Source organism: Felis catus, chromosome F1 (assembly GCF_018350175.1).
Source record: "Felis catus isolate Fca126 chromosome F1, F.catus_Fca126_mat1.0, whole genome shotgun sequence".
In the NCBI taxonomy this organism is placed as follows: Eukaryota; Metazoa; Chordata; class Mammalia; order Carnivora; family Felidae; genus Felis; species Felis catus.
This window is the reverse complement of record NC_058384.1, coordinates 68,343,462-68,405,199: the sequence shown is the minus strand read 5'-3', so window position 1 is coordinate 68,405,199 and position 61,738 is coordinate 68,343,462. Positions and strand designations below refer to the sequence as shown.

The 61,738-nt window shown below is 59.2% G+C and overlaps 3 protein-coding genes and 1 long non-coding RNA gene across 7 annotated transcripts in view; 2 read left to right on the top strand and 2 right to left on the bottom strand.

Annotated features, from left to right (window-relative positions):
- The window catches only part of UBE2Q1 (ubiquitin conjugating enzyme E2 Q1), an 8,613-nt gene extending 5,939 nt beyond the window's left edge, over positions 1-2,674 (bottom strand). Inside the window, exons 1-2 of the mRNA XM_023247296.2 lie at positions 2,231-2,674; positions 23-127 (exon numbers count right to left, since the gene is read on the bottom strand). Of these exons, the coding sequence (XP_023103064.1) occupies positions 23-127; positions 2,231-2,557 (432 nt within the window). The 5' untranslated portion in view covers positions 2,558-2,674. The remainder of the gene's footprint in view (positions 1-22; positions 128-2,230) is intronic.
- A 6,729-nt stretch (positions 2,675-9,403) lies between these two features.
- Positions 9,404-20,615, top strand: CHRNB2 (cholinergic receptor nicotinic beta 2 subunit). Its single transcript, XM_023247557.2, has 6 exons — positions 9,404-10,437; positions 11,625-11,770; positions 11,953-11,997; positions 12,432-12,541; positions 13,314-14,193; positions 17,240-20,615. The coding sequence occupies exons 1-6, from the start codon at positions 10,374-10,376 to the stop codon at positions 17,408-17,410; spliced, it is 1,416 nt and encodes a 471-aa protein (XP_023103325.1). The 5' UTR covers positions 9,404-10,373; the 3' UTR covers positions 17,411-20,615.
- Positions 20,616-21,930: 1,315 nt separating this feature from the next.
- On the bottom strand, positions 21,931-61,491 carry ADAR (adenosine deaminase RNA specific). 4 transcript variants are annotated; one of them, XM_023247944.2, is made up of 15 exons: positions 61,390-61,491; positions 39,764-41,193; positions 38,078-38,261; positions 37,301-37,449; positions 36,656-36,800; positions 36,372-36,562; positions 28,102-28,327; positions 27,763-27,934; positions 27,529-27,622; positions 27,324-27,446; positions 26,902-27,035; positions 25,299-25,481; positions 24,898-25,010; positions 24,472-24,599; positions 21,931-24,335 (listed from the first exon to the last, which is right to left on the bottom strand). In XM_023247944.2, exons 2-15 carry the CDS (start codon positions 40,477-40,479, stop codon positions 24,098-24,100), a joined length of 2,796 nt encoding a protein of 931 aa, XP_023103712.1. In that variant the 5' UTR covers positions 40,480-41,193; positions 61,390-61,491; the 3' UTR covers positions 21,931-24,097. The 4 variants fall into 4 exon arrangements, with proteins under 4 accessions (XP_023103712.1, XP_023103708.2, XP_023103710.2 ...); XM_023247940.2 differs by lacking the exon at positions 61,390-61,491 and adding an exon at positions 45,444-45,631; XM_023247942.2 differs by lacking the exon at positions 61,390-61,491 and adding an exon at positions 45,444-45,630 and having other exon boundaries at positions 28,180-28,327.
- LOC111558398 lies at positions 44,932-47,497 on the top strand. Its single transcript, XR_002739275.2, has 2 exons — positions 44,932-45,525; positions 45,745-47,497. It is a non-coding gene; the product is annotated as an uncharacterized LOC111558398 (long non-coding RNA).
- Positions 61,492-61,738: the final 247 nt, after the last annotated feature.

Sequence of the window (61,738 nt, the reverse complement as noted above, 5' to 3'; positions counted from 1 at the left end):
GCCCGGCAGCCTGGCCCCTCACCAGAGTATTCCCTTTCTTTATGTCCACCAGCCTCTCCAAGACAGCGGCCAAGTTTGGGTCATCGGACTCCACTGACCAGATGGGGGGCACAGCAGGGTAGGACTCCTGAGGGAAAAGAGCAGAGAGAGTGGTCAGCACGGGCAGCCCTGGGAAGAGCAGACCCTGCCTGCCTCCCGTCCCCCAAGATTTCTGGTCCCTCTGCTCCTCCGCCCCCAACAAAAGCCCAGCTCAGCAGGTCGGCATCCCACCAGCTCCCCGACAAATCCCAGAGCAGGGCAAGTCCCCGAGAGAACCCTTTCCAAACAGCCTGAACACCCTTTCTCTTCTCAGGAGCGAGCCAGGGAAGCGCCGCCGCGCCACCGGCGGGGAGGGAGGCTTCCCACGCACGGCGCTGCGGGCGGCCTGTCCCACACCCGGCACTGAGCCCTCCAGCCCTCCGCTCCTCGAGTTCCACGGTGATTTCAGGAAGGGACCCCTTGTCACAATCACGCCGACGTGAAAACAACGAAGGCTGCCGGTCACTTTCGGTTCGGCTGGAGAAGGAAAGCCACGCGCTAGGCTGAGTCTCCAGAACCCAACAGTGGAAGGAGGGCAGGAAGACGCCTCCGACCCGGTCACTCCCCACAGAACCGCTGACGGGCCAGCTCCCCCGTCTCTCCCTCGAGCAGGCGCGGGCTGCAGGGCCCCACGAGGCAGGCTGGGGGGAGGAAGCCCACGCTGCTGACATTCCCAGGCTTCCTGAGACCAGGCACCAAGTGCACCCTGACCAGACTCCCCCCCTCTGCCCAAAACTGGGGGCATAGTTCTCGCCAAGTCTCCTTTACGGGGGCCACAAGGAACTGGACCGAGAGCCTCGCAGCCTAGCTTCCTTCTGGGGACAAAGACGGTGCAGGCACTCTGCAACTACATGGGCAGCTAGAAGAGAGGGGGGCATTCCTGCCTTTCGGGAACAGAATCAACTCAGGGGGGTCCCCCCACCCGCTTCTGCTGGGGTCTTAGCTCTGTCACAGCGCTAATCCTCAAACGCTGGAGGGAAGCAATCATGAAAGGTACTCAAGTCTTCACCTGACTCAACCACACCCAGTTCTCCAATCTCAACTTTTTAGTAGGAAAAAGGTGGGGAAAAAAACCAGGAAAAAATGGGACACATGTGCTTTGGGGGAGCACCGTCCAGCCCAGGCTGAGGCTCACCGCACCTTGACCTGGTTCAATGGAGGAAAAGGGATAGGAAACCAGGCCCCCAAGCCCCACCCGATTCACAGGTCAGTGTTTCCCCTGACTACTCCCTCCAGGGTGCAGACAGCCTGCTGGGTAAAGTGCTGGCCCCCCTGCTGCCTAACTACTGTCCCAGCAGGTAAGTGCCAGGCCATGCAGCACTGAGCACTCCCAGTCCTCAGTCGCTGCCCCCCTTCAGGGGAGGTCTGAGGACACATGGGGCAGGAGGCCTGCAGGATGTCTCCTGGCTTAGCCTCGCGTGCGATGGTGTTCACTGGGCACAGAAGGGACTGTAGCTGCTCAGGATCAAGGGCGCCGTCCTCAATCATCACCATCGTTGCTGGGAAAGACACCCACCCATGGCAAGGGGAGATTTCCGAGGGAACAGGAGAGAGGAGGTCTGCTACCAGCTGGGGCAAAAGGAGGAGAGTTCGAGGTTACGCCAGAATAAAAGGGAGACCAAAACAGAGAAGAGTCCGTGACCTGCGAACTGCTCCTTCGTAAAAATTCAGGGAGCAAAGGGGGGCTTCGGGAGAGGTGCCTGGGCAGCGATCCCACAGGTGGCAACGTCCTAAGTCAAAGGCACTGCCGACAAGGAGGTATCACGGAAACGTGGAGTTCCAGGCCAGGTGGGTCCCCGCGGCTGAGCTCAGGGCACAGGCCTGGAACCCAAAAGTGACAGCAGGGGAAGGAAGGGGCCTCCGCAGGTACCCAGGTAAGGCCGCGCGGGGCCAAATCACGGCCCACGGGATGTGGGCCGGTGGAAAGGGCCAGTCGAGGCGCCATATGTCGGGGTGCGCGGCGGACGCCGGGTGCACAACCTCCAGCGGCGGCGGCGAGTGTGACCCGCTCGGAGCAGGCGCCGGGCCCCGACGAGGGGTGGGGGGGAGAACTCGGCCTGCCCGGTCCTCGGAGAGCAAAGAGCCGTGCGGTGTGGGGCGATCCCGGGTGCCTGACAGGGGGCCGCGCAGGGGCGCGCGGAGGGGTCCTCACCGTGATGTTGCAGTGGATGCGGACGGGATCCCCGGGCACCGACCCCCGCGGGGGCAGATGCGGTCCGGGCGCGGCCCCCGCCCCGGCCCCTCCGGCCCCGGCCAGCAGGAACTCGCAGCTCAGCTCGTCCAGGCAGGCGCTGGCAATGCGGAAGCGCTCGTGGCCGCGGTGGAAGATGGACTCGAGCAGCTTCAGCTCCCGCCTCAGGCAGGGCCCCGGCCCCGGGCCCCCCCCCGGGCCGCCCCCGGCCCCCGGCGCCGCCCCCTGGCCCCCCAGCTGCTGCCCCGGCCCCGGCTGCTGCTGCCCCTGCGGCTGCGGCTGCTGCATCCTCCGCTCCGCTCCGCTCCGGGGCCGGCGGGCCGGGAGCCTCCGGCCTCCGCTCGGGCTCCGCCGCCGCCGCCGCCGCCGCCGCCGCCGCCGCGGTCCGCACTTCCTGATCCCCCCTTCGCCAAGATGGCGCCGCCGCCGCCTCCGGGACGGGGCCCCCCCGCTCGCCGGCCCCCAGCCGCCGGAAGCCGCGCGCCCCTCCCCCTCCGCTCCGGCGGCCCGCCCCTCACGTGACCGCGCGACGCCGGCCTCCCTCACGTGACCTCTCTCGCACGCCCGGCCCCCCCCCCCCCCCCCCCCCCGTGCTCGCCTGCTGCCCTGCACACGTGACCCGGGGCTTTGGGCCCGGCTCCGTCGGCGCCTCCGCGCGCGCTGACGCTCGCCGTGCGCGCCCCCGTGCGTCGGCCCGGCCGGCGCTCCCCTGTCACGTGCCCCGGCGCCGCGTGCTTCCCAGGGGGCCCCTCGCGCGGGATTCGCTTCCTGTCCGGGTCCCTGAGCCGCGGCGGCGCGGGGAGAGAGTGAGGGGCTCGCGCCTCCGCGCCCCTGGGGGCTCACGGCGAATGCGGCGGCTCCCGGGGCTTGCAGGCTCGTGCCCGCCCCGCCACCAGCTGGTCGTGTGACCTTGGGTTCGCCACCGCCCCTGTGAGCCTCAGTTTCCTCGTCCGTGCGGTGACCCCGGGCGGGGCAGTGCGTACAGGGCCTGCGCCAAAGGACGGAGGGAGACACCGTGCGGTGCTTGGCCCCTTAAGGCCGCGCGGCCGGTACCTCACCCTTCGCCTCGTGAGTCCCCGCGGGCGGAGACGAGGCTGCGGGGCTGCGTGGGCTTCCCTCGCGGGCCGGGCACCGGGCAGCGCCGGTGTGGCCCGCGGGCCTGAGGCCGGCCGACCACGGCCCTTGGCCCAGCCGTGGTGGGCGCCGCCTGCCGCGGTGGCCCTGGCCCTCGCTAGGTGGCACTGTCGCCGAGGATCAAGCAGCGCGGGGGCGGGGTGGTGGCCCGGGCTGGCTTCCGCCGAGGGCCAACCCCGCGCCTGGGCCCCTGGCCACCTTCCTCCTCCCCTCCCCCGGACTAGAAAGAGAGTCCTTGGGAGCGGGCTGTGCGCCCCGGTGCCAGGTGCTGGGCGCCTCGTTTCCCGAATCTGTGGCGGTTGACTCTGGGTGTTTAACGGTGATCGAGACGAGTTCTGCCCTTCCTGGGGCCGGTGACTTCCTTTGGGGAGCCTGAAGGGTTAGCTGCACGTTCCCTTTTTGTCTGTGTGTTCAAGCTGGTAGCATAAAAGGCTGGGGTAAGAACTCCCACTTCCTGAGGGTGTCTTGGAGGTATTTCTAGTACCCCCAGCAGCTTTGCGAGTGGGGGAGAGGCGTGGCTGCCCGAGGACACACAGTAAGCAGAGTGCTTGGCCTGTCCCACTCTGCCTTTCTCTGATGCCTTCTCAGGAGATTGTCACACCACTTGACTCCCATCCTTCCCCCAAAATACCCACAGATGCGGCCATTTGGAAAATCCTGAGTTCCATATTTCACTTTCATTAAAAAAAAACCTTTAAAACTGTTTATTCTGACAGCAGGGGAGGGGCAAAGACGGAGAGAGAGAGAATCCCAAGCGGGCTCCGTGCCGTCAGCGCTGGACGCAGGGCTCGATCTCGTGAACTTGAGGTCATGACCCGGGCTGAGATCAAGAGCCAGAAGCTTAACCGGCGGAGCCACCCAGGTGCCCCTTGAGTTCCGTATTTTTGAAAGGGTTTTAATTAGAAGGAAATAAGATGACAAGACAGTCTCACAGTGTTGCCCAGACTCCAGTGAGGGAATAAGAGTCGCGGTCAATGAGGGGAGGGAGGTCTGTGTGTTCTGTCTCTAGTACTCTGCTCCTCATCTCTGCTCTCGCTGGGGGCGCCCTCGGGGAGAAGTCCTGTCCGGTGTGCTGACGTGGGGAGGGCCCGGGCATTAAGGAATGGAAGGAAGTGATGGCTACATTGATTTAGTGAACGTTTGGGTGCTGGGGAAACAGGAGTGAATAAAAGGAAACGCCTTGCTCTCGAGCCTGCTTTCTGTTGGAGGAAACAGATAGGTCAAGGTGGAATCTGAAGCTAGCCGACTCACTAGATCGAGAGAGGATTGATAAATATTTACCGGGCACCCACGATGTGTGAGGCACCGGGATGCAGCATTGAATGGGACAGACCCAGCCCTCACCTTTTCCGTGCATTCAGCCCGGTGGGAGGTCTGACACTTCCATGAATGTTACACAGCCAGTCGTGAAATTGCAGTTCTGGTAAGTGCCTCAAAGAACAAGCCTGGAGAGGTGCATCTCTGACAAGTGGCGCACTCGATTCTGAAGGATGGGTAGGATTGTGTAAGGGAGGAGAGGACTGGGCACTGGCCCAGGCAGGAGGGGTGGCCTGTGCAAAGGTTTTGAGGTAGGTCTGTGGCAGGTTGGAGGAGGGGAAGGAAGGCTTTGTCCAGAGCGATACAAGGCAGGCACGGACAATTCTTGGCACATATTGACAACCACGTTTAGGAACTTGGGCTTTAATTTAAGATCAGGAAGGACCTTAACCAGGCAAGTCCGTTAGCCTCTCTGCTCCGGCTTCTGTTCCTGTAGCACGGAGATCGGAGGTGGTGACGGCCCCTCATGACGCTGTCGGGAGACCTAGTGACCTGACGTGTGAGAAGTGCTTAGGAAGGCGCCCGTGGTAAAGAACTTCTAAGGTTTTTGAGGAGTGAAGGATCAACGTACCTTGAGTCTAGTGGGAGGAGAGAGGGTAGGAAACGAGGCCAGGGTCAGAAGCAGGGACTGCATCGTGGAGGCCACCGGAAGTGCACGGGTTTTACTCGGCGCAGCGGGAAACCGTGGAAGACCGTAAGCTAGGAGGGGCACGATCTGACTTAAAATGTTAAAATTTTGATCTCTCTGGCTGCTCTTTGAAAAACGAATACATTGTAGAGACTTTTGTTTTTCCTCCAAAAGGGCTCGTGTTATCAGCGTGAGCAGACGCACCTGTTTGGTGCAGAACCCACGGCTTCTGCTTTGAGCCCCAGAAGCATAGCATTCGGTCACAGACTCGACAAATGTGTCTGCCAGGAACTGTAGGGGCACCGGGGGGTGCAGAGAGTCCTGGCACCGAGGGAGGCCCCTTCCATGGCGGCCGTCACGCGTTTGACGATTTTGGGCATGTCTCGCTCCGCCCTGAGGAACGCGAGGTATCGGGCAAACCGGAGGCAGATGCAGCAGCTGATGCAGTGTGATGAACACAGTGGTAGGGTTCAAGAAGGGTAAGGGCCTTGAAGGGTGACATTAGTCAGGATCAACTCCCAAGAAGGAGTGTGGAGGGCAAGTCCCTTAGGGGGAATAGGAGACATTCAGAAAGAACTGGGTCCCGAACTGGAAGGAGGTCGAGGAGAAAGGCAAGGGAGAAGAGGGGAGAGGACGAGGAGGGGGTGTAGGCAACTCTAGAGGTGTTGGCCATTGGAGCTTTGGCCTGGGGCCCCAGGGCAACCCTGAGAGTCTCAAGCCTACTGGAGGCCAGTTTACCATATATAATTAATCGGCAAACTTAAAAATTTTTGATCCAGCAATGTGACTTGGGAATTGTTAAAGAAATGTGCAAAAATTTACCTGCAATGGAATATGTGCAGCTGTTAAAAACAGTTGCCACAAGGTATTTGAGAAAGAGTAAACGAAAAAGGAAGGGGACAAGTCTAGATTTACAGTGTGTTCCTTTTTAAAAAAGTGCAAGTAACGTATGTGATTTACTTATGACCCCAACAGACGTGCCTATTTTTGTGCAGCAAAAACGTGAACAGGAATGCTCATGCCTGCATTTTTTTTTAGTTTATTTGGAGAGTGAGCACGAGTGGGGGAGGGGCAGAGAGAGAGAATCCCAAGCAGGCTGCTCTCTGTCAGCACAGAGCCGATGCGGGGCTCGAACCCACGAACCACAAGATCATGACCTGAGCCAGAATCAAGCATCCGATGCTTCACCGACTGAGCCATCCACGCGGAGCCACCCACCCCAGTGCCGGGCTGATCTCTAATAATACAAAACTGGAAACAACCTGAATTCCGTGACAGTGGAATGACTACGTGGTGGCGTAGTCACACGGTGGAGCACAGGGCAGCAACGGGGCCGAAGGAGTGACAACTGCGTTCACAGCATCTGGGATTCTCACAGAAACCAAAAAAACGCACAAAAGATTACGATTCCATTTACGTAAAGTTTGGTAGGCAAAGTCAACGTGTGCTATTAGAAGTCAAAATAGGGGTTACTTCTCTTTCATTTGTTTGAATTGTGGAAAAACACCTGTAACCTAGAATTTACTGTTCTAGCCGTTTTGCCGTGTGCGTTCCAGCAGCATTCAGTACATTCATGGTGTTGTGTGCCCATGATCTCTGTCGAGTTCTAGAACTTCGACAGTCACTCCCCACTCTCCTCCCCCCACGATGTGACTTGTGGAGATCCTGGAGGGAGTAATGACTGGCAGGGGACATAATGGGGGGCTTCTGGATATTGGTAATGTTCTTTTGTTTTACCTGGGTGAGATCGTATGGGTGTGTTTGTGTTGCGAAAATGTAACTGTATACTTATAATTTATATATATTTTGTATCTAATATCTAAATACATATAAATTTAGAGATCTATAATATCCGTACAGATATCTATTGTATAGATATGTACATATTTGTATAGATATTCTATACTATATACATTTAACATACAGATATATTAGATATTTATATGTAAAGTGATAACGATTATTTTTCTAGGAGGTAGGATTATGAATCTCTATTGTACTGTTTTGCTAATTTGTGTTTTCCAGTTGGTCTTCATGAATATGTATAACTGTGGTAATAGTTTTTAAATTAATAGTTTTTAAATTTAAAATATCCTAAATAAAGGAAAATGACATCCGTTGTAGTGCCTCCTAAGAGAAAAGCCTTCCTTACCCTCAGAGGCAGTGGGAGTGTCTCACCAGAGCCTTGCCTGGTCTGTTTTGCCTCCGGCATGTCTGCCCATCGCCCTGCGTGGCTTTCTGGACCTGTCCTCTCTCCCTGAATGCCTGGCTCTCTGGTGGACGCGGAAGGAGTGTGCGAGGGAGACACGAGGGGGAGGGCGCTCTGGCTCTCCTCGGCCACTGGGTGCTTGTGCTCAGGACTCCCTGCCGAGCTGGAAGTACTGCTCCTGTCGGATGTGCACTAGCACCGGAGTGACGCGGAGAAGAGTAACACAGCCCTGGGCAGGGATGGCGCACGAGGCTGTGAAGCAGTCCGTCTCTTACTTAGAAAATAAAAATGCAGGGCGCCTGGGTGGTTCAGTCGGTTGCGTGTCTGCCTCTCGATTTCGGCTCAGATCGTGATCCCAGGGTGGTGGGGTCAAGCCCTGTGTTGGGCTCTGCGCTGATGGCACGGAACCTGCTAGGGATTCTCCGTGCCTCTCCCTCGGCCCTGGTCACTCACTCGTGCGCCCTCTGTCTCTCAAAAACAAAACAGAAACTTGAAGCAAAAGCTGAGGAATCTGAAGAGACGACAGAGGCCAAGGTGAGCAGGCTGCCTGGACTGGTCCAAAAGCGCCAGGGAGCAACCGAGGGCTTCGAGCAAGCAGAGACCCGCCAGTCTGTCACCACAGAGACAGGCAGCCGCTCCAGAGAGTGATGTTCATAAGCGAAGACTCACGGCCTTCCCCAGCCACCTCGTGTCCACCAACAGAGACGTGGCAAGTACTGAGGACGTCTGCACGTACGGCTCCCTGTCCCTCCTGCTGAGGTCTTTGAAGAGCCTTTAGGCGACCTGGCTTACTGGCTTTCTCCTCTTCCAGTGCTGGGTTTTATCTCCACTTCCTGCAGGTGTTCGGACACCGTTACCTTCCTGCTCTGTGCCTCCAGAACACCGTGTCCCTGCCCCTGCTGGAGCGGCCACCACACTGGACCTCCTTCATAGCTGGGTCTCAAGACGCACACAACCCTTGAAAAACAGTAGACACCCAGCAAATGTTGATCTAAATTGTTGAAGGTGGGTCTTTTTCTGACCTTTGACCCTTTCGCCAAAAGGAGTGACTGCACACGTTTCTTTTCCTTAAGGCTTTTATTCTCCACTCTTTCCTTCTAAGATTTTTTAATTCTTAGTAGATCATTACATGTTTATGTCTGCATGTGTCCACTCCCACGTGCATCAGAGGGCCTGTGGCCACCCACTCTTTTTCTGGTACTTGTCTTATTTTTGCTCCTCAGTATCAGGACCGAGGATGTGTCAAATAAGTTGCTTTTAGCTGAACTTTCACTTTTTTCAAAAAAAGATTTTTTTTAATGTTTATTTTTGAGAGAGTGCACGCCTGAGCAGGGGAAGGGCAGAGAGAGGGAGACACAGAATCTGACGCAGGCTCCAGGCTGTCGGCACAGAGCCCGATGTAGGGCTCGAACTCACGAGCTGTGACATCATGACCTGAGCTGGAGTCGGACGCTTAACCTACTGAGCCACCCAGGCGCCCCTTAGCTGAACTTTTAAAAAGGGATTTCCCCTACACACTGGAAGGTGTTGGTCCTGCACTAGCCCTTTTCCTATTTGTCAAGCCCTCATGAGAAGCGGGGCGCTGTGCTGGTTCGTGATTCAGCAGTGGAGACCGCCACTGCCTTAGACGGATTCGTTCATTGGATGGACATCCTCTGCAAACATAGAGCAGGGCGCTGGGCTTAGTCCTCGGTCAAATACTCCTTCCTTGAGGAACTGACATTTCTGTCAAGTGTTCAAATAAACAGAAGGTGGTTGATAAAAGGGCCAAGGGAACTCCCTGTTTAAAAGGCCCTGAAGTGTGAAGGATGGGGTGGGGGTGGGGTGGAGAATGTTCACGATCTTCAAGAGCGCACCTGTAGTTGGAGTGGGGGGCTGCATATAGTGGGCTGGATGAGGCTGAAGAGGGAGGCAGAGACGGAGTAAGACAGAGCCTGCGTGTGTGGTAAGGCTGCTTTAGTCAGGAAAGTTTTAGTCGTAAGTGACAAAAATCCACCTAAGGAAAAAGGGAAGCCTTTATTGGCTCGGAAACTAAATGTTCCGGGCTCTTCCTATCAAAGATGTCACTGAGTTGTGAACCCTCTCTGTCTCAAGGTTGTTCTCCTCCGGCTGGCCTGTGTGATGTGGTCCTCGGATCCCCTTTGTGACACAGAGGCCGAAGACTGGACTGGAGGGGAATGGGCAGGGCTAACTGATAAGGGCCGCTCTTGAAAGTTGCCTTCTCTTCGGGCCAGGTCTAGGCGTCCCCACCTGAGGCCCCCTGGGGGAGGGCAGGAGGTTGGCCTCTGAGGGAGCTTATGGAGGCGGAGAACGGGACAGGTGTGTGTGTGGGGGGGGGGGGTCTGTTTCCACACTCGCTTTGTTAAAACGGCAAGCCCAGAGTCCCCTGTCTCTTAGAGGACCTGAAATGCCTTTGCTCGGCGGCATCCTCGTCCTTCCAGAGAGGCAGGACCGTTTGGATTGGTGAGAGCGAACAAGGAGGGCGGCAACGCCAAGAGCTCCTCCCGAATCCCGCCCCCTCGTTCCGGCGCTGGGTGCCCGGGTGCTGAGCGGCTCCAGAGCTGCTGGGGGCAGAGGGCCGCCCGCTTCCGCCCCGCGCACACGCGGCCTGGGCAGAAGCACGTCCCACCTGGGGACCCCCTTTCTTTCTGGGCTCCGGCGCTTCCGCCTCCGGGGCGGAGACTCCTCCCCTCTCCGTCCCAGTCGCCTTCCCGGGGAGAGCGGCCCGAACAGCCTCCGCCCGCCGGCCCCCTCCCGCAGCCCGGCCGCCCCGGCCCGCGCGGCTTCAGCACCGCGGACAGCGCCCCGCCCGCGGCATGGCCCTGCGCTCCGGCCCCGCCGCGCTGCTGCTCGGCTGCGGCCTCCTCGGGCTGCGCGCAGGTGAGGACCGCCCCGGGCTCCCGGGTGGGAGGGGGACCCCCAGAGCTGGGGGCGTCCACGAGGGGGGGGGGGGCGCCTGGGGGACTGAACGGGAGGAGGATGTCCCCAAAGGAGTAAGCGATGCAAGGAAGCGAAAGAGACGCGGGCCACGGTGGTGGGGAGGGCGTGGGCCCAGAGAGGAAGGAGGGAGGGGGTCTCCCCGCGATTTCTGGGGTGTCAGGAGGGCACACGCTGCCGTTGAGGTGCCACCTGACTTCTCGTGAAACGTTTTCACAAGTACTCTAGCTGGATCGGCACCCTCCCTTAGCTCTCCAGTGTTTCCTGTACCCCACGTCGGGCTCCTGAGTCTGGCCACTCCGCAGGGGCAAGGCAGGAAGGGGCGAGAAGTGACTTCTCAACTCTCTTGTGGGGTTGGACAGAAGACTTGGGAGGGAAGTCGCTGGGCCAGGCTGAGGGCTAGGAAGGAGCTCGAGGGGGTGGGGCACATGGGTGCAGAGTTGTAAGAGAGTATGTGGAGGGGCAGGAGGGGCAGGTGTGAAGGGGTTACACAACTGTTTTCCACACCTGCATGCCATGGGAGGTGGGCTCCCGTGCGTGTGGAATTTGGGACTGAACACATGGTCCGACTTCCAGCACAGGCAGCCCAGCCCAGCTATCCTCTCCAACCCAGCAGTGCCTTTGAAGGTGGGGGTGGGGTGGGGCCACAGCCCAAGTCACACGGGGAGGCACATAATGTTACTTGTACACACAGATGGGCACTGACTGAGGAGAAAGGTCGTGTGGTGTGATATAAATAGCCGTTCCCTTTCATCACCATCCCAAACTCTCCTCGAACTGCAGGGATCTTTCAGGAGAAGCTATGAAAACATGAAATCTCCAGTCTTTTGAGACCACTGTCTTGAGACCTTGCAGGAAGAGTAGGTCTCCACAATCCTTGCGGAATGGGTTCCTAGTCTGGAGACATCTGTGTGGGGCTCCCTGGTCTCCCTGGTCAGTGATCCCAGAGAACGGCTTCGCCATGAGGGGCCCCCACGGGCTGACCTAGGCATTTTGCTGTATCCTTAGGGATGGAGCAGCGGGACGCTGCTGTTTCAGCCTGGCTGGCCCACTTGGCTAGGGAGAGCGGGATGCTGGGTGGGCCCCCCTTGCCCACTTCCTTCCTTCGTGCCCCCCACTCCCCTGCCCAGGCGTCTGGGGTACTGACACGGAGGAGCGGCTAGTGGAGCACCTCCTAGATCCTTCCCGGTACAACAAGCTCATTCGCCCAGCCACCAATGGCTCTGAGCTGGTGACCGTTCAGCTCATGGTGTCGCTGGCCCAGCTCATTAGTGTGGTGAGTACGGGTCCCAAACTCTCCGCCCAGCCACTGAAATCTGAAGAGCCAAGATTGTGCTCATGTTCGTGTTTATTCCTCCGGAGCTCCCAAGGCTTGGGGAGGTACGGGAAGGACGTGGGTGCTTGCAGTGAGCCCGCCTGCTGGGGGGCCTTCTCAGCAGCTACTTCTCTTCTCTGCAGCATGAGCGGGAACAGATCATGACCACCAATGTCTGGCTGACCCAGGTTAGTGCTCTTCCTGCCCGGCCCGCATCCCCGGTCTCCTCTTTCCTCCTACCCGCTCCCCCCTCCCTTTTTTTGTATGTGCTTTTTCCTCTTTTAATCTCCTCAAGAAAGGCGGAACGGTATAGACTTTGGATTCCTAAATAACTGATCGGAATCTTGGTTCTTCCACTCACCAGCTCTGTGACTTTGAACATGTTAAGATCTGCGAGATCCATTTCATTTGTAAAATGTAGATTCTAATATCTTGGCTTAGATGTGCAAATTAAATGAGGACTTATTTTATGAGCCACATTGGCTGGGCAGAGGAGTCACTGTCAGGAGGGAGTGGCTTTTAAAAGCCTCCTCAAGCCAGATGCCCCATCCTCCCAGTCTCTGTCCTTGACCTTGAGCCCCACCAAGGTCAAGGCTGGCAATGCTCTCTCCCCCTTTCCCAGGAATGGGAAGATTATCGCCTCACCTGGAAGCCTGAGGAGTTCGACAACATGAAGAAGGTTCGGCTCCCTTCCAAGCACATCTGGCTGCCGGATGTGGTCCTATACAACAAGTAGGTGGCCTGGGAGCAACGGGAAGGCGGGTGGAGATGACCAGAGTGCTCTGGGAGGGAAGGGGTCTTGGGGAAACTACATCAGCTCATGCTGGGAAGAGAGGGGACCTCTCACTGGCACAGACACAGTCACTACGCAAACAGGCCCAGACCACGGCGGGGTGGTGTGAAGTACCCCGACGACCCCGAGGTGATTTGGGCCGTGGCCAGTCCCCTCCCAGCCAAATAGGAGCCCCTGGCGTTTGGAGCCGCAGCGGGATACGAACAAGGGCTGGCAGCTGCAGCGCCTTCGCTGATCCCGGAATACGCTTCCCTGGAGCACCGTTCAGGATCAAAGAGCCTGGCGGTCCCAGTTTCTCCCCGGGTTCTGTCCCCTTTCCTGCGACAACCCCGCTGACCTTCAAGGTCCCACATCACTAGCGGGTCCATGCCCCGCTCTCACCTGCCTCTGTCCCCCTCATTGCTTGGGGCTCCTTACTCTCCACCCTCGTGTGGAGCACCCGGTTCGCGCGATGCGCGGTAAGTAGCAGACAGCCCCCCCCATCCACCCGCTTCTGCCTCTGAAAGGCCTCACAGGCCTCCCGACCACCAACTCACCCATTCCCCTTCTTGCTCGCTCCCTGCCGCACCTCTGTACGCTCCTGGCCCCTCCTGGCCCGTTACCCTCACACCTGCGTTGCCCACCCCGAGTCTCCCTCGCACTCCGCGCTGGGCTGACGGGTAGGGTGCGGGCACGCTGGAGCCGGGGCTCACTGTGCGCGTCCTCTGGCAGCGCCGACGGCATGTACGAGGTGTCCTTCTATTCCAACGCCGTGGTCTCCTACGACGGCAGCATCTTCTGGCTGCCGCCCGCCATCTACAAGAGCGCCTGCAAGATCGAGGTGAAGCACTTCCCCTTCGACCAGCAGAACTGCACCATGAAGTTCCGCTCGTGGACCTACGACCGCACGGAGATCGACTTGGTGCTCAAGAGTGACGTGGCCAGCCTGGACGACTTCACGCCCAGTGGCGAGTGGGACATCGTGGCGCTGCCGGGCCGGCGCAACGAGAACCCGGACGACTCCACGTACGTGGACATCACGTACGACTTCATCATCCGGCGCAAGCCCCTCTTCTACACCATCAACCTCATCATCCCCTGCGTGCTCATCACCTCGCTGGCCATCCTCGTCTTCTACCTGCCGTCCGACTGCGGCGAGAAGATGACGCTGTGCATCTCCGTGCTGCTGGCGCTCACCGTCTTCCTGCTGCTCATCTCCAAGATCGTGCCGCCCACCTCGCTGGACGTGCCGCTGGTGGGCAAGTACCTCATGTTCACCATGGTGCTGGTCACCTTCTCCATCGTCACCAGCGTGTGCGTGCTCAACGTGCACCACCGCTCGCCCACCACGCACACCATGGCGCCCTGGGTCAAGGTCGTGTTCCTGGAGAAGCTGCCCGCGCTGCTCTTCATGCAGCAGCCGCGCCACCGCTGCGCCCGCCAGCGCCTGCGCCTGCGGCGGCGCCAGCGCGAGCGCGAGGCGGGCGCCCTCCTCTTCCGAGAAGCCCCCGGGGAGCCGGCGGGCCCGGCGCAGGGCTGCGGGCTCCGCGCGGCGGTGGACGGCGTGCGCTTCATCGCGGACCACGTGCGCAGCGAGGACGACGACCAGAGCGTGAGTGGCGCCGCCGCGCGAGGCTGCCGGGAGTGCGGGGGGCGTGGCCTTCTCCGTGGGCTTCCGGGAGGCGGTGCCGAGGCTGCCGGGAGTGCGGGGGGCGTGGCCTTCTCCGTGGGCTTCCGGGGAGGCGGACCGGGCCGGGGTGGGGGTGGGGGTGGGGGGCGCGCACGACCCGGGACGCGTCGGGGGCCTTTACGGCTTGGCGGCCGGCCGGTGGCCTCCGCTCGCCCCCCAAGCCCCAGTTGGTGATGTGACCATCGTAGCTCTGGGCACAAAGGGCACGAGTCGCCCGTGCGCCCCACGGCGCGGGGGGTGTGGGGGCGCGGCAGAACTGAGGACGGCCGGGGCGGGGGTGGGGGGAAGGGAGAAGAGGTTCCGCGGGAGGACAGTCCCAAGTCCCGGACCCCTATGTGCGCCTTTGGGCCCCGGCGGGGGGGGGGGCCGGACCCGGAGAAATCGTTTTGGAGGAGGGGCCGGTGGAGGCGAGGGCTTCCCGGATCACCCTGCGCTTTGCGCACACCCGGCTCTTTGCTCCGTGAGCCGCGAGACCGCGCAGGGGGAGAGTTCTGCGGGCGCCTTCCCCCCGCCCGCTTTGGGCGGTCAGGCTTCCGGTACCGGGCCGCGTCCAGGCTGTGGCTCCGCAGTGGTTGCCATGGTGACGGGCCAGGTTTCCGCCGGGATGCAGCCGTTCCGGGTTGGGGGGGGGGTGAAGAGGGGCGCCTCCAGCACTACCGTGAGGGGCTGGGCCGGGGCGGGGGGGTGGTGCAGCTTCAGAGCCTGGCGTTTCTGTGCCCTGTTCTGGGAGCCGGGGCTTGGCCAGGGAGCGGGGTACGTTCCTGATGGGCGCAGGGAGGGCCCGAGGACCTGCGGCGGGAGCCTCAGCTGCCGAGGCCACGTGGGAGATGCAGGCGGGGTGTGCGGGGCGCAGCCACCCGTCCCCCCGCCCTTGCCGCAGTCCGTTCTGTGCCGCGCGCGCACTGCGCTGGGTGCCCGGGCGCAGTGGCCTACTTGGACGCCTCAGACTCTCCTCGTCCAAGCCCCAGTGCTCCGTCTACACCGGACCTCCAGCCTTCCCACCTTTTAGTAAATGGCATCCCGTCCACCCGGTGGTTCAGACCAGAAACTGCAGTGCTCCTCGACCCCTCTCTTTCTCTCTTAAACCTCCCGCCCCTCCCCCCCCCCCCCTCCCCCCTGCATCCAAACCGGCACACGTCCTGTCCCGTGAGCACAGACTCCAAAATCCTTCTCGGTGTCTGTACTCTATTGCCCTGGCTGGAGGCCTGGCCCAGGGCAGGGTCTCCTAGGTGTCTCCCTAAGTCAGCTGCTCCATCCAGATACACAATATCTCCTTATGTGGTACCTTGTCTTCCTGGCTCGGGTCCTTGGGTCATCTGGCTGACTAGCCTAAGCAAGCCAAGCTCTGTGCTACCTCAGGACCTTTGCACACCTCTCTCCGCCTGGAATGCCCTTTCTTTTTACTGGGACGTCTGTAGCTCATGCTGCTTTTGCTCTCAGGGTCGTGAATCCAAGCTCCAGGTTGGGTGTGGAGCCTACTTAATAAGAAAGGCTTTTAAAAAGTCTATTACTATTATTAATCTTTGTTCTCCTGTTTGAGAGTAAGTTGCAGACACTGTGACCCTTTATCCCAAGTACTTCAGGGTGTCTGTCCTGAGACCAGGGATACCGTCTCGCACAACCAGGTTCAGTGATCAAATTCAGGAAATTTAGAATTAATATATTATCTTAATCTGATATGAAGCCCATGTTAAAATTTTCCCAATTTTCTCAGGAATGGTCTCTGTAGCACTTTCCCGCCCCAGGCCAGGAGCTCAAGTTGCATTTCGTTGTCCTGTTTCTTTTTCTTCGATCTGCAGCAGTTTCTCGGCTTTGTTTTTCATGGCATCAACATTTGGGAGGATACGGGCGGAAGGTCCCGGCTTGGGTTTGTCTGATTGTTTCTTTCTTCACTGCGTTCCTGCCCCAGCCATGTCCTTCCCGCTTGTCACGTGACCTTAAATGTCATTTCCTCAAAGAGGCCGTCCCAGATCACACCTGAGCTTGTGTGTCTGTCCTTTGTTTCCCATGAGGGCCGGCCGGTGCGTGGCCACCCCATCCCGCCTGTCTGCTCCCTCAGCCACAGCCTGTGTTTGTCTCGCTCTCAGTCATACCCCAGGGCTTGGTGCCAGGTGCACAGTAGGCACAGGTGTGACAGGTGAGCCAGTGCTCAAGCTGCCTCCTTCCCAGGCCCCCCGGGGGAGCGGGTGCAAAGGCCCCGACTCAGACCGGGTGGAGCGGCTCTGAGGGGAGCCCGGCCCTTCATGCAGGCCCCGTGGCAGCGGTCGGACCCAGGGGTTATTCTCTTTCTGACCGATTTGGTCCCAGCTGGGGACCAGTCCTCACCCTCGGGCCCGCGTGCCGGAGGTGGTGCTGCGGGATGGGGCTCCCCCGGTGGCCGCGAAGAGCGAGGCCCGCAGAGGCCGCATTCGCTGGCACTCTGTTGCAGACGCTGGGGTCACACGACGGAACAGATAGGGTCCTTGCGGTTTAGGACCTCCCCGCTGGCTGGGGTGGGGGTGGGGGCAGACATGCAAATCCAAGTGGGGACACAGTGCAGGAAAAATACCGTGGAGGAGATGTGCACACGGTGTCCAGGGGGACGGTGTTCACTCTGAGCAGGAGTCACAGGGAAGAGCACTTCGTACGAGAGGCAACATCCGATTTGGGCTTTAAAGGATGTGTAGGAGTTCGCCAGGCAGAGAAGGGAAGACCAGGATTCTAGACAGAAAGGAGGCTCGAGGCACAGAGCCTCGAGAGCACGACTTGGGCTTTGGTGAGCGTGGCTTGCGAGGCGGCGGGCGACGGTGCCCTCGGGATGTCACTGGCACCCTCGGGAGCGTGGACGGGCCTCTAGAGGCTTCTGAGCAGGGCAGCTTTGGAAAAGTCAGTCTGGGGTCATGGAGAGGGAGAGGGGTGTGCGTGCGTGTAGTGACACCTGCTTCTACCTGTTCCCTCTCGCCCCGCGGCCCCCTGCCCCTCCGTCCAGGTGAGCGAGGACTGGAAGTACGTCGCCATGGTGATCGACCGTCTCTTCCTGTGGATCTTTGTCTTCGTCTGTGTTTCCGGCACCATCGGCATGTTCCTGCAGCCTCTCTTCCAGAACTTCTCCGCTGCCGCCTTCCTGCACGCGGACCGCTCGGCGCCCAGTTCCAAGTGAGGCCCTCCCCGGCCTGCGCTCCTTCGGGCTCCTTCACCCGTGCCCTCTGTTGCCAGTAGTTGGGGCGGAGGTGGGACAAGTGAGCTGGGGGCGGGGAGGGGGGGGAGGCTGCCGCGGATCCATTCTTTCCCGCCCCCCCGGGCCCCTCCCCAGCACCTGTGGCGGCACACGGCGGCCGGCCTGTCCCCTGGCACCGGCCAGGCAGGCTGGTGGGGCACGAAGGCTGACGAGGGAGAATGGGGATGTGGGCCTTCCACGCCGAGGGAGGAGTGGCAGGGGAGGGGCCGACTCGGGGCAGGGTGGCAGGGTGGGGCCGACTCCGGCCGACCTGATGGAGGTGATGGAGGGCCACCCGGCCTTTCGGGCGCAGGGAGGGAGGGGCCGGGGGCGGGCCTGAGTGTGGCCCGATGGGTGGACAGCGCCTGGGCTGGGGCGTCTGCCCGGGGGCCTCACCTGTCGCTGTGGTCGGATTCCTGGGGGGGGGGCCTCCAGCCCAGCCCCACAGCCCTCCGCTCCTAAGGGGCCCCGGAGCCCCAGCTCCCTCTGCACCCCTTCCTTACTCAGGCCAGGGTGTGGGGGGCAAGGCTGGGTATCGGGGGAGCCTTTGAGTTCTGAGGGTGCGCAGCGCGAGCTCGCCAGCTGCTTCTGGCCCCCTGAACTGACCGGGCGTTTGGAGTCAGGAAACCAAAGCTGTCGGCTTTAAGCTGACCCAGCCTCTGTGCCCTCCGCAGAGGGCGCCGGGCAGGAAGCGGTGGCGCCGCCCCAGCCCTCCCCCGCCGGCCAGACCGGAGCTGGGGTGAGACGCGCCGCGTTGCCGCCTCCGGCTCCTCACGGGGCACGGTCTTTGCCTCTGTCCCTGGGCCCCCGGAGGCCGTGTCCGCTCCCTGCTCCCAGCGACCAGCGGGGGACCCCCTGGCCTCTCAGCCCAGTTAGCAGGCCTCCGATGGGCCTCCTGCCCCCATCCCTGCCACGTGAGTGGCTCTGATTTGCGGTCCCAGCCCGTCCTCGGTGCCACAGAGGGGTCAGTCCACCCGGCGTAGCCAAAGGGCCGGCCGGCACGCCGTGCTGTCCTCCGCAGCCCAGCCGGCCTCCCGCTTCGGCAGGCACGGCAGAGGCGGGGGCAGTGCCAACGGGTGGGGGCCCACACGGCACAGGCCACGGGGCCAGACGGGCTCGGTGTGGATTCTAGTCCCGGCCCACCACCTGCTCGCTCAGCCACGGGAACAAGTCTGTTCGCCCTGCTGGGCCTCAGAGCTCTCATCTCCACCATGGGGGCGGGACTGCCTCTTGGGGGGGGCCGGAGGAGGAGGGGAGGGTCTCCAAGAAGCTCAGTCCGTCCCTGGCACCAAGCAGAGGCTTCACGCACGTGCGGTCGGGGGGCAGGCAGAGCCGGGGCGCTGGGCTCACCTGACTGTCCCGAAAGCCTCCCTCGCAGACTCTCCCTTACCCCGTGTCTCTTCCTTGAGCAAAGCGAGTCCCCTGCAGCAGGGCGGGATCTGGGGAGCTGGGGACTGGAGAACATTCCGGGGCACGCTCGGTGGGTCTGACGGCCGTGCCTCTCTCCGGAGTGCTTTCCGCAAAGCGTCGTCCTGTTCCTGGGCTGTGCTCCGGCCCCGACCCTGGCCTCCCTCCCGGGTCAGCTCCTCCCAACACGGGTGCGAGCTCGTAGCCCCTGGGCCGATCTAGGCTTGTCCTGGCCCCGGATGTCCGGCCGGTAGTTGGGCCAGGTGTGCCTCGGCATGCGTCCGCGCCTGCCAGAATGGGCTCATCTCTCCTGGGGGGGGTGTCTCGGCCCCGTGCCCCCCCCCCCCCCCCCCCAGTTCTAGAGCAGCAAGTTGAAACTTGCTTGCATTATGCCTGGACCCACGGCAAACTCAGAGTCCTGGGAAAGTCCAGGAACCAGAACACCAACTGGAAAGAACCCTCCCCCTGGAGGGTGGGGTGCCCGCCGGAGGCCTTCCCTCCTGGCTCTCCCGGCCCCTCGTCAAGGCCTGGGCCACGCGGAGGGCCCTGTCAGCTGCCGCTGCGCCTGGCCTTGCGTTGCTTCCCGCGAGTGGCTGTTGTCCAAGTAAGTGACCAGAAACGCTAGAGGGGTCAGAGTTGGCAGCTTGCCCAGCGTTTCGTGGGCGTCTGACACACGAAGAAACCAAGGCCTGGAGACCGAAAGCGCTTTGCCGTGACCTTGCTCGTTCTCGTCTGTAAAACAGGGAGGGCAGAGGTGGTTGAGGGCCGGAGCGCGGAAAGACAGACGGCTGCGTACGACGGGGTCACCGGGCTGGGCCCTTGGGGCGGTGCCATTTTCCCCAGGTCTGGGCGCCGCCCTTCGGGGCCCCTGCCGCTGGGGGGAGGGGAGGGCAGCAGGGTTTGAGCCCTCGGGTGCTGGGAACTGGGGACAGGCACAGCCCCTCCTCTTCCCTTGTGCCGTCAGGGGCGGGGCCCCGGGGCCGTCTCTGGAGAACCAGGCGCCCAGTCCCGGATCGGAAGAGGGCGGTGCCGAAGCTGGACCGAAGCCCGAGCCAGATGGGCTTGGGAGGGGCGCCGAGGCAGTGACTGGCCCGTCTCTCCCGGGGACGGCGGGGCCACAGGCCGTGCGCCAACCACGCTGTCCGACTCTGCTTTTGACGGCCGGCGCCGCGGCAGGAGGCGAGCAGTCTATCGGCGGCCGCCTGACGGGCCTTCTCTGCGGACGAGGGCTGTGCAGGGAGGGCAGAGGCAGGATCTGGGGGCTCGACTCCTGCCTCCTCCAGCCCCAGGCCCTTGTTCCTGGACGGCCTGCAGGCAGGGGGCTCCCGCCGACACAGAAGCCGCCTCAGAGAGGCGGAGGGACGGTGGGGGGCGGCTAGGGGAAGGCTAGGGCCTCGGTGAACCCAGTCCCTGGCCGGAGCGGACTCCGGCTCTCAGCCGGCTGCTCCCCCGTGTGTGGGCTGCCGTCACCTGCCCGTCACCTGCCCGGGCCGGAGCGTGAAGCGGCACCTTCGGTGTGTGGCCCAGCGGCCCGGCCGGCTATCACGCAGCTCCTAAGGGACTGTAGGTCTAGGTGTGGCTACGACTCCTGCCCGCCCACCCACCCCCCCTGCGCCCCCTGCCCCCGCACTGGCCTTGGTCTCCCTCGTCTGTGCTCATGGAGTATTTGCACCAGTCCTAGCCAACTCCGGGCCAGACGCGCTAGAAACTTCACATTCTCGTAAAGAAAGAGGTTTCCAAAGCTGTCTTGTCTGTCTCGTATTTGGGGGCTGGGGTTGGCAAATTCAGGGACCCGGGACCTGCTGGAGAAACGACTCGTGAGGCATGACAGATGGTTCGAGACTGGAGAGCAGCCGTAACTCCAGTACTGCTCTGTGCCCTACACGGACACCCATTGGATGGAAAGGAAGCGGCCAAGCGGCTGGGCCCCGAGTCACAGAGCCCAGAACTAGCCCCTGGGCGGGGGGGAGGGAGCTCTGGGGGGAGGGCCCCTTTCAAAGAAGGGGCCGGAGGCAGGCTGGCCGGGTCTCACAGGTCTCCTCACAGCTGCGGCCTGCGTGAGCCCCCTTTGCCGTGGGCCCAACCCAGAAGTGGCGTTAAACTGCGGGCCTCCCGCACCTGAAACGGGCCGAGGACGCCCGTGGGTCCCCGTGGGCGGCCCTGCTTCCCAGCCCACTTGGAGTGGGGGGTGGGGGCCATGTCGTTCCCTCTGCACACGTGCCCGGCACCTGCACTAGGTGTGAAGGACACCCTGCCCTCCGCGTGGGACCAGGAGCCGCCTGACGGGCTCCTGGTCGGTTCCGGGTGGGGCAGATGTTCCCCTTCGAGGTCTTTGGAAACCCGTCCAGCTGACTCAGCTCGGGGTCTCACGGACCACGAGTGACAGCCATGCAGAACTGTGGTCCCTAATGTGCTCCTGGACACGTCACTGGCCCTCCCGGCCTCAACTGTCCCATCTGCATAGTGGACGGGGAAGGAGGCTTGGCTGGGACTCCGCCTCCCCATCAGGCACTTGGGCCGGATCTGGTAGAGACCGTGGACTAAATTACCACGTGGACAGGGGTGAGTCCTCTTGGAAACTCAAGTGGAAGGAACAGTCCGGTGCCTCCCACACGTAAAGCAGGGGAAGCCACGGCGGGTCTCCTGGAACTTTGCTCCAAAGTATGCGCTTCCTTGCGGGCCCTGGGGACCAGGCCGAGCAGCAGCTGGGGGTGGGTACCCTGTGGGGCAGGGCGGTCATCTCCACGGGTGTCCCTGCTCTGGGGCGGGGGGCATCCCGTCCGTTGGTGGGCTCGTGAGGAAGGGCGTGTGGGGGCGGGCCCCAGCCCCGAACCCCAGGACCACAGCTCCGTCTGTCCCCAGTCCCCCCGCCCCCAAGACCACAGGCCCCTCTGTCCCAGTCCCTCCCCCTCTCCCCCCACCAGGACCACAGCTCCGTCTGTCCCCAGTCGCCCCACCCCCAAGACCACAGCCCCTCTGTCCCCAGTCCCTCCCCAGGACCACAGCTCCTTCCGTCCCCAGGTCCCCCCACCAGGAAGCCACGGCCGCACGCTTTCTAACAATTCAGTCTCCTTTTTTATTTCTGAGGAATGTATAACGTGAGTCACTGTTACCGAGGGACACATAAGAGCAGAACCGCAGCCACGGCCACACCAAGCCTGAGCTTGGGCTCTTCCCACCCAGCGCCTGGGGTCACACCAGGACCCAAACCCACAGAGCCTCTCCACGTGAGTACAGGAAATAGCTTCAGCGGTGACACGTTTCACAAGCGATAACCGGAGGGGGCACGACAGCCATGGTCCGGACGAACCAACTACAAAGATCATTTAAAAAAAAAGGAAGAGGGCGTCCTGGTTACTAAAAACAAACACCGGACAAGAAAGTAGAGCAGGGCAGGAGGGAGCTCTGCCCCGTCCAGCCCTGCGGGGGCGGGCGGGGGTGCAGGGGCGCGGTGGAGGGGGGCGGGCACGTCCCCGCACAGCAGCATCTCCGGCAGAAACCTCTTCCTACAGCAGAAACCGAAGGCGACAAGTTTGCGACGGCTCCTCTGACCTCGGGGCGCGGGGCTGGGGTTCTGAGGGCCGCGTGCTGCCAGTTAGAGAGGAGGCAGCCGGGTCCGAGCTGGGGTCCTAACACCCAAGGTGGAGCGGGGCCCGCAGGTTCCGAGGCGCCTCCGCCTGGGGACGGGCACCGGTTCCCTGCCGGTTCCTCGGGACGCTTGGCTGTTCCACAAACACATCTTCAGTATGCTTTAAAAACTTGGGTTTTTTTTTTATTTTGGTCAGTTTTTGGTCAAAAGCACAGAGGAAACAGCCACAAGAACAGAAGTGTGAAGGGGGCGTATCTACCGCTGAAGAGGTGGGGGCAGACGGGGCCGCCTCGGCAGTAGTGTGGGGGTGCGGGGGGCGGGGGACAGGCTCCTCGGGGCGCTGGCGTGGAGCATTCTCGGACACACACGGCCACCACCCGGAGGCGGGCTCGGGTCTGGAGGGGCAGGGCCCGGGCACAGGTCTGGAGCGCGTCCGGCTGACTCGGGCCCAGAGCTGCACTCTGGGGAGACGGAAGGCTAGGACCACGGGAGTCAACGCTGGCTGGAGGTGCGGACGGGGTCCCGCCTCACGGGGCTTTAGGACGAGCTGCTGTTTCATCTACAACTGCTGTCGAGTGTCAGCCTCTAAAGGTTCCCTGACGGGCAAGGAGACCTCAGGGCTGTGACCGGCCCTCCTGAAGCTACCTCGCAGACAAAAGCACTTGGATAAATGGAAAATTAAGTCTGACTTAAATCTGTGCAATTACAGGTTATCTGTAGCAGTTAAGAATCAACATTTATGACATTTTTAAAAACTCTTAATTTACCCACGACTTCGTCAAGTTTCACTGGCGTCACGGTCACGAGAAACACGCGGGCGGTACAGTGATCTGACCCAACGCGACATTGTGCCCTTGTTCTAAGTCCTGATTATCTGAGCGGGGAGGACCTGTTTCGGAGGACTTCTCCCACCAGTGGGTTGGGGTCTGTGGCCCTGCTGTCCCCTGCTGGCAGGACAAATCCCTAGGAATGCTTCAGGAGGACAGCTGCGGCCTGGCGGTTTGGCGAGGCGGGTCTGTGCCCCCTGGGTGGTCGGCGTCGCCCCACAGGGCCCTCTGCTATCGCCGGGGGACCCCCCAGGCTGCGCCAGCCCTCCCGGCCGCCCCGCCCCCTGTGCCGGCTAAAGTGCAAGGCCCGAAGGTCGCTGACCCCACGGCCCCGGGACTGACGGACTCCTAGATGTCTCGCCCGCTTAAGTTTGCCTCTCACCCTCTGGGAGGAAAAGGAGAAACTCCGTGATCAGAAGGAGGGGATCGCAAAAGGGCCGCGGGGAGCCGGCGGGGAGGGGGTGGGAGGGGCGGACAGAGTCCGCCGCTGAAGCCCCCAGCCCTGCCAGGACTCAGAGCTGACGGGGCCCCGGCCAAGATGGCGAGAGGTCGATGGCAAACACAGGGAGGGGCAGCGGGAGCCAAGTGGGGCTGGGCGGGTCGTGGGCGAGGACCCTCGTGCTTGCGTGGCGGGAAGAGAAGGCGCGCCTCCCCCCGCCCCCGCAGGCAGGGCAGGGGTGGGCACCCCCCCAGAGGCCGGGCACGCAGGAACCCAGTTCCCGGTGTCCCCAGCATGCCCCCACCCCCACCCCCACCCCCACCGGACAGCACAGCCCGCCTCGCGCCCACCCTGCGGCGCCCGGCCCGCTACACGGGGCAGAGGTAAAAGTTCTTCTCCTCCTGGGGCTTGCTGACCCAGTTCCCGTAACCCATGTCCCTCAGACCCTTCTTGAAGTAGTTCTTGGCCACCTCATAGTCGCGGGCCGCCTTCTTGGCCTCCCCGTAGGAGAGTCTGAGCAGGTCCCTGCGGTACCGGAAGGAGCACAGCTTCTTAAACAGGAGGAAAATGTTCTTTTTGGAGACCCGGGACAGCTCGTTGCGCGGCCTGGAGGAACAAGAGAGCTCAGCACCGCCCGGGGACAGAGAGGGAGGGGAGCCCGGCGGGGGAGGTACAGGGGGCAGCCGCTAAGCAGCCGCTAAGCTCTGGGGAACGCAGACGGGGCGGCCCCGCGGCTCCTCACCCGTCCACGGTGCCTCTGGTCCCATCCAGGATCTCCAGGTCGTAGCCGTCAGCCAGGCACCAGTTGACGCTGGTCTCCTTCGTCTTCCCGGATTGCCTCTTGGAGTCGTACACGCTGACGCGGCCAACCTGGGATAGATCCCGGGAGCGACGGGAAAGATGGAGACTTCCAGGAGAAGGTCCTGTGGCAGGGACTGGGGACTCCCAAGACACGGTGGGGGGGGGGGGGGGCTCGGGATCCCTCCCCGTATCTAGGGTGCCCTGCTCGACTCAAACGGGCTGCAGACAAAAGCAAGCCCTCAGCATCCAAGGGGACAGAGGGACTAGCCCCCGGGACATCCCCTGCCCACAGCGGACACAGGGGTGCCACGGGCAGGCTCACGTGGACGGGAGAAAACATCAAGGGGAAGTGGATGGGGCCACACACCTTGGGGTGGTTGACGATAAAGGGGGGCCGCAGTCCGTCCTCGAAGGCACTCCCGTCCCTGGTCACACGGCAGCAGATGGCCCGAGTCAGATGCCCTTGGCTGAACAGGTAACCTGGGTGCAAAGAGGAAACCATGCCCGTCTGTGCAGGGAGCGTGCAGAAGGTCCCGGTGGGGCCGTGAGGACAGAGGTGGCGCCCCACCCCCGCAGGCGCTTCGGGCTCCGGGCGACGCTGCGGCCGGAGCCTGCTTTCGGTGAGCCACTGCGAGACCCGCCCGGTGAGCGCCTGCGCTGAGCCCGCCCCGCCCCCGCCCCCGCAGCCGGGTGGCCACCGGACACGGCACGGCGCAGATGCCGCGTCAGCACCCAGCCACGATGCGTGCGGCCCGACGGGACCCTTACCCAGGGTGACAGACTTGAGGTACACAGGCTGCAGGAAGTGCGTCAGCAGCGCCCCCTGCAGGCCCAGCACGTTCCAGCGCAGGATCTTGTCACTGCAGGACATGGTTCGGAGCCGCTCCCCCAGCCGAATGCCGTCCCACGTAGGCACGATGTCACTGGATTCCACTGGGATGGTGCCTTCCCCTGTGGGGGGGGCTTGGGTCAGAGCCCCGGGGGCCCTGGGCCAGGCCACTCCTGCCGTGGGGCTTCTACGCCTCACGCTTGGGCCAAGGCACTGGTGGGCTCATTCTGGCCGCGCCAACACCGTGCTCGGTGCTGGGAACAATGGCGAGCGAACCCAGGAGACCTCTGTGCCCCTGGAACGTGTGCGCGGGTGAGGGGGCAGGAGGGGGCAGACAGACGGCAGCGGGTGAGGGGCAGAAGGGGACAGACGGACAGCGAGCGAGCAAATGCTCCATACACACAAACTCTGAACGGCGACAGGGCTCGGAGGCTGGGAGGGTGGCGCGGCCGCCCGGGACGGACTTGCAGGCAAAGCAAGAGACGTGGAGAAGCCACGGCTGAACAGCGGTTTCGGACACAGAGAACAGCACAAGCAAAGGCCCTGAGGCAGCAAGAGGTTTGGTCGTCCAGGTTGCCGACGAAGAGCCAGTGGGCCCGAGCCCTCGGCGGGTGCGCAGGTTTGGCTTTTATGTGCGGTGCACTGGGAAGCCGCCACGGGGCGCTGCTGCTGTGTTTACACCCAACGTGGGGCTCGAACTCGTGACCCCGAGATTATGAGTCACGTGCTCTTCCGACTGAGTCTGCCAGGCGCCACTCGCTTTCGTTGTAACAGCTTTGCTGAGATAGAACTCACCCACGTAAAGCACACGGTTCTGTGGTTTTTACTGCGTTCGCAGAGGCGTGCGACCCTCACCCCAGTCAGAACTTTCACGGCCCTCGGGAGAAACCCGGCGGGCCGGCCCCTCCCACCCCAGGCCCCAGGCGACGCTGGTCCACCCTCTGTCTCCAGAGTCGCCCCCTTTGTACTCCAGACGCGTCGTATAAACGGAGCCACGGGGCATGTGACCTTTCCACTTCGCGTGTCCTCAGGGTCCAGCAAGGTGCCAGCACCGCCCCCTTTCGCGGCACCACGTGGACAGAGCCACTTTATTCACCAGCGGGCAGACCCTGGGGCGGCTCCCACCTTCTGGGGACACAGCCAGGGGCCAGCTGCTGGGTCCCGGGTTCCGGGCAGGGAGGTGACCCGGCCCGAGGGCGTGGGGGCAGCCGTGAGGGGACAGCCCAGGGCGCATGCGTTTCCCGTCCCTCCTGTTTTCCCCGCCCTTCCCGTGGCGGCAAGATCACCTCCCGGGAACCTGTGTTTCTGGCCAGGCTGTCCCCTGAGCTCCAGGTGGGCCCTCGGGCTCCCACATGACCCCCAGACTCAGAGTGGAGCCCCGCCCCCCCTGCGGTCCACGCCTGTCCCCGGGCCCCCCGCCCGGCAAAGCAGCCCTCGAGCTCTGGCAACAGACGCCGAGAGCGTGGCAGCCGTGCCTTGTCCCGGCGGTGGGCCCGGGCTCGGCAGTCTTCCTGTCCCCACAGGGGGCCAGGTGCCACTCACCGTTCTCCACCTTGGTGCGCAGCTTGCCCTGTTTGGGGTTCTCGAAGACGGGGTAGTGGCGGGACTCGGTGCTCTCCACGGCACGGTCGCTGCAGGACTTGTCAAAGAGGGCGCCGTCCCCACACGGGGCCGTGCTGCGGGGAGGGGGCGACCGTCAGGGCCTGTGCTGTGGCCCCGTCCAGAGCCCAGGGGCTCGGGAAGCGCGGGACGTGGAGGCGGCGAGGGGCTTCCCCTGCAGCCCCCGGGGGGGGGGGGGGGGCGGCGGGCGGCCGGGCACGTGGGCCACACTGCGTCCACACGCCCCCAAGCGCAGGCCTCGCCTCCGGGCCAGGACGCCCCCGGGAACCGACCGTGGAGCCTAGCGGGGCTTTGGGCGGGGACCGCGCGCGCCTGGCGTCCAGGTGGATACGGGGACCACACACCTGATGTACAGGTGGAAGGACACAGTCTTCTTGATCTGGAGCTTCTCGCCTCCCTTCGCGGGCTCGAAGATGCTGTCCTTCGCGGTCTGCGGGTTGTACTTCATCAGCTCGCTGTAGAGGAACCTGCGGGGACGGCGCCGTGAGGACGGCCGCCCTGGTGCAAAGGGCGGGGGCCCGAGTCGCGGAGGGACGGGCGGAGGCTCACCTGATGAAGCCTCGCCGGGAGATGATCTCCGCGTGGCAGTCGTTGACCGTCTCCCCCTTCAGGCTGAGAGAGTCGCCCTTCACGCAGCGGTTCCCTGCAAGCAGGGGCGGGGGGAGAAGGTGACCTCTCCGCAGGGCACGGCCAGCCTCCCGCGCTCGTCCCCCCGTCCGCGTGGACCGCAGCCACTAAGAACTGCACGGCAGTCCGCTCCCGCCGCCGGGGGGCCCCACCGACCTGTCCCCAAGCTGACCACGACCCCCAGGTCGTCCGAGGCCTTCTTCATGATGACGGCGGCCAGGATCTTACGGCCGAGCAGGGAGGGCTGGAAGCTGTTGGTGAGGGCGTTGAAACAGCGGTGGCTGAGCATGGCTATCTGGTCGTGGAAGGTGCTGCCCGTCAGGGGGAGCTGTGGGCACAAGGCTGCGTCAGGCCCGCGGCGCGCCCGCCCCCCCGCCCGCCCGTGCTGTCCCCGCTGTGCGTGCTACTGAGGCGCGGAGTAAAGCCCAGGAGTGCGTCACAGGACAGCAAGGTAAGACCCCAAGAGAAGATGGCAGCAAGAGTAGACGTCTTAACTGTCTTTGGCTGTGCTTCTGGGGACCTCGAGAGGAGGAGCATAGTTCTTCTGAGAGTGGCCCCTGTCACTGGGGTTACCTCTGTGAAACCCATGCGCTCGGCCTTCTCGTCCTCCCCAATCAGGACGCGGAGCGCCGCATCGGCCGCCTCCTGCTTCCCTTGCTTCTTGCTGTGGGCGCACACGGCCGGGAACCAGCGACCCCCGACTTTGGCCTGGTACACGAACCTTCGGGACGAGAAGCAGGATAAAGACACGCGCCCGGCCGCCACCGCGTCGCCGCGAGGGGCCCGCGTGAGGCGCGGGGCACCGGGGACTCACAACGTCACGTCCACCAGATCCAGAGGTGGCCCGGACCGTTACTTACTGGTTTGGTCTACGCCGACTCTTCTTCAGCGTAGACGCGTTTATAAGGGAGACTTCGTATACACGGAAAACCGGGCTCACTTGTCACGAACCGAAAGTGGCCCCAGAACTGGATGACAACATCGTGTCATCAAATCTGAGGGGAGGCGGCTGCCCGCGAGGGCTCTGGGCCCGCATCACAAAGTTCGGCAGGCCGGGGACGGGGCGTAAGGAAACACGGCAGGGGTTCTTTCGCCCAGAACTCAGGCAGAAACGGCCGCGGCGCTCTCCCTCGCGGTTTAACACTCTACTTCGGAGCACCTGATTCCGTTTCCTAATTTCCCGGTCGGCCCAAGAGGACCCTGAGCTTGGCGTGGCCGGACGTGGAGACGTGCCTTCGGCAAGGGGCTCAGCTCTCACGAGGGGGCCCTGGGAGGGGCGCGCCTGGGCACGTGAGCCGGTCGGCCGGCCGTCCAGGCAGGGGCGGGAGAGCGCGACGGGGCGTCTCCCGCCAGGGTGTCAAGAATCCTAGCTTCAGCCCCGTCCTAAACTGCTCAGGCGGGAAACAGAGCCGGCCCCCTTACGCTCAGTCACGCCGAGCGGCCTGTCCGGTGCAGGGGACGCCCTGACTCCTTCCTCCACCACCCGGGGCGTGCGGGCCGGGGGGGGGGGGGGGAGCAGGAGGAGGACAGGGACATGGCGTGACAGATGCCAGAAAGCAGCGGGGGCCAAACCGGGCCTCTGAGAGACTCCGCAGAATCTCACGCCTGTTCCGCGTGCTTGAAAAGTATGAATTCTTACGCACCAAGACAGGTACGCGTGCAGGACCTCAGACAGCCGCAGACCACAGCCGTCAAGTGAGCATCGCGGTAAAGCGAGTCAGAGTACATTTTCTGGTTTCCCAGTGCGCGTGGAAATACGTTGGCGCCATACTGCAGTCTCTTAGCGTGCCAGCGCTGGGTCTAAAAACCCCACACGTACCTTAACTAAAACATACTTTATTCCGAAAGAACGCTAACCATCACCTGAGCTGCCAGCGACTTGCGATCACGGGTCACAGATCACCAGACGTAGTGACGCAAAGGCTTAGATACCGTGACCATCACCACAACGTGGCGCAGAGACAGGAAGTGAGCGGAACAGCTGGAAAAACGGCGCCGACAGACGCGCTCGACGCAGGTTCCCGCAAACCTTCCGTGTGCAGCACCCGGTCCGTGGGAGCGCCAACGGGGCGTGCCTGTCCCGTCAGGGCCTGTATGTGTGGGACACGGGGACCTGTTGCTTGAAAGCTACACACAGAAGCCACCGGCCACGGTCCAAGCGCTCCGTAAGCACGGGTCTGGGGGGAGGGGGGCGGCGGGCAGGGGGGACGCGTGCAGCCGGGGGGCCTGCTGGGAGGCTGGTGAGACGCAGGGCCGAGGGCGGGAGGTGGTGAGCGGCACAGGGAGGGCGGAGGGGCGTCCTGCACAGTGCGATGCGGGTAGGGGGGTGCCCGTCACAGGACTGCGGCTAGTACCAAACGCAGCGAGCTCCCCTCCCAGCGCCGACCTGGGCCGAGTTCGCTCCCTCCCGAAGCGCCGCCCTCCTCTTAGGCAGCCTGAGGCCACCGCGTGGGCGCCTCTCCCTACCGAGTCGGGCCGCCGAGCAGACCCTCAACCCATCACACGACCTGAGCTCTTGGTGACACGCACGAGATAGGAGACCTCACACTTGTCCCTATCAAGGATCCCTGCTTCGTATCTGGTGCCCGTCCACACAAATACAAATGTGGCCCCTCAACATTCCTGAATGAACGAACAAAGCTGGGAGAGCAGGAGGCCACCGACCGGTTTCGGCGCTGGAGGCGGGAGGAGGGTTGCGCCGAACCATATGCACAACACACGGGCCGAGGGACGGTCTGCTTGAAGGACGTGCAGGGGAGGGAAGCTGGCCTGCCCCTAGGGCTGTGGCTGTGGAGCAGAGGGCGGGCAGTGGGGTCACCGACTGACACGGGAAGGACCAGGGGAAACGGCCGTGGGGCGACACCCAAGAGCTCTCCTCTGGGCAGGTGGGACCGGAGGGTCAGGCGGAAGCGACAGGAGACGGGACACGGCGGTCCAGAGCTCTGGGAAGGTCTGTGTTTGGCGGGCACATTCGGTGGTTTCCAAGGAGGCCAGAGAGGAGGCAAAACAGAGGGCACAATGTGTCACCCCGACAGCAGGGCAGGTACCGCGGCCCCAGCCCCTTGCCCCTCCCCAAGTGCGTGGGCGCTGCTGTGGCCGGGGGTCTGCCGCGCGCTCCGTGTGGGTCACAGTAATTTCTGAAATTCTGCGTGAGTCACTCAAAGTCCTAGGGGGGGTTCTGTGCAAGGAGAAGACGAGAGGCCAGGACGCAGGCACGAAGAACAAGGCTGAAGCCAGGCAGGGCGGCTGGGCGCAAAGGGCAGGCGGAGGCCAGGAGCGCAACGGCCTCTCCCCGTTCCTCCCGCCCTGTTCTTACCTAGTCAAGTAAAAAAGGATGGACTAGGGCAAGAGCTACAAGGAGTTCAGGTAAGAGGAAACACAAGTAGCACATAGATACGGAGACATCAACAACGTTACTTGTTATTAAAAGAAAACTTAAAGTAAGATGCCGTTTTTGTGAGCTCTTCTCCTTTAAGGACCTTTTAAAATTGAATAGCTGGGTACCCCACAAAAATTCAAACAGTTAAGAATATATCATGAAAGTCGGGGCGCCTGGGTGGCTCCGTCGACTGGGCGTCCGACTTCAGCTCAGGTCGTGATCTCACAGCTTGTGAGTTCGAGCCCCATGTCAGGCTCTGTGCTGTGACAGCCCGGAGCCCGGAGCCTGCTTCGGATTCTGTGTCCCCCCCTCTCTGCCCCTCCCCTGCACAAGCTCTGTCTCTCTCTGTCTCTGTGTCTCTCTCTCTCTCGGAAATAAGACATTAAAAAATTAAAGAAAGAAAAGAACATACAGCGAAAGTCAGGTATCTCTCATTCCGCAGAAGCAAACGCCGCCAGTATCTCATCCCGCGAGAAGGGACCCTAGGTGGCCGTCCGCAAGCTCGCGCTCACATCCCTCCCTCCTGCACCCCGGACGGCCCACCCGCACGGGCGGACTCTGGCTCAGGGCTGCGAGGTGCTCCGTGGTGCGGGTACACCTCAGTTTCCTTCACCGGCCTGCGGAGGACACGGGCACAGACCGCCTGTCCCCGTCCCTCGCGGGTGTGGACTCCCAGGGGCGGCCCCACCTTGCCGTAACTACCGCACGCTGAGACGCACCACGGACGCCACGGGGTCGCCAACCGTGTGTATGTGTATTTACAGAGGGAGTCGAGCACCTTCTATTGGTACTTCCTGATGCTCTTCTGGGGACAGTTCACCGTCTTTGTTTTCCTGTTAGACTGGAAAAGAATCCCTCATTTTTAAAATTTTTTTTACATTGATTTATTTTTGAGAAACAGAGTGAGACCAAGCGTGAGCGGGGGAGGGGCAGAGAGAGGAGGAGGCACAGAATCTGAAGCAGGTTCCAGGCTCTGAGCAAGCGGTCAGCGCAGAGCCTGACGCGGGGCTCAAACTCACAAAGCGTGAGATCACGACCTGAGCAGAAGTCGGACGCTCAACCGACTGAGCCGCCCAGGCGCCCCAAGAACCCCTCATTTTTAAAGAAATTGGCCTGAGTGTTTTTCCCTCAGGTGATCCTTTTAAGAGACACCACTTGTCCTGATAGCCCGTCTCCATCTTTTCCCTCTGGGACTTCATCTGCTGTGTCTTGTTGGAGAGGCTTTGCCAGTCCAAGATGCTCGAACAGAAATCCACACTTTCATCTAGTGCTTTTGGGATTTTACCTACTTCTCTGTGAATACACATTATACACGTATACGTATTATGGACGTTTTAAGATTTTATCTTTAAGCCCTCTCTACACCCAACGTGGAGCCCCAACTCACAACCCCAAGATCAAGAGTCACATGCTCCAGCGACTGAGCCGGCCGGGCGCCCCGATTTCCTATTTCAGTCCCGGACACGGCGATTCGATGTGACCGAGGACACGGACACCGGGGGTGAGACGTGGCGGGCAGCCTTCTCCCTGCCGCCCAGTCACTCCCGTCCCCCCGACCTGCAGCCCTGTGTCCACCACAGAGACCGTCTGCGTCCACCTGCCATGCGACCCGCCTTCCCCGCTCACAGGCCAAGGCGCCACCGGGCACGGGGGGTTCCTCCCGCCCTCCATCTCCTAGCTCTTCCCCCACGTGGGTTTCTCATATAAAACGGGAATCACGTTTTCCAGGTGCAAAATCAATTCTACCAGTGTTCTATTGGGATCGCGTTAAATGTAAGTAATCTGGGGGCAGCTGCTCTCATCACGTGGGACTTTTCTACCTAATCAGAGTCTCGGAGCCCGTGTGGTTCCCGCTCAGAACGCACCAAGGTCTTTTATGCGTTTAGCGCCTGCTGCAGACAGGCTTTCTTCCACCACGACTTCGAACTGCCTGTTGCTGCAGAGAAGCTCTTGATGTTTCCAGGTGATTTTCCGCTGTCCTGCTCTCCTGAATTCCCGTTTCTGTCCCGAATACTTCAGCGATGTGATCACATCACCTGCGAACCCTCACCTCCTACCTCCCTCTCTTCATCCTTCTCCGTCTTAACGGATGGCATTAGCTTGTGATGCCGGAGCGCCACGGAGTAATGAGGACGCGACGCCCACGTGTCCCCTGACTTTACTGGGAGCAGCTCCAGGTTCGACGTGAAGGAGGCTGCGGGCTGCTGACTTCACACTTACTCTGTCACGCTAAGGAAGCACTCGACAGTTTGTGCTTTACCAACAGCTTGGATTTTAAATGGAACGGACGCTGAATTTTAACTAAATGCCCTTTTGGAATCTCTGGAGATGACCTGTGGGTTTTCTCCTTCCATCTATTGGTAACGGTAACGATAACAATAAATATCTTAACACAAGCTGATCTTTGTGCCGCATTGAGTTCACTGCTCATTGAGTTCATGCTCCCGTTTTACAACAGCAAGAGAAGCATTTTGATACACATGTTTCCAAAGTCCGTGTCAAGCCACTCCCCCGCTAGGACAGACCCACACGAGTGCCTGTTCCCATTAACCAAAAGAAATCCCGAGAGGACTTTTGCTTTTATGCCAAAAGGCAGAGCGGCGTTCCGCGTGGCAGGGGCAGCGTGCCCGCGCCCCCGCCCTCACGGCTCAGATCCAGCCTCGGTAGCTCCAAAGCGGGTCTGAGCGCCCGGGCTTTATCTGGATGTATTCTGTGCATCTGTTAGCAAGATGCGTCCTAAGGAATCAGAAATGCCTGAGAGAGGGGACTTTCTGGGGTCTGGGAACGCTAAAAAAATCTGCATTTACTTAAATGAATGGCAAATGCTTTTTGCCTTACGCCACTTGGCTCTGGAAAGACTTCTAAGGAACGGTTTACTCCCGGGGAAGCCCGTGATTCTGTACTGGTCACGGCGAAGAGGGAAGGACTGTTCTGTACTTACTGCTGCCAGAAACATAAGCATCGTCTCCTTGGAGGAAAACGCAGCGATACTTATCAAAATTTCGAGCGCACGGAAGTTATTCACTGCAGCGCTCTCTATAGTGGCAAAGTTTGGAGACAATCTGCCTACTGGTGCCCAGGGGGCTGGCGAGACGGGGGGGTGAGCCCGAGCCCTGGGCACCGCAGGGACGCCTCTGGACACAGAACGGGACGGGAGACGGAAATCTCCACGGTTACACTGTCGTGTGGAAGCAGCAGGCTAGACGCCAAAGCGCGTCTGCGCTTCTGCGTGACACAAGGGACACGCGGCAGCTCGGCTCGCGTCGTCACGCAGATGCTCTGGAAGGACGCGTGGTATAAAGCGATGACACGCCGGGGTGGGGTGTGTGGGGAGGCGGGCGCGGGGCCAAGGGGAGCAGTCAGGACGAGGCTGTTGGGTCTCATTGTGAGTAGTCTATCACCTACACGGAAACCCAAACCCTTCGAAACCGCGTGTGACTTCTAGCCCAGAAACCCCCTCCTGAAAACGGACGGCACAGACACACAGCACCAAGACTGCCTCTAGGAGCAAGAGCGAGTCCGACCCCGTCGTCACTGAAGTTGGTGAGCTCAGTGACGCAAAGTGAGGGCTTCAACGTCGACAGCAACGTTCTCTTTCTTAAGCCAGGTGCTAGGTGTCCCCTAGCAGGTGTCCCCCAGGTGGGGGGGGGGGTCCATTTTCGGAAAAGACCTTTTCTATCTCTTGCCCGATAAAACAACTGTGAAACCATAAGCATCTATTCAAGGAAGCTGTGGGTGGCGCCAGTCGATGGAGCACGCGGCTCTTGATCTCAGGGTCGTGAGTTCGAGCCCCACACTGGGCTCAGAGATTATGTTAAAAAAAAAAAAGATTGGGGCGCCTGGGTGGCTCAGTCAGTTAAGCGTCCGACTTCAGCCTAGGTCACGATCTCACGATTCATGAGTTTGAGCCCCACGCTGGGCTCTGTGCTGACAGCTCGGAGCCTGGAGACTGCTTCCAGATTCTGTGTCTCCCTCTCTTTCTCTCTGCCCCTCCCCTGCTCATACCCCGTCTCTGTCTCTCAAAAATAAATAAATGTTTAAAAAAAAAAAAAGAGGGGCGCCTGGGTGGCGCAGTCGGTTAAGCGTCCGACTTCAGCCAGGTCACGATCTCGCGGTCCAGGAGTTCGAGCCCCGCGTTGGGCTCTGGTTGATGGCTCAGAGCCTGGAGCCTGCTTCCGATTCTGTGTCTCCCTCTCTCTCTGCCCCTCCCCCGTTCATGCTCTGTCTCTCTCTGTCTCAAAAATAAATAAAAACGTTAAAAAAAAAATTAAAAAAAAAAAAAAAGATTTAGGGGCTCCTGGGTGGCTCAGCCAGTTAAGCACCTGATCTTTGGTTCTGGATCAGGTCATGATCTCATGGTTTGTGGAAGTGAGCCCTCCATGGGGCTCCAAGGATTCTCTGTCCCTCTCTCTCTGCCCCTCTCCCGACAAATAAATAAATTTTTAAAAGATGTAGAAAAAATACAGAAATATGTAGCTGTGGAAAAGTCTGATAGATGTGTGTACCTGAGCTATATATGACCTCTAAGACACGCTGCTAAGGAGCCAGCATAGAACAGAAGATATAACTTACGCCTATTTTTGTTCAAAAAGCAGAATGAGGGGCACCTGGGGGGCTCAGCTGGTTAAGCGTCCAACTCTTGCTATCGGCTCCGGTCGTGATCTCACGGTTCTGAGATCGAGCCCCGTGTAGGGTTCTGCATTGAGCCTGGAGCCTGCTTGGGATTCTTCCCCTCTCTCTGCACCTCCCCCTGACCTCTCTCTCTCTCTCCTCACCCTCTCTCAAAATAAGTAAATAAACTTACCAAAAAAAAAACCAAAATGGAAAGAAGACGCACTAGTACAAGCATGGAAGTTTCTAGAAGTATTGTGGAAACTGGTAACGAGTCAGAAGGAAACCAGCAGAGAAAGGAGCCTTTCCCCCGCATACTCCTTCAACCGCCGGAATGATTTTTTGCACGTTCCTTTAAAACTTGAAACCAGGGGCGCCTGGCTGGCTCGGTCGGTTAAGGGTCCAACTTCGGTTCAGGTCATGATCCCGTGGTTTATGGGTTCGAGCCCTGCACTGGGTTCTGTGCTGACAGCTCGGAGCCTGGAGCCTGTTTCATATCCCGTGTCCCCCTCTCTCTGACCCTCCCCAGCTCACACTCTGTCTCTCTCTCTCTCTCTCTCTCTCTCTCTCTCAAAAATAAATAGACGTTAAAAAAAAATTAAAACTTGAAATCAGTTAAAAGCAAGAGGAGCCTGCTCACGCGAACCCTCTGGGCGGCCCCCGAGCGTCTTGCAGGTGGCCACGCAGACAGGACGGGACCCCCCCCCCCCCCCCCCGGCCACTGCAGCCTGCACGGCCCTCCTCCCCGAGGCCACGGCGGGACCGGCACACTCACTTGGGCTCGTGCGGGGGGCCGGACTGGTCGACCAGCTTGAACTCGGCCGCGAAGCCGTGGGAGCGGGCGTACTCCAGCAGGCCGCCCACGGGGTTGGTGTTCAGGTATCTGACGAGCTCGCCCACCCTCCTGACCTTGCTGGGCATCCCGGACTCCAGGTTCTCAAACGATTCCACGCTGGCGCCTCCGGGCTGAAGGAGAAGCGGCCACGCAAAGAGGAGCCGTAAGCGCCTGTGGAAAGCTGAGGGGCGACCCCGAGCCCCTGGGCGGCGACGGCGGCCCACCTGTGTGTCGGAAGGCGCCGAGCTGGTGGCCTCCCCGTGCAGGGCCTTCATGGCCTCCTCTGCGGCCATCTGCTTCGCCGCCTTCTTGCTGGGGGCACTCGCGGTGGGGAAGGTGTGGGCTCCCATAGCGACGCAGTACTGGAACCTGGCGGGAGGGGTGGAAACGGCGCTGACGGGACGCGGCCCGGCCCCCGCCGGGGCGACCTCTCGGGGCCGGCGAGCCCTCACACACGTCGCCTCTGTGCCTCGGCCCCCGCGGCCCCGCCCCCCGCCCCCTCGGCCTGGCTGACCCCCGTGCCACGCGTGGGCCTCAAGCCAGGTGCACCTCCTCCAGGGACCCTCCTCTCGAGCGTGTCGTGCGGGGCCGCAGGCACGCGGGTGGCACCTCTCGGAGACGCGCCGCCAGTACCCTCCGAGCCGAGGGTCTCCCTACCGCCCGGTCCCCGCTTCGCCCCGAGTCCCCCCATCCCAGACTGTCTGCTCCACAGCTGCAACCCTGCCCTCGAGGCCCCCGTCTTGCACAGCGTCTTGCACAGCGAGGACAGGTGCGCCCGCTCAGTGAGACAGTCTGCCGTCCCTCAGGAGGCCAGCAGGGGGCTCCCTTTGGAGGAAGCCTCGGCAGAGACACAGGACACAGCGATGTACTTGGGGTCGTGGGCAGGGCCTTCTCTGGACAGGAGGCGGAATTCACAGGAGCTCCCCAGCTTGTGCACGCACTCTAGCAAGGTCGTGACGGGGTTCTTCCCGGAGAAGAAGGGCGTTGCCGACGTGGCGCTGGGCTGGGACTCCGTGGTCTGGAGAGAACGAGACAAGAAAACACCTGAGAAACCACTGGCTTGTCCATCGTGGTGCAGGGAACGGGTTGGCCAAAGGGTGGGGGGCTGACCTCCAAAGGAAGGGGGCTCGGGGGTTCTGGGCCTGCGCCACAGGGAAGGGGGAGTTCTTTAAACGTCCCGGGTCTCAGGGGCGCCTGGGTGGCTCAGTAGGGTAACCGTCTGACTTCGGCTCAGGTCATGATCTCACGGTTCGTGAGTTCGGGCCCCGCGTCGGGCTCTGTGCTGACAGCTCAGGGCCTGGAACCTGCTTCGAATTCTGTGTCTCCCTCTCCTCAGCTCCTCCCCTGCTCACACTCGGTCTCTCTCTCAAAAATAAATAAAGATTAAACGTTCCGGGTCTCATTTCTTATCTGCCAAGAACGGGGCTTGGCCTCGGTCATCTTTAAGGTCCCTTTCCATTCTGGAGGTCTGTAACTCCAGGTAGGCCGGGGACGTGGGCAGGCAGGGGTGCTGGGCCTGAGGGGAGGAGGCACGGGGAGGTGTGGTGGGGGCAGGAGAGGGCACGAACCCATTATTTGCGTTGAGGCGGCGTGCAGAGGCGGGTTAAGATGTGGGTATGCTGGTGATGTGGGGACAGGACGCCTACCTTCTCCGACCCCTTCTCCACGGAGCAGTCGTAGGGCTCTTCTGCCCGCCCGCTGTCCCGGGCTTTAGCCTCCTCGAGCAGGATGGTCATGGCTTTGAGGGCTGCATCCTGCTTGGCCACCTTCTTGCTGCCAGCTTCTGCTGGGGGAAACTCTCGGCCACCAATGATGACTTGGAATTTAAATCTTGATGGAAAGTGAGACGTGTGAGCGCTGGCCCGGCCGTCCCTGCCGCCCTCTCCACAGGGCCCAGGACCCTGAAGCCTCTGCCCCACCAAGGGAACAAAGCGGCCAGGGCCTGCGTCCCCAGAGCTCGTTAGAGTGAGCACTTGGGGGACGCCTGCGGCCTGCTGACACTAAGTTAAGACAGAGCCTGTGCAAACGATGACGAGCCACAGCCACCGCCACCGCCACGTCTGTGGTCGGCCGGCCGCCTCTGGGGGGCTCCTCGCTGCCCAGCCTCACGCGCCCTGACACCCACGGGGTCAGGTACCTGCCACTTCTGGGGCCTGCCTCTGTCCCCAGCCTCCCTCAGAGACACAGAGCTCTCTGCTTTTGAGTCCTTCTACAGGTCTGTGTGTGAAGATGGAGAAGAAAGGACTCCCCCTTGTTATGCAGAAAACCAAAAAGCCTTTGTTCTAGGCCTCAGGACTTCGCTTGGACCTCCTGCATTCAAGTTTTCAAATTTGTTCCGCTCTTTGCTCAACCTGGGATTTCATTTAGGAAAGTAGGTCAAGTTTCTGGTTCCCCAGGTCTTCTGATGTACCTGATGCTGTCTTACAGCTGGAGTTACAGGCAGGCTGGCCACAGAACCCGCTGCCCCCCAGTGTGGGGGGAGGGGAGAGCCTGCCAGCCACCGGCCTCCAGCCCAGAGAGAAACAGGTCCTGGCCTCGCAGCTTTAGGACATGCCCCCCACCCCACCACCCCGCCCGCTCGCCAACACCCACCCTGCAAGGGACAGGGTCAGCCGCGGCTGGGAAGGCAGCCCGTGGCGAACGCAGAGGTTAGTGGAACCCTCTCCCACCCCAGCTCTCCACCAGGCCCTTCGGCAGCCCCTCTGGGCCCACCTGCCTCCCTCGGTCTGTCCAGGGGCCTGCAGGGACCTTTGGGGCCGGGCCCGGCCGGCTGCCTGAGTGAGGAAGTTTCTGAGTTCACAGCTCAGGAGCCACAGCCAGGGCTCGCCCACCCACGTGTGCAGAGGCAGTGGGTGAGATTAGAACCGCCACCTTCAACGGGCAGGTAGCCGTGAACTCGGAAGCCGCCCTCTCCCGGCAGGAGCGGAGCGGGGGGGCCGGGACCTGAAGCTACTGCCTGCACGGGCAGCCTGGCCCGGCTCACCCGTCCTGTGCCTCTCTGGAAAGAGGGGGAAGGCACACGGAAGGGGCGGGGAGTCGTGCCTCTCTGGAAAGGGGGGAAGGCACACGGAAGGGCGGGGAGTCGTCTCCATCACCCGTGGCCCGCGGGGACGCGGGTACCACGCTGAGGCACGAGAGCCGGCCCTGTCCCAAGAAGCTGCGTCCCAGCCAAAGGCCCAGCCCGCCCCTCGCTCGGCCGGGACCCTGGCCGACTCCCTGCTCTACAGCTGCAGGAGGGGCCGACGCGGGCGGTTTAGCCGAAAGGCAGGGACACCGGGGGGGGGAGGGGGGGCCAGGCGAGGCAGGCGGCGCGGCCCCGGGCGGGCTCTTACCGGGGCTCGTGGGGCGGCCCGCTCTGCTCCAGCAGGTGGAACTCACAGGGCTGAGCGGCGAACTGGGCGTACTCCAGCAGCCCGCTGACGGGGTTCTTCAGCTGGCACTCCGCCAGCTTCTTGTAGGGCGAGCACCGCGGCCAGCCGTGACTGTAGAAGGAGGGCATCTCCATGATGGCTCGAAACTCACCTGGGGCTGCGTGGATGCTGTTCAAGTCATCTGGGATGTCGTCCGTGGCCCACTGGCCGTTTTCGAAGTCCACGTACCCTGTCTTCGAGGGGCCGTTGTCCTGAGCGGGCGGCTTTGGCTTCGCCGGCTCCGGCGCGGCCTCCCGCCTGCCCTCCAGCTTCGCGGCAGGTTCCCGGCCATTCTCCGCGTCTTCTATGGCCACCGCGTCGTCCGCGGCATGGGGCGCGGCCGCGTCGCGGGGCGGGAGCGCCACGTCTCCCTTGGCCTCGGGGACGGCAGCCGGACCGGCCTCGGGCGCGCTGTCCGGGTCTCTCTTTATCTGCATCCGCTCGCGCTTCCTGTCAGTCAGGTACCACACCGGGGGGGTCGTCCCCTGCCGGCACACGTCCCCCTGCCGTTCCAAGTCGATCAGCACGGCACTGACGTCTCGGGCCTTGCTGAGGCCGATGTTTTTGGCCAGGTTCAGGGCAGAGGCGTTGCACACGTTGAACAGGTAGCTGCAGATCTTCTCTTTGATCTCAGCCATGTCCGAAGGCTCAGGAGCGGCTTCCGACTCGGACTCGGAGCTCCGGTCTTCAGGGTCCAAACCCGGGTCCGAGTTCCCAGCGTCCTGGCGAGCACGGTCTGCGTCGGCTACTTGGCTACGCGGGTTCCAGGCCTGAACCGCGGGGGCGATTCTCCACAAGGGGGGCGTTCCCGCCTCCTGATGGAGCTTACCCTTCTTTGCCAGGGAATATAAGACTCGATTGACTTCCTTCTTTGGGACTCCGAGCTTCCCAGCCAGATCATGTGCCGTGGCCGCCTTCCCTTCCCCCAGCTCCCGCAAAAGCTCTAAGACCGTCCGTTCCTGGCCCTGGCTGATACCTAGGTCCTGGAAACGTGAGGAAAGCCTGTCGACGCCTCTCCTCGGCAAAGCCCTGCCACGTGGGGCAGGACACCAGGACCCTCTCTGGAGCGCCTGACTTCTGGGAGGCACGCCCTCGGGGATACCCCAGGTCTCCAGTCCCCTGCTTCTGGCGGGTGGTCCTAGATACCGCGGCCAGAGTGCAGGGGCCAACAGTGGCAGCGGAGGGGTCTGCTTTCCAGTGAGGGGCACGGCAGGGAGCCGCCCCCTGAGAAACTCTATTTGCTGGAGCTGGAAACTATTCGGGTAAGATCTTGGCCCTGGCTGCTGGTGTCTAAGCTTGCTGGGCTCACAGCCTTGAACTGGGTGGGAGTGGTGCCTGTGGAGGGAGAACCCCTGCAGAAGAAGACGGAGAAGAAAGCGCATTAGGAGGGCAGTGGTGAGCCCGCCCCCCAGGTCGGTACTGCCTGGGGCCCTGCACCTGACTCTGGAGGGGCGGGGTGAGGGACGAGTGGGCATGTGACCCAGCAAGGGTGCCCCCCCCCCAGCACTGCCTGGGGACCGCCAGAGGGAAGCATGAGGGAGCACGCGAGGGCTCTCATGCCGCAGCCGAGCCTCTCCAGCAACCTAGCGCCCTCCTTCCCCTTTGGCAGGATTATGGGGAGTCGAGAGGGAATCCTTCCACCTTCTAAAATCATTAGCCTTCTGAGATTAAAACAAACACACAAACAAATGTTACTTTGTTTTAAAAACAAAAGCAGAACAATAACCTCAAAACGCCCAGGGAGTCAAGGGACCAGGAAGCAGCCTTCGCAGGGCCCCAGCGTCTTTCCGCGGGGTCCCGTTTGGACCGGGGAAGAGAGGGAAACGCGCACGGGGACTGATGAGCCGGAGGCCCTCACGGGCGCCCAGGATCTGGTTTTGGGGGGCTGGACGGTTTCCTTGGGAAAAAAAGGCCACTCTGTCCTCACACTTCAGCGTGGTGCCCAGGTATGGAAGAGACGCCGGGCACTTTGACCCAAAGCCTCCGAGGCTGGACGTGTACTGCTGGCAGAATCTCGTTCCCCAGCACGGTGGCCCCGGGCTCCCTCAGGCTGCCACACCTTTACCAGAACACCGGCACCCGCGAGCCCGTCCCGCCCCGGCACGGACCAGGCTCACCCCCTGCCCCGCCCCGGCTCCCCGGAGGACAGCGGTGGCCAGAGGTGCTCAGGGCCCCGGGGGTCAACATATACCCACAATGCTCCTCGCGCTCGTCCCCTTGTCTGAACTTCCCGGAGGCTCCAGGGACCTGCTGGCAGCTGTGCCTTCAGTGACCCTCACCCTCTGCCCCCCGCGTCTCTGGTCACAACGGGGGGACTCTGGCACTTGGCTGGCCACGCTCCGGCACCCTCACGTGGGCTCCTCGACAGCTGTCACACGAGGGGCCCGTCCACTCCTCACTCACTCCCCCGTTACTCTAGCCGAGGCTGCCACACCTCAGACCTGCACCTCGCCCCAGGGTCAGGAAGCCTTCCGAACGGGACCAGACGGGTCTTCGACCGAGCGGCCAAGGCAACCACACACAACACGGAGAACAAAAACACGCGGTCTGAGGGCTGCAGTTTGCAGATTCCTGCCCCTGCCCGAGGGCGACCCCCACCCCCGGTCTGTACACCTCCCACCGTGCTCCCGTGGGGCTCCCGTGGGTCCACGGCTCCTGAGGCTTCCTGCCCTCCACTCGGGGCCTCGGGGCTGGTCCCTCTTCTGCCCGAGGCCCCTGCCCCTCCTCCTGCTCCAAGGCTTCCACGGACACGCAGAACCCCTGCTCCTGAACTTGGGTTAGGTGTCCCCTGCGGTTGGCTTTGGTGGCCGTGCACTGGCAGCTCTTCACCATCGGTCCGCCTGCCGCCTCCCGGGGAGGACGGCACCAAAGGGCTCCTGCCACCTGTCCGTCCGCGTCCCTTTCTCCCACCCTTACGTACAACCAGTCCCAAGATTTTGTCCAAGGGCCGCTCTGCCTTCCCCTTGATCTCCTCCACGCCACCCCCCCCCCTCTTCAGAAACAGTGTTCAAATCTAGTCTCCGCAGCCACCGCCTCGTGCTGAAGCTCAGACGACCCGCCCGCTCACGTTCCGCCACAACCTCAGACGCCACACACTCTGGACCAAACTAACCTCCTCCCCCCCCCCCCCCCCCCCCCAGCCCCTCTGCCATTCTTGCCCCTGTGGACTGTGGACAGCCGCGTTCTCCCTGTGGTTATGAAAGGTAGAGACCCGAGCCAGCCCGGCCGCCTGCCTCCCTCCCTCCCTCGTCCCCATCTGCTGGCTGGTTGCAGAGTGCTATCCCCCCCGCCCCCACCCCGCTTCTCACAAAGGTGGCTTTTTCCAGCACCATCCTATTACCTCTCGCCCGGGCTGCCACAAAGCCTGCACTCGATCCCCTGTCCCTGCGCTCTCTGCCGCCCCCATCACAACTCTGACCCAGTCCCTGGACAGCTCCTTAATGCCACCTTCCCTGGAGACCTCGGACTCCCAGCCCTCTGGAGTTTCCTCTGCTTGAACCCCTCCCTCTCAGCTTTACCTTTTAGCATACTACCGCTTTTCTTGTTAATGGCACAGACTGGTAGGTGCTCTAGAAATTACTCAAGCCTCCGCTCCCAATATTCCGCAGGTAGTACCGATGGGGGAGGGGCACAGTCCACTTCACAGGGAGCTCTGGAGGGAGGAGGACCTCCCTCGTCCGTTATCTCTGCACTCCTAGCGCTAAGACAGCTCCAGCCACAAAGCCGATCCTGAGCCAACACTTGTTGAAAAGACGACCCCAGGAGTGCGAGCCCATCTCTGTTCCTCCTGCTGCACCCCCCCCCCCAGGCACCATAGTGCTGCGCCCAAGCGAATGAGGGCACAGAGGGAGCTGCGCCCTCACAGGGCTGTTATGGGGACTTTAGGGATTTTCCCGTTAGCTGCTGCAGTGACGCGGGTAAAAGAATTTTTTTTTGCAGAGCAGCTGAAGTCAGTTTCTAGCTAGCTGCTTTCTAGATTTAAACTGCTACTACTTGGCAACACTTGCAAAATATCTGAATGTCCCCCTACAGATGAGGGGCTGAGCTAGTGAGCTAGTGAGGCTATGGGACAGCACTGCTTTGTGGGTTTTTTTTTTATTTTGGGGACAGAGAGAGACAGAGCATGAACGGGGGAGGGCCAGAGAGAGAGGGAGACACAGAATCGGAAACAGGCTCCAGGCTCTGAGCCATCAGCCCAGAGCCTGACGCGGGGCTCGAACTCACGGACCGCAAGATTGTGACCTGGCTGAAGTCGGACGCTTAACTGACTCTGCCACCCAGGCGCCCGTGGGTTTTTTTTTAAACAGTGTGTTGTAATCTACCTGTATTCACCTGGAAAAATTTAGGAATGACACAAAGTTAAGTTAAATTACAAAAAGGCAACTTGAAGAACATTATGTTCTATCTCATTTTGGAAACAGAAAACCCCCCAAGGATATACGCATGTGCATATACACGTGTGCACAGAGTGAACACAGAGAAAAGGGAAAGTATACTGTGTTTGTTCATAGCACTTATTTTGAGGAAATCTACAAGGAGGTTATTTTGTCTTTACGCCCCCTTAAGTCTCCTGAAAGCCAAGCCCAGCCAAAGCATGGCTTGGGGACAGCCCTTTGGAGCCACTGAACGGGAACGAGAGCAGGACAGCGGCAGCCAGCTGACGGGGACCCTTCCAATGTCTCAACATCTCCCAGCCGGTCCGCGCTCACCGGCCTGTAAATTCGCTTTCGTGTAGTTGCAGGAATCGCGGCTCAAGAGCTGAGCCCCCACCTTTACCACACGGGCTCCACCGGGCAATAGACTGCTCTGGGCGAAGGAATGCTTTCCTTTCAGACCGGGAATCCCTAGCCCTCTGGCAGAGGGGAACGAAAAGCACGGAGGCATAATTTACACAAAGCGCAGACTCTGGCGTATATCCTATGCGTTCTGATCGCACAGAGTCCGAGCACGCGCGGCCCTATACTGTGGCCACAACCACGACCCGAGCGCCGCCTGTCCCCACACCCCGCCCCCACGGCCGCTCCCCGGCCCATCTGTTTCCTGTCCCCCCGGCGCAGGGCGTCCCAAAGTGTCATGTACACGGACTCGTGGCGTGTAGTCCTCTGAGGTTCGCCCGTTGTACCAGGGCTGGACCAGGCTCCGTCCTCTTGCTGTTGCCTAGCGGTACAGCACTGTCCCGATCCCCCGGGGCGCTGGGCCAACCACCTGTTGAGGGGCGTTTGGGTTTTCCAGTTTGGGGCAGCGATGAATAAAGCTGCCGTGTACAAACTTTCTCCCACAGGTGGTAAGGGCTGGTTTTCATCCCCCAGGAGCCTCAGGGAAGTGGAAAGCGTGCAGAGAGGGTACGCCTATCAGTGAGGCACACTGCCCAAGAGGCGCCAGCGCTGGGCGGCTTCAGAAAGGCAGGGGGCCGCCTGGACCGGCGCTCAGGCCGGGCGCCCTTGCCCGCTGCTCGGCTCTGCACAATCGAGGGGCACGACGCGGACGCCCAGAATGCGGCGCGCGCACGCCCACCCACGCTCACACCCCCGCGCACACGCCCACCCACACGCACACACGCAAACGGGCGGGCTCGAGGCCCGTCCGGGCGCCACCGGCTCACCTGCCTGGGGTCCATGGCGCCCCCGACGCATGACCTGGAGCGGCGCTGGCGACCCTCCCCCTCCGGGAGCTCCCCTCCCCAGGTGGGCCGGACCCCCCTCCTCCGGGCAGACGCACTCGCCCCCGGGGACAGCGCAGTACGCAGCCTGGGCGCGCGGCCGGCCTGGCTGCGGCGAAGTGGCCCGGCTCAATTTCACTTTCGTTTCCTCCGAAGGACCGCCTCTTTGGGAAGTTTAGCGGGAGGAGGGGTTTGAGCTGAGCCAACAGACGCCGATCTAACCGATCTAACCCTCGGCTTGCAGGACCACTGGAGTCACTCCTTCAGGAAGGCGGCTACACCGCACATATCCTGCCCCGCCCAGGACCCCCGGGGCACAACTCCCGCCCCCCCCAGCCCAGTTCTGTGGAAACAGCCCGAGGCTAGGCCTCTGCCTCTGCCGCCGCCCCCCCCCCCCCCACTTACCCTCCCAGCAGGTTGTGAGCGACTTAAACCCACCACCGCGGGGGCACCATTTAGGGTCTAATGGTGACGCCATCCCAGCACGCCTTCACAGCTCTGCCAGGTAGGCGGGCTTGACTCCCAAATTACGTGCAAACTGAGGCCTGAGGCGGGCTGCTGATAAACCCAGGCCTCACTCTGCACCCCCACTGTGCGCTCACTGCAGTTATGACTCCCCCAAAGATAACTTCTGTTGTCTGCTGGGGGAAATTCAACTGATCTCACGTAGGCTTGTCCAAGAGGTCAATCCTATGGTCAGCAGTCCACATTCCTCCCCAGTGAGAAACTGATTTCCTGTTTCATCGCCATTTCGTCCCCACGGCCTGTGAGGTCAGGATGCCCGGCTGGTGCCCTTTCCCTCCGGTCTCCCTGGAGCACCCAACCTCCAACTCCCCATGGGCAGTGGGCTGGGCTCCCCCTCCTGTGCGTCTGTGCGTGTCCTCCTAGGCTTAGAATGTACCTGTGGCGCTGCTTCTGACCAAAGGCTCTCAGGGGCTGCCTCAAATATCCTCTCCCCAGGAAGCCTCACCCAGCTCTGGGTTGGGGAGTGGGTGCCTCTGCAGCCCCTCATTTTGTGCTTCTCCGTTACTGGGCGCTTACCCTACAGAGCACTTTCTCTGTGCTCTGAAAATGCCTGGGTCCTTGAACGCACCTTCCCACGTGCCTCCCACGTGCCAGGGAAGGGCAAGTGCCCTTAGCCAACAGTCTGCTGGGGAGGACCAGCACTCCCGACAAGGATCACAGTGCCGTGCCTCCTGACATTCCGCACTTAGTGACTGACCCATAATCCACTGCGTGGAAAGAATAATCGATGGGTAGAATGTAGCACAGGAACTCGATGAAGCTGGAAAGATCAACAAACCTGTGAAACCGCGCTCCATGTCCTCACATTGGGGAAATGCACGGGAAGGCCACAGACTTGCTGCCCACCCCCAGACCGGCCACTCGACCACGTGGGCAGCAGCTCCCACTCCCTACCGGAAACCAGTTCACCATACGCGTGACAGGCGGGAATATACACGCCCTACAAGTGCGCAGTCCCACTTCTACACCTGGACGCACGTACACAGAGTGGCCTTACTGGGAACAGACAACCCGGAAACAGCCCAAACGTCCAGGAAAAGTACAACAGATAGATGGCGGCACACACTGGTGACGGAACGTTCCACGGCGTCAAACACCACAGAGCTGGAACCACACGCAGCACAGTGGGTCATCATCTAAACAGGACACTGAGCAAAGACACACTACCTGTCCACTTACATCACGTCCCAAACCAGGCAAAACTACAGCGGGCACCTCACAGAAGCCAGGACGGGGTCACCTTCAGGGAGGAAGAAGGGTGTTCCGACTGGGAAGCAACGTTCTGGGTGCTGGCGACGCGGCTGCTGGGCCGCAGTTCATGAAGTCACATACTTGGGCTTTATGTACATTTCTGCGTGGATGTGCTACACTTCACAATGGTAAAAGGTTAAAAACGAGAAACTCTCCATACCTGACCCCAGCCCGTCTCCCTATGTTCTATTTTCCATTTGAGTAAAATGCGTTAGGTCTTACCTCTGTTTTCCTGCCTTCGGGCTAAACAATCCCATGGCCTCTGACCCTTCTACCAGAATGTTCCGGAAAAGCCTCAGTCACAGCTACAGGGAAGGTGCCTCTTCCGTCCCTTTAACCTCACATGGGAGGCGGTGCTGAAGCAGAAGGCTTCACTCCCCAACAGAGCGTCAGCTCTCTCCCGGAAACAGTGCCAACTGCTCGTCACCATCCCAGCAGCTCCCTTACTCGAGAGCATCTCACGGCCCCGGGTGCTTGGCTCCCACAGGGCAGTGACGCTGCCGGCCATCTGTGAGCTGTGCTATCGTGGGGACTCCACACATTGGATGAAACACTTTCTAAAAACTAACCAAAAGTAACATGTCACTTGCAGAACGTTGCAGAAAATACCAAAGAGCAAACAGTCCAAATGCTCCCCCCCACCCCCACTGGTCTACCCTTAATTCACCAGGGCCTCCCCTCCCCATGTTTCCTCTGTGCACAGTGGCACCGTGAGCACACAGGTGCCCCCCGCCCCCCCGGGGCCAGGTGTCCGGCTGAGAAATGACCCCAGATGCAAGTCGTCCTGACTACATACCATCCAGGGTTACCAGCTATGACCAGCCACCGGCGGAGAGCTACCCGCTAAGACGAGGTACAGAGCCCCTCACTCCTCCTCGCTCGGTGTTCTCAAAGTTGGCCTTCCGCTTCATGGCTGCAGAGCACTGGCTGCACCTGCCTTCAGGGGCCTGGATCCCCCCAAGCCCCGGGGAGGATCCGTTGTCACCCGGGCTGCAGAGTGGCTTTTAGTTTCCAATCTCTGCTATCTTTGCTTTTTAATTATGAAGGGTGGTCTGGCTTTGTAACGATTAATTTGGCTTGTTGTGTATAACCTGGCTGCTGCAGGGTGTATATTTACAAGTCCTCCTAGTCCCTGATGTCCTACAGGCAGACAGGGCTGTGCGCAGGGGCTACATCGAATCCTCTCTCCCTTCTGTAAGGCAGATGTCTGCAAACTCCTTCCGTATTTGCTCGAATAGTTCGGGGCAAGAGGCACGTACTGCGTGTGAATGCAAGCTACTTAACTTGCAACACACTATCAAAAAAAGTAACAAATTACTAAGCTATTTTTAACTATTAGGGCACCTTTTCAGAACAGGATATGCACATAAATAAATTCCCTTTCTTACCTTAACTCCTAGGAAACACATAATAAGCCCATTAAGCCCACGTTTATTGCCCTTTTTGGTTGCTGTTTCCCTTTCGGTCCTTTATCACTGGGTTTTTTATTGCACCACACCAACGTAACTTTCAACACCCTCAGGGCCTTCCCACATCGACCCCACCAGCTTTCTGCAGACAGACGGGTGACCTGCCAGCCCTGCCGACCAGTGCCCCTCAGCCGCGTTCACCCTAACGCCTGTTCTGATGTTAATCACTAGACTGGCTTTTGAAATCGCAGCAGAGCAAAAGGGCTGCCTCAGGAGCCCAGGAGACCGTGAGGTCTCCCTCAGCAGCAGGCAGGCGTCTGGACCCAAAGTCAGCCAGTAGAGGAGCGAACAGTGGTATTTATCAACTATCTATAGGCACCAGGCATTGTGATAGCAAGCATTATCGTACGTCAAAGATATATTAGGAAGAATAGCAAAACCATACTAATAGTAATGGCTAACAGGCTGTGCTACCTAGTTCACATGAAAGTTTATTTACTTAATGTTTATTTCATTTTTGAGAGAGAGCGTGAGCAGGGGAGGGGCAGAGAGAGAGGGAGACACAGAATCGGAAGCAGGCTCCAGGCTCCCAGCCATCAGCACAGAGCCCGACGTGGGGCTTGAACTCATGGACTGTGAGATCATGACCTGAGCCAAAGTCGGATGCTTAACCGACTGAGCCACCCAGGCACCCCAAATGTCCTTTTTTTAAAAAGAATTTTTAAATATTTATTTTTGAGAGAGAGAGAGAGAGAGAGCACAGGCGCGCGCAAGTGGGGGAGGGGCAGAGACAGAGGGAGACAGAATCCAAATCGGGCTCCATGCTCCGAGCCGTCAGCACAGCGCCCGACGCGGGGCTCAAACCCACGAACTGTGAGATCATGACCGAGCTGAAGTGAACCCTTAACCAACCGAGACACCGGGCGCCCCTCACGTGAAAGTTTAACCCGTGCGTGTGCATTTCGTCTTCTAAAACCCCCCACGATGGCCCTCTCGCGACTCGATGCGCCAAGCCCCGCCCCCGAAACTGCCTCTCCTACGGCGGCCGGCCTGGCACACAGCACACGGCTCACTTCCGGTGTGGCGCCGGCCCGCGGAGAGCGTCGGCGACCGACCCGCATTTGGGCTCCTCTGAGCCAGGGTCCAAAGGGGGGCCCTCCCACTCACTCTCGCCTTCTCGTCCTCCCTAGGGCCCGGCCCGTGGGTGGACGGGCTCAGCCCCAGCTCCTGGCAAGGGTCAGGTCCCTATCTCCAAGGCTCGTAGGAGACAGAGGGGACAAGCGCAGTCCTGTGCTGGGCGGGCTCGAAGGCGGCCTCTGCCCCTCAGTCCGCGCTGTGTCCCGGGTGAGCGGGCGGGTTTCACCAACAGCCGGTTGCTGCACAGCCACGTGCCAAGTGGCCGCTTCCCGGCACGACCCATTTACTACCGAACCGACATGCTGACGTCGTTTTTCTCTCCGCGCTCTAGTCTGCACTGACCAGCTTGTAATTCTGTCTTCGTAACAGTCTTAGAAGGAGTGTACTCGGCCCGCGTCTCGGTTGCCGTAGAGCTGGAGACTGCGGAAGGGGCCGAGGTGGAGGGGCTCTTGGGACACTTCCGGTGGACGGACTTTCTGTGAACGAAAGCGGAGCCATTTCCAGGCATCTGCAGTGTTCTTTCCAGAGGGAACGAGTAACACATATCTTTAAAAGCCTTCCTTCGGGGGCGCCTGGGTGGCGCAGTCGGTTAAGCGTCGGACTTCAGCCAGGTCACGATCTCGCGGTCTGTGAGTTCGAGCCCCGCGTCGGGCTCTGGGCTGACAGCTCAGAGCCTGGAGCCTGTTTCCTATTCTGTGTCTCCCTCTCTCTCTGCCCCTCCCCCGTTCATGCTTTGTCTCTCTCTGTCCCAAAAATAAATAAACGTTGAAAAAAAAAAAAAAAAAAGCCTTCCTTCGGCACCGACGAGTTCACAGACGTTCCCGACTACACACACCAGCTCTGTGTACAGAAGGTGTGTGAAGACAGAGAGGCGAAGGTTTGAAGAAGGTGGCCTCGAAGACAGGAGTGACGTGGCCACAGGCCAAGCGATGCAGGCGGCCACCCGACACTGGAATGGGATGCTTACCTAGAGCCCCTGGAGGGAGCACGGCTCTGCGACACCCCGATGTTGGCCCAGTGATGCGTATTTCAGATTTCTGGCCTCTGGACCTTTGAGAATGATTTTCTCTTGTTTTGAGTCACCAAATTCATGGCAATCTGTACTACAGCTCTAGGGAGCTGACACGCCATCCTGATGGCCGTGGCAAACAGGGAGCTCCGAATGCGAAAGTAGCACAGACCTTGCTCGGTGCAGGGGTTCCTGCCATCTGAGGCTATCAGAGGAAAAAGCTGAAACAGACCGGCTGTCAGAGACGACATGTGCACAGCCACAATTTCCATGTTTTACTTAAACCAAACAGTACGCCTTTCCCATTACTGTCTGGCAGAATTAGAACCTTTTGTTTTATTTGAAAAAATATTACAGACACTGTCCAGCACAAATCAACAGCCAATATCATATTTAAAATGGGTTAGGCATTCCCAATAAAATGAGGAATAAAGTAAGGATGGCCACCACTACTGTTATCTTATTTCAATTCTGAGATGCACCTCTAACATTTCTGATATTGTGATGTGATTACAAGGTGTGTATGTATTTCATATGATAGCCCCCCCGGGCTATTAATGAATCAGTAGCATGCTTTATGCTCAAAAGTCTTAGAATGAAAAAAATATGGTACTTAACATTGTTTCGGAAATTCTAGCATATCCTAAAGCAGAAAAAAAGATACACTAAAAGAAAAGAAAAAACGGATTATTTGCAGATAATATCAGAACTGCAGAATGAAAAATTCTTAGAACCAATGGGCAGTCAAGGAATATGGCTGGATATAAGAAAAATATACAAAACACAACTTCTTTCTTATGTGTAGGATAAAAATACTGTACTCTTAACAGCAACTAAAACATTAAAAAAATAAACATCTAGGAATAATCTTAAGAAATGTGAAAGCCTACATGTGGAAAAGTATACAACTCTGCTGAGGAGTGTATTCTTAAGTACAAGGATACGCCAACCCCAAATGAGATGGCGGGACAATTTACGAACTGAGTCAAAGTAAGTATCTGGTCACTGCAAGTTCTAATGAGGTCAGGGCAGAAAGGACTATCTGACAAATGATTACTTACACTGTCTTAATTCACAGCAGTCTGGTACGACACAAGGATGGAGCTCCAGGCTGACAGGGCAGGACCACGTTCCCTAAAGCGTGTATACTGGTCTGACATGTGACAGGGAGCCAAAAGCAGCAGGGAGGGAGGAAGGGTATGTCAACACAGGGAGCTCGGCCAACTCATCGGCTTCTGGGGGGGGGGGACGTATTTGGAGGCTTGTCTTACAGTAATAAGCCAAAATAGATTACAAATGGATTAAAAGGCTATTTATAAAGTATTCTAAAAAACTAAGTCAGAATGTCTGACTTGTTTCACAGCAATGGAAGACATCTGTTCACTGCAGATAAAGTTCTGTGGTTCAAAAAACAGGACAGTGTTTAAGAATCAGTTTAAAAATATATTAATAAAAACATGAAAGCAGAGAGGGAACCCGTTACAACACACGTGGGACCCAGAGCTGTGTGCGCGTGTGCGTGTCAGACACTTACACACAGTGGTGAGCTCTGCTCTGCAGCCGGCACACCGGCCTACCCTTCAGCCCCCATCACCCGAGAGGCACACAATCACGGTCCCCATGTTGCAGAAGAGGAAACTGAGGCAGACCAAAGCCACGGAGGTTGCTGGAAGTCCCAGAGCCAGCACGCTGGCTCACAGCAGGTGGCCTTGGCCTTAAGCCATCCCCACGTTGTACTTTTATCAACAGTACGGTTGATAAAAAGGCAATTCGCACACACAAAAGTATAAATGCCTGTCAAACATTCGGGGAAACAATCGCACTAACAACTAAAGGCACGAAAATGTAATAAATCGGTCAAAAAAAATAAGACTACCCAGTGGCAGCTGGGGACTCTACGTCTGCCTTCACAGTCTCATCTTGGACTCTAGGAACCCACGCTGGCCCTACCCAAAATGTTCTCAAATAGGATTAGGTCACCGCCATCTCCGTCCTTTAAACCCTTTATGGCTACCCACTGCTCTTTGGATAAAGGCCCAAGGTCACGACAAGGTCTGCAGCATGCCCCGCTTCCTGGCTAAACGTCCCCTAAGCAGGCTTCACAAAAGGCACCTTCCGCTCTGTCTGTCCAACAGCCACAGAGCACTCTTGCAGGCACACACTGTTTTCTCCTCGTCTTGTCCCTGTGCCGGGAGCAGAAGGCATATAAAATTTATAGTACCCATGACCCTAGGAAGCTTTCTTCACGGTCTTTAGCACTAGCTGCAGCTAAGCATTTGCAGGCTATCTGATCATGCGTTACGTCCGTCTCTCCTGAGCAGTACAAGTCTTACAGCCGTGACCCAGCACGGTGCTTTGGTGATAGAAGGTACACGACAAATTACCTGTCAGAGGAGTATGCGTTAATGACTGGATGAAAGGAAGAGGTGGGAGGGGGAAGACCAAGAAGGGAGGGGGAGAAACAGCTACTTAGACGACGGGTCCAAGTGTTGTACGAAAGTAATTGGACACTGGGCGTCAGAGGTCTCAAGTATGTCCGTGGCTTCAGCTAACAGCCAACAGCCATTACCACTAATGACAATGTAATCCTAGGACTACATAGTTATTATTAGTGAACATAATAATAAAGATCCATCTTGAGGAGGAGAACCCGAAATCTAGTATGAAAACTTCGGTTTGCGACAGCATTGTTTACAATAGGGAAAAACTGAAAACAGCCGTCAAGTCCAAAGTTGAACACATGGTCACATAAATTCTGGAAGAGCCATGAATTAGTTACATGACACATAAGAGTGGTATTTACAGAGTTAACGCCACGGGAAATGTTTAAATCACAAGTGAACAGAACACAAAACTAAACACAGAACAACTTCAGCTTTTGGAAAACAATGCGCCCAAGTGGCAGGTACCGACCAACCCCACAAGAAAGGCTTCCTTTCTGAGGCAGCCCGATTCTGCCCACCTTCCTCTGAGAAGGCCAGGCTTCCTCCCCAGACCCGGAGGGAGGATTGTGGGGCATCTAATAACCTCCTCTTGGCGATTCCGTTTCTCCCGCCAGTGATAACGTGTGACAATTCTGGCCAAGAAAACACAAAAAGCTGTCAGGGCTTCCTGTGACAAAGGATTCCTGCTGCCAACAGGTGATGTCCTGCGGTGGCAGAGTGGAGGCCGGGACAGGGCCGAGCTGCTCAATCAAGCAACCCCAGCACCGGCCCGTGTGCGGGATAAGCCACACGGCGCTGTGTGAAGCACGCCAACACGTACGGATGTCTGACAGGCGTAGTTACTAATGATTTTATTCAATTTAATAGTTTTCTGCAATTTTCAAGTTTCCTGTTATAAAGCATTACCACCCCTCAAGGGGGGGGGGGGGGTCCAGTAAGAATAGGAAAACAAATACAAACAGCATAAAACTTGCCCTTAGGATGCGCGAAGCCTAGGGGTGCCGGGGGCTCAGTCGGTTAAATGATTGGCTCTGGACTTCAGCTCAGGTCATGATCTCACGGTCTGTGGGTTCGAGCCCCGCGTCGGGCTCTGTGCTGACGGCTCAGAGCCTGGAGCCTGCTTGGGATTCTGTGTCTCCCTCCCTCTCTGCCCCTCCCCTGCTCGCACTGTCTCTCTCCCTCTCAAAAATAAACATTAAAAAAAGCAGCTCAAAGTGTAGTAGTGGAAACAGTGTTAAGACTCCACTTCGCAGCTACCAGAACGGCTCAAATAAAAACACCTGAACAGTATCTGAACCTGGGGAGGCTACGGAGCAACTAGAACTCTCATACGCTGCTAGCCGGAACACGAACCGGTGCCACCACCGTGGAAACTGTTTGGCCGCTCCTTCTAAGGCTAAGCGTCCCACCACCGACACCCAGCAACTATACTCCCAGGCACGCACTTACCAGGAAGATACAAAGAAGCGGCCACAAAAAGGCGTCATGTAAGGAGGCTAACAGAGACCCGCGCAAGAGCAGGAAGGGGGAGTTGCCACCTAACGGAGACAGAGTTTCGGATTTGCAAGAGAAAAGGTTCTGGACGGTTGGCGAATGTACGTAAGACGACTGTACCATATGCTTGAAAATGCTACACTTCGTGTAGCAATGTGTTTTGTACCTCAACAAAAAAAGACGAAAAAAATGGTCATAGAGCTTTATTCTTAAGAGCCCCAAACTGGAAACAAACCAAATGTCCATCAAGTGACGAACGCACAAACACCTGATGCCTGTTCACACACAGGGTAACGACATGCGCGACCCGCTTGATCCCGACCAGAAGAACCACGCACAGAAGCGCACGTTCTAGAACTCCATTTGTGTGAAATTTTACAGCAGCTCAGCTAATGTATGGAGATAACAGACATCACAACAGTGGTGGTTCTGGGGAGAGTGGTTTCTGGCAGTGGCATGAGGGAACTTTCTGGGGTGATAGAAAGGTTTTAATTTCCCGATTTGGATGGTGACTAGCGGACATATATATTTATCGATATTCACTGAAATATTTGCCGTCTATTGCACGTAATTGTATCTTAATAAAAGAGGGTCTTAGGGAAACAGCACATAAGGGCTGGAGGGGCTCCACCTGTCCTTTGGCTACACACGGACGAGTTCTTACCCCACATGGACAGCCACAGAGAAACGCTATGCCGTGCGGCGATCCGTGGATATGCTAAGCACGTTAAAATTAAAAGAATTATACATACATATGTTTCAATCTCAGTTTTGTGGAACAAGCTTTGATATTCTGATAAATTATTTTAAAAAGGAAAAATATGTATGCACTAATGTAATGTAAAATAAAATATAGACCATCTAATTCAAACTGATTTTATTTAAAACATGATGCATGGGGCACCTGGGTGGCGCAGTCGGTTAAGCGTCCGACTTCAGCCAGGTCACGATCTCGCGGTCCGTGAGCTCGAGCCCCGCGTCGGGCTCTGGGCTGATGGCTCGGAGCCTGGAGCCTGTTTCCGATTCTGTGTCTCCCTCTCTCTCTGGCCCTCCCCCGTTCATGCTCTGTATCTCTCTGTCCCAAAAATAAACGTTGAAAAAAAATAAATAAATAAATAAAACATGATGCAGCATTTTCATAAAATATTTGTTAAAATCTAAAATAAAATGGAGTATTAGCTGTTTAAAATAATAAAAAAAGCAAAACATAAAATACTGGAATACAGAATGAGAAAAAAACACTTTCAAGCTTGCAAGCAAAGGAAGAAATCAAAAAGCACAAAATTCGTCTACAGAATAACGAAAAGCAGGTTTTGTATGTTTAATAAAAAAGCCAAAATTAGATGGCAAACAACAAATCAGAAAAATATCCACGGCAGATAAAGTTGTTTTTATAAGGAGCACATATTCAGGTTTTTTAAGGGAATTTGTATAATTTGTAAAAAGTAACTTAAATGCAATTAAGTGAATAGACAAAATATTGACTGAGAATTTACAAAAATGGAAATAAACATGATAACTGTCTGTAAAGAGCTCAAACTTAATCGTAAGAAAAGATACACATTAAAACCAGACAGTAATTTTCAATGTAACAAAGATTTTCCAGTTTTCGTTAAAACGCCCGGTCCCGGAGCAGACAGGGCCCTGGGCAGAGTGCTGGGCACGCGGTCTTCGAGAAGCGCGTCGGGACCGAGCCCAGCACCGCAGGCCGCAGCAGATGCAGGCGGGGCCCGGTGCCTGGAGGGGAGCGTGGGGTTACACAGCGGCCCTCACCCCAAGCGTCTATTTCTAGGAGAACTACTCTGTGCTAAAGAAGAAACAAAAGGGCACCCGCTCCCTTTTTCGTTGGGAGTGGGCATGGCACAGGTAGGCTTCTGGAAGGTAAGGCCCCTCTCCGGGAAAGACGGATGTGCTCTGTATGTAGGGCAGACGTGGGCCCTCCCTGGGACAGGGCGGAAGACCAACACCGCACAGCCCCGGGGCTGAAGCGCCACTGGCCCCCCATCCGGCCGCCACACACCCGGAGCCAGCGCGGGGCCGGGAACAGAAGCGCCCGGACGAGCGCACGGGGGAGGCGAGGTGCAGATGGCCACGCAGAGCTGCACGGGGCGAAACGCACTAAGTCCCTGAGAGAGACCCGTGCACCTCTACGTCTGCAGCCCAGAGACGCACACGGAACTTCATTTACTTAACAGCTGCGACTGTAAAACCCCAGAAAGGTCGGGGGGCACGCACCACAGGCCGGCCTCTGCAGGGTGAGGTGAGCTGCAGGTCTCATCTCTTTTAGAATTTTCTAATTGGGATTTTTTAGCCTTTCTTGAGTGTTTGGTATTCAAAAGGAAAAAAATGTTAAAGTTCACAACTCTTGATCCCAAAACTCCAATCAAAGAATGAGTTATTTATAAAAGGCTTAGAACAACGCCTGGCACATTATAAGTGTTCAAATGAATGTTTTAAAAATAAATACCCTAAGGAAAAGCCTCAAACTATGGAAAAAGCCTCCATATACACCATATCATTGTTGAGAAAGGTTTGAGTGGGGAGCGAAACATTTCACGGGGTGGAATTTCACGTGGCTTCTCCGTGGGGCCCGACCTTGGCCTGTGCAGGCACACGGGGAGAGGCTCTGCGTTTGCAGGGTGGGCCCGGAGTCCTGGAGTCTGCAGACATTTACAGCGAGAACTGCATCTATCAGGCAGACTGGAGTCCTCATCAACACGATGCCAGCATTTTCTCCCTGTGGGCAGACTTTCATTCATGCATTTAATAAACACTTATCCAGCACGTGCTACGTGTCAGGCACTGTCCTAGGTCCTAGAAACACAGCAGTAAATGAAACAAAAATGCTTTTACTCATTATTCTCATGAAACTGATCTTCTAACGAGGAGAGACAGGCAACAAACAACCATGCAACACCAATGGGTTATAAGTGTTAAGAGAAATAACGCCAATTAAGGACGGGGGTCCTCAAATCTACAATAGGGCCGTGTTCCGGTGTTGATCCATAAGCAGAGAGAAGGGGGCCTAACCCATCGACGGAGGCCCAGGGAGGCTTCTGGGAGAATCGTGACCCGAACCCCGACAGCAGATCGTCTGAGGGCGTGGGGAAGGGCGGATGTGGCGGGAGCATGGGTGTGGAAAGGTCAGAGGGCACAGGAGCAGGGCCACACAGCAACAACTTGACGGACAAGCAAAACCAGGGCGGGTGTCCCAGTCGGAAGGCTCCGGAAGGGCCTCGAAGTAGGATCCGAGCAGGGGTGCGCGCACACGTACACGCGGCAGTCATTCCACGTGGTTACGGACAAGCGGTTTACTCTGGCATCCCAGGAGTGGGCCCGTGACACACCTGTCCAATTATGGTGGCCCTGTCCCCTTGTCCACAGTGACCAGCTTACAATGCAGAAGAGCACTGCAAAGTCATCAGCTTGGGGCTGCCGGTGCGTACAGAGAAAACAGCAGAAAATGAGGCCAATAAGCAAAAAAAGGAGCAGAGAAAGGCAGGGCCAAGAGTCTGTGACACTATTTCAGCCACACCCGAGGCTCATCCTTGGCCTTCCAGTTAAATTGTCAAAGGCGGAGGGGCTCTTTTTTGCTTGAGTTCACACTGGGTTTCTGCCGTCTACAACTGGGTTAACGCACCCTCTTTTTGGGAAAGAGCTTCACTCTGTGTGTGGTGGTGACGGGGTTCAGGGGGGATGAGAGCATACACCCCGGTAGAGTTTCTCCCATTAGGGTTGATGAAGACGGTGAACTGGGTGCTTTAGGGCACCTGGGAGGGCACAGAGGCAGTAACAGCTTCTCAGGTGGAGGAACTTGGGAGGCGTGTTAGTCTATATGGGTGAGCAACATAAACCTGTGAGTTGGTATAATCCACTCTACAGCCCTAAGACATCGTCAAATAGAACCCAGAACGACAGCTGACGGAAACCACCACCAACATCAACCGTTTGAAACCAGTTTACTATTCCCACATTAATGCCCATTAGCCACAGGTCTTTCCTAAGTATTTCATATTGCCACAAAGCTAGTATCTTGAACTCTTTACCTCTATACCAAACAATCATCCGGTGTTCTCCAGAAAACTTAACTCAGGCAGCTGGACCCAATATGGTCCAAACCTAAGATGTTAAAGCAAAATAAACTGCTATATCTCAAGAGATCACTACAGATGCCCAGAGCTCAGATTCTCTTGTTCACATATTTGAAAACTCTCATCATGGGGCGCCTGGGTGGCTCAGTCGGTTGGGCGTCTGACTTCGGCTCAGGTCATGATCTCATGGTCCGTGAGTTCAAGCCCCGCGTCGGGCTCTGTGCTGACAGCTCAGAGCCTGGAGCCTGCTTCGGATTCTGTGTCTCCCTCTCTCTCTGACCCTCCCCCGTTTATGCTCTGTCTCTCTCTGTCTCAAAAATAAACATTAAAAAAAAAAAAACAACTCTCATCAGTTGGTCACAGATCAGAATTCCAATCTTGGTCTGAGACACAGCTTTAAATCTTTAGGTCCTTGGGAGCACCTGGGTGGGTCAGTCAGTTAAGTGTCTGACTTCAGCTCAGGTCATGACCTCCGTATTTGTGAGCTTGGGCCCTGCATCGGGCTGACTGCTGTCAGCACAGGGCCTGATTTGGATTCTCGGTCCTTTGCTCTCTGACCCTCCCCCACTGGCGTGTGCACGCTCTCTCTCAAAAATAAACAAACATTAAAAAAAAAAAAAAACCCCACCAAATCTTTAAGTCCATGAATAGGAAAGATGCTCATATTATACTGTTACTGTGTAACAGTGGCTTAAGGCAGCCTTTGTGTATTGAGCAATGGGTCTCAGTCTGGCAGAAATAACAATACCTCAAGATTTTTTCTTCTTTCCGCAGGCATTTCCCAAATACCTACTGTGTGCCCACGATCTCAGCACTGTGTGCCCGTGAGCCTTTCCTTTTTCTCTGGGTGAAAAGGCCAAATCTCGGTTCACATCTGGACCATGCTGGGTAAAATGTAAAATAAAAGATATTTATCACTGAACAATTTGAAATATTATTCTTGCAGCAAATACTGGCCCTCTAAGCTCTGCTTATGCCTCCCTTATCCCCCTACACAGGTTCACACTGCCAGGGCGCGCTCTCCCTCTCTGCCTCTCTCTCTCTCATCACTGAGAAATAACAAGGCTCAAGCTCCATACAGCCTGAGAAGCCTGGGTTCTGGGTTCAAGTTCCAGTTCTGCCATTAACTAGTCTCAGGATTGTGGCTGAGACTCCTATTCTGCATCTGTAAAATGGGATGTGCTTACTTCCTGCACCGGGTTGCCGGACGAATGAAAGAAGTTAGTGTATGTAAAGCGCTTGGGACGGTGTCGGGCACACAGCAAGTGCTCAAGAAGAAGCAATTATTAATTAATACTTAACAAGTGAAGCCCTAACCTCTTTCCAGTTCTACAATTTTATGAGGTCTTTAGTGGAGAGATTGTGGGTTTTGACATCCCCTCCCCCCAAGTCTGCTTCATCGTATCCGGCAGAATAGCAAACATCCAAAATAGCAAAAAGTTCCCCGCTCTCATTCCGCCGAAGCAACGCGGCACCTTCAGCAAGGGAGCAAGTTCAAGCGCCTGGGTGCCGTGCCCTTATTCATAACAGCTTGACACTTCGAATTCTGACAATTACCGTGCAAAGTAGACATCATTACCTTCGTTTTGCAGATAAGCCCGAGTAGGAGCAGAGAAGTTAAATAACTCAGTGTCGCACAGATGGCAGACGGCACACCTGACTCCAAAGCTCACGCCCCTTTCCACTCTTACCTCTCTGCGGCCCGTGCAGCAAGCACGCAAGTGTTTGTTAAATAAAGAAAAAGACATCCGGAGGCTTCGACGCGAGGGGGACAAGCCTTGCTTGGTAAAGATGGAGTTGGCACCTTCGCCCACATCCGCTCGACAATCTGACGCTCCCCGTGACCTACTCGGCCTGCCCCTCCGGCAGCAGCCACCGTAGGGACCTCTGTGTGCCAGTGCCCTGCCCTCCCGGCTAGGCGCCTGCTGAGACTGCCCCCCCGCTGCCCGGAAGACCCAAGGACAGGTATCCCTTCTGGAAAGGCAAGTTTCCCAAACTCTGACATCACACGGAACACCTGCGGCAGGCTTACCCGCTAGCGGGGCCCAAGAATCACGCCGAGCGGATGGAGGACGGAGGACGGGGAGGTGACGCAAGTAGGCCTCCCGCAGCAGGGCCAGGCCGAGGCTCGGCGCGGTGGCCGCGACCCGCAGCGGGCTGTCCACGGCGGACGCCCACGCCTTCCCCGCGGGAGGCGCGCAGGGCCGGCGCGGGCCAGCCGGGGGGCCGCCGGGCGCAGGCAGTCCGGGCGGGGAGGCGGCCCGGGAGCCCCGCGAGCCCCGCGTCCAGCCGCTCTCGCGCCCAGGGCGGCGGCGCCCCGGGTCCCCAAGCTGCTGGGCTCCGGCCGGCACGCGCGCCAGAGCATCCGCGCGCCCCGGGCGCACACGCGCGCGCGCACGGGCGGGCGCACACGCGCACGCACCCTCCCCCCCGCCCCCGCCCCCGCCCCCGCCCCCGCCCCCGCCCCGCGCCCCCTTCCTCAGCCTCTCCAGCCGGGAAGGGGATGCAGAGAAGGAAACAGCTTCTTACCCGGTGCGGTGATCCTCCGGGCCGCGGCCCGACCCCACAGCCTGCCACGGCCGCGGACCCTCCCCGCCCGCCCCCACCACGTAGCCGCGCCACCGCCGCCGCCGCCGCCGCCGGGAATCAATGGCCCGGTCGCCGAGTGGTGACGTCACGGCGCGCCGGGCGTGGGCGGCAGCACCACATGACCGTCGCCTCTTTTGTCTGCGCCGCGGTGGCGGGGGTTCCGCCGTCCCGGGCTCCCGGGGGCTCGCCGGGGTGCTGGTGCGGGGGGCGGCCCGCGGGTGCGCTCCCGGCCTGGCGCGGCACGAGATGCCTCGGGGGTTTCGGTGGCGGTCAAGTGCACGAGGCCGGT

Bases quoted from the DNA above. Each gene is read 5' to 3' on its own strand.
- CHRNB2 (XM_023247557.2), top strand. From the start codon at position 10,374: ATGGCCCTGCGCTCCGGCCCCGCCGCGCTGCTGCTCGGCTGCGGCCTC. The intron at 10,438-11,624 runs GTGAGGACCGCC...TCCCCTGCCCAG, and splicing joins CCTCCTCGGGCTGCGCGCAG to GCGTCTGGGGTACTGACACG. The intron at 11,771-11,952 runs GTGAGTACGGGT...TCTTCTCTGCAG, and splicing joins TGGCCCAGCTCATTAGTGTG to CATGAGCGGGAACAGATCAT.
- ADAR (XM_023247940.2), bottom strand. The intron at 25,011-25,298 runs GTAAGGGTCCCG...CTTTGCACCCAG, and splicing joins CCTCAAGTCTGTCACCCTGG to GTTACCTGTTCAGCCAAGGG. The intron at 24,600-24,897 runs GTGTGTGGCCCC...GATCTATCCCAG, and splicing joins TTATCGTCAACCACCCCAAG to GTTGGCCGCGTCAGCGTGTA.